A 72089-nucleotide genomic window follows, 5' to 3' on the forward strand; every position below is an offset into this window, starting at 1 on the left:
ATAGACCTGTGGAGATCATCCTGTGTGATGTAATGCTGCTTACAGTATATATATATTGTATGTCCAATAAAAGATTTTGTATTTTGATAATCTATGCTGTTCTGAGTTTGGTTTTGGTTTATACGTGATTGGTCCAGGACAGCAACAATACCGGGCGTTTTATTGCTTGCGATTTTGGATGTGTCATTGTTAGACAGGGAGAGCTGCGCCTAGGAAGGGACAGATAGTGTAGGGAGTGTGATCGCAATCTATTTAGTTGAAAAACGTTTCAAAGACCCAAAAGTCCTTTTAAGGACTATTGTGTGTGGTGGCAGCAATATAATATAGCCATCCATTTTTTTTTTCCATACTTTTCCTATAGAAGGTGTCTGCAGTGACTTGTGACATCTGTGCAATACCTTATGTGTGTCAGGGCCAGAGATAGAAAAAATATAAGTGAAAACTAGTATATTTTTTCCATACTTCTACGTACTTTTTCCATATACTGTGCTTGCTGTGAACTGTGACATCCGTGCCAGATCTTGTGTGTCAAGCGTGCATATAACATTTAATATGAAGAAGGTGAGCATTAAGGGACGGGGAAGTGGCCATGATGCTGATGGTTCACGTTGAAACTGTGCCTGCTGCCAGAGCACAAGAAAAACAATCATCTACGATACCTAGCTTCATGTCCCAGTTTGCAGGGTGTCGCAGGACAAAACTCTTGAAGTCAGAGCAGTGCGACCAGGTGGTCAGTTGGATTGCAGCAGATAATGCTTCCAGTCGGTTAAACACCACCCTGTCTTCCACCATGTTCAGTCTCAGTAGCCAAGAGTCTGGTCAACAGAATCCTCACCCTGATCCTCCTTCCTCCCACCATGGAGAGTCTGGCCAAACAAGTAATCCCACACTCAGATATTTCGAGGAGCTCTTTTCATCGCCATTACTTGATTTGGCCCTCTCGCCATCCACGCTTGAAGAGGGACATGAGATATTGTGCCCTGATTCCCAACCTCTTGAGCATCCACAGTCACAAGAACATGACGATGGGGAATGGCAATTAGTGTTTAATGAGGTGGATGAGGATGAGACACAGTTGCCAATGAGTCAACCGCAATTACTGTCTCAAGAGATTGATGAAGAGGATGAGAGACAGTTATCAATCACTGAAGTTGTGGTTAGGTCAACAAATCAAGAGGATGATCAGAGTGAGGAAGTGGAAGAGGAGGTTGTGGACGATGAGGTCACTGACCCAACCTGGGAAAGTGGAAAGCCGAGCGAGGACAGCAGTACAGAGGGTTGGGAATCTGCAGCACCGCAACAGGCTGGAAGAGGCAGTGGAGTGGCAAAAGTGAGAAGGCGGCCACACCACACAGGCCCGCAACTGTTCCACGGAGCACCACCTTGCGTAAATCTCCCTTGCCAAGGGGTAGGTGTTCCGCAGTATGGCGCTTTTTTGAGGAAAGTGCGGACGACAAAAGAATAGTAGTTTGCAACCTATGCCACACCAAAATGAGAAGGGGTGTGAACACTAGCAACCTCACCACCACCAGATGATACAGCACATGGCATCCAAGCACCCTAATAAGTGGGACAAACGCCTGGGTCCACAATATGTGTCTGCAGGTCACACCACTGCCTCCTCTTCCCCTATGGTACGTGCTGGCCAATCGCCTGTCGAAGGCGTAGGCGAGGATGGCTCACGCCCTGCACCTGGACCTTCGCAAGCACCATCAGCGACCACATCCACTTGCCTGTCCCAGTGCAGCATCCAAATGTCCTTACCCCAGGCATTTGAACGCAAGCGCAAATACCCAGCCACCCACCCACAGGCCATAGCACTAAATGCGCACTTTTCAAAATTACTGGCCCTGGAAATGTTGCCATTTAGACTTGTAGACTCTGAGGCCTTCCGCAGCCTGATGTCGGCGGCTGTCCCGCTGTACTCTGTCCCCAGCCGCCACTATTTTTCAAGATGTGCCGTGCCCGCCTTACACCAACATGTGTCCCGAAATGTCACACGTGCCCTGACCAACGCAGTTATTGGGAAGGTCCACTTAACCACGGACACATGGACAAGTGCATTTGGCCAGGGTCGCTACATTTCTCTGACGGCACACTGGGTGAACGTTGTGGAGGCCGGGAGTGAGTCGTACCCTTGGATGGCACAGGTGCTACCGACGCTGAGGATTGCGGGCCCTACGTCGATCAGGGTTTCCACCAGCACCTACGTTAGTGGCTCCAACCCCCACTCCTCTGCCTCCACTTCCACCTCCGAATTATCCCCGTGCAGCACCAGTCAGCCATCAGCCGGTAGCTGGAAGAAGTGTAGCACTGCAGTGGGGAAGTGTCAACAGGCCGTGCTGAAGCTGATATGCTTAGGGGACAAACAGCACACCGCCGCAGAGCTGTGGCAGGGGATAAGAGACCAGACTGAGCTGTGGCTCTCGCCACTCAACCTACAACCAGCCATGGTTGTGTGAACTAATGGGCGTAACTTTGTGGCAGCTTTGGAGCTCGGCAAGCTCACACACATCTTATGCCTAGCCCACGTGTTCAACTTAGTGGTTCAGTGGTTTCTCAAAACCTACCCCAATTTGCCTGAGCTTCTGGTGAAGGTGCGCCGCGTGTGTGCACATTTCTGCAAGTCATCAACAGCTCTTGAAATTGCCAGCTCACCGACTGTTGTGCGATGTGAGCACACACTGGAACTCCACGTTCCACATGTTAGCCAGGCTTTGTGAGCAGCAGAGGGCAGTAGTGGAATAGCAGCTGGTACATGTGTAGTGTCCCACTAGGTAAATGTGGGCACTACACAAGGGTCAATTGGGTCAGGAGTCTGTGTAGAGACAGAAGAGAGTGTGCACTTCAGCAGAGAGGAGCTGAGGGCCACCTCCTGACATGCAGCTAGACAGCCCAGGCTTCTAGTTGCCACCAGGAGAAGAAGTTGCCTCCTGAGAGAAACCTGAAGTTCCCATGAGCAGAGCAGAGCCAAAGTGTTTCCAGCCAACCTGAGGGCTGAAGAGCAGAAGGATTTTACTGAAAGCAATGAGATATATACCTGAGGAAGTTTCCCCTACCAAGGATAAAGCCAGCATTAGGGCATACGGGCCTTGGGATCAAGGCAGACAGGAGTTCTGAGGAATAGTGCACAGGATTTCTTAGGAAAAGTGCAGCCTGATCTGTAAGTGTTTAACCCTCTGAGTATCTTGCAAGAACAGTGTACCTGCCATTTGTAAAAGTCTGCTTGTGACTGCTACTGACCTATGGAACGTTAACCAAAAGACTGTACAAAGTTAACTGTTTCCAGTAAAGGAAGTTTTGGTTCACCACAACATCGTGTTCCTCAATTATTCCCATCATAAATCGGTGTGCCACCGTTACCGGCACTGGCGTCACGAATCTTAAAGGGACCTTGCCCCCGGCACATTAAACACCTGCAACATCCAGGGCACCTCATCTACCATCAGGCCTGGTCCCTATACACTGAGAGTACCCCAGAGGTCTCCTGTGCCAGCCTCTCCATCACTGCTGTACTCCTGCCCAGGGGTGTAGTTTCTTAGATGGGGTCACTTTTATGGAGTTTCTACTCTAGGGGTGCATCAGAGGGACTTCAAATGGGACATGGTGTCAAAAAAACTGTCCAGCAAAATCTGTCTTTCAAAAACCATACGGCACACCTTTCCTTCTACGCCCTACTGTGTGCCAGTACAGTAGTTAACAACCACATATGGGGTGTTTCTGCAAACTACAGAATCGGGGCAAAAAATATAATATTTTGTTTGGCTGTTAACCCTTGCTTTGTTACTGGAAAAAATGGATTTAAATGGAAAATTTGCCCAAAAATTTTAATTCTCAAATTTCATCTACATTTGCCAATAACTCTTGTGCAACACCTAAATGGTTAACAAAGTTTGTAAAATCAGTTTTGAATACCTTGAGGGGTGTAGTTTCTTAGATGGGGTCACTTTTATGGAGTTTGCACTCTAGGGGTGCATCAGGGGGGCTTCAATTGGGACATGGTGTAAATAAACCAGTCCAGCAAAATCTGCCTTCCAAAAACCATACGGCGCACCTTTCCCTCTACGCCCTGCCGTGTGCCTGTACAGTAGTTTACGGCCACATATGGGGTGTTTCTGCAAACTACAGAATAGAGGCAATAAATATAGCATTTTGTTTGGCTGTTAACCCTTGCTTTGTTACTGGAAAAAAATTACCCAAAAAATCTAAATTCTGAAATTTTATCACCATTTGCCATTAACTCTTGTGGAACACCTAAAGGGTTAAGGACGTTTGTAAAATCAGTTTTGAATACCTCTAGAATGGGGTCATTTTTGGGTGGTTTCTATTATGTAAGCCTCACAAAGTGAATTCAGACCTGAACTGGTCCCTAAAAAAATTTTTTTTTTTTATTTCAGAAAAATTTCAAGATTTTCTTCTAAACTTCTATTTTTTTATTTTTTTTGGTAAATTTGGTATTTTTTTTTATAAATAAAAATGATTTTTACTTCATTTTACCAGTGTCATGAAGTACAATATGTGACGAAAAAACAATTTCATAATGGCCTGGATAAGTCAGAGTGTTTTAAAGTTATCACCACTTAAAGGGATATTCTCAGACTCTATTTCATACTTACCTGCTCCCGGCGCGCTGTCCACTTCCTGGTTTCGGCACTCGGCAGGGGGCGAGCTCCATCTTGATTAAAGTGTTCTCCTGGCCGGGCCGCGCGCTAAACTGAACGCGCATGCCGAGGCTGCGCATGCGCCCTGGTGACTTCTTCCTGGCAAGTATACTATACTGGCCAGGAAAATATCACCATAGCGCATGCGCAGCCTCGGCGTGCGCGTTCAGTACAGCGCGCGGCCAGCCGGGAGAAGAGAAGTCGTCTGCGCACGCGCGGCCACCGCGATTCCTGAGAAGAGCGTTGGCTGTAACCAGGGGAGACGGAAGACAACAGTCAGGTAAGTATAGGTTTATTTACTTCTAAGGGGTGGGGATTAGTTAAATAAATATATTTAAAAAAATGATCACTGTTAAATCATTAACAGATTTACCAGTGATCATTACGATGGGATAACCCCTTTAAAGTGACACTGGTCAGATTTGCAAAAAATGGCCTGGTCTTTAAGGTGAAATAAGGCTGTGTCCTTAAGGGGTTAATCTTGACATCCCCTTTTATCTATCACTTCTTCTGGAACACACTGATTTAAAAAAAAATTGTTATAATGTATTTCATGAAAATAATGAAATCCTAGCCAATGGTTACATCGGAGACCCTATAGATCTAATTGTGTCTGTATATACAGCGCTGCAGATAATGAAGATTCTCTCACTGCCCAGCGCCAACCAAATCAATCCAGTCACCTGCAGCTGTTCCTGGTGCCGCTAGGGGTCTCTCTACACCGGCCGCTAGACTCCCATCCGCGGATGTTTCTCGCGAGATTTCTACAGTTGTTTAATGTGAGCGGAAGTAGGTGCTATTTCTCTTTTCCGGCGGCCATAGTGGACTGTGCAGCTGGGTAAGGAGCTCGGAGAACGATGTGAAGTCTAATCCTACGCAATCCTGTGCCGGAGCGCGTCTTTTCTTCCCCGTTACAGTCTCAGTATGTAGCGGAGACGGCTCCGGCGTGAGGATGGACGCCATTTATGGTGACTTGTGCGTTATAGGGGAGTTTGGTTGGATGGAGTAGCCCGCCGGTGTGTGACATTAACCGGCTCGTGTTCAGTAATGGAAGTGTATCCCCCCTCCTCCTGCCCGGCTAATGGTTCGTGCTCACGAGCGCTCTTCCCTGTGGCACGGAGCAGGGTAATAAACATGGCCGCTGTGTGAGACCTGTACATAGTGCTGTGAGGTAATATGATAATGAATGTCCTGTTTGTTTCTGCAGTCACCATGAAGTTCAGTCGGTTTGTTACCTCAGACCGCAGCAAGAACCGTAAGAGGCACTTCAATGCCCCCTCTCATGTGCGCAGGAAGATCATGTCCTCTCCGCTGTCCAAGGAGCTGAGGCAGAAGTACAACGCCCGCTCCATGCCCATCCGCAAGGACGATGAAGTCCAGGTAATGGGGGGATCCTGCTGGGCTTCTATAGGAGTCAGTGTTCTGCATCTTTCCTATAGAACTGTACTTCAAGCCCTGTTTGCTGTCATTGAATGGAAGCCATCAGAGGACCTACTGCCCAGTTCATACTGATATCATGTTTGTCCCTGGACCTATGACCATACCCTCACAGTGCTAACAAGCAGGGCCACAGGTCTTCATGCACACTGCAGTGTAGTTTCCGCAGACTAGTATCCACTTGTGGATTTGCCCCATATCTCAGAATCTGCCCCACTCAATTTCCTCAATATGGTGCGTGTACAGCCTTGTACATTGTAACAGACCATCGGTGCTGAAGGTGCATGGCAGTATGATGATCTGCTAATGTCAGTCAGTTTTCAGATGGTTTGCAGGACATTAGGCGTTCTAAATTCGTCTGTTCATTTTTTCCCGTGTTCTGTGGTAGGAACAGAAAAACTAAAATACCAGAGCACTGGATTCTGTGACTGACACCAGCCCCTGGACCCCACTGATTTGTAATGGGTCTGGCGGGTTTCCTTCATGGGGACTGTCATTTTGTCCTGTAAAGTAAGATGAGATTTCCTACTGAGCTTTCAGCGGAAATGTGAACAGAGCCTAATGCAGCATGCTACGGTATTCTGGTCATCGAAAAGTAGCTGAAGCCTGATGGGAAAAGTAATGCTAGTGTGGACAGAGGCTAAGGACTCTTTCACATGAGCGGATGCCGTGCGGGTAATCCACTGCGCGAAAGACCGCCAAGCCCCGCTCCGGACAGCAGAGACACGGAGCAGTAACATGATTGATGATGCTCCGTGCCTCTCTGTGACCTTTTTATTACAAAATCACGGTGACAACGTTATCTCACTGATTTTGTAGTGAAAAGATTAGAGAGGCACGGAGCATTATCAATCATGTTACTGCTCCGTGTCTCTGCTGTCCGGAGCGGGGCTTGGCGGTCTTTCGCGCAGTGGATTACCCGCACGGCATCCGCTCGTGTGAAAGAGCCCTTAGGCCTAGTTAATGTGGCAATGTTTAGCAGTGATTTTCATTGTGAACCAAAACCAGGTAGAAACGTAAGACATGTACCTGTTCTGTGTTTTTGCTCACAATCACCGATAAAATTCTTAACTGAAACGCTGATCTATGCCTTAAAGGGATTGTCTGCTTTCTACTATAGATTACCCATCCTCGAGATAGGTCATCAATATTAGATCGGCGGGGGTCTGACTGCAGCACCCCCGCCAATCAGCTGTTTGTGGGAAAAGCTCAGACAAGCACTGCCTTCTCTGCTGTTTACCTGCTCGCCGCAGCAATTACAGTGGGGTGCAGGTGTAGTTACAGTATGGCGGCCCCATTCACTTCTATGGGACGCCTCTGTCCGTTCAAGTGAATACTCCAGAGTTTTCCCATAGAAATGAATGCCTGGGCACCTCATGGATTATACTTACCTGGCACCCATGTCGCTCCAGATTCCTGCACAGCTGCCGGGTGGGGGAGTTGGATCAGAGCAGGCAGTGACGGGGACAAGGCCCCCCTAGCATCACGAGTGGCTCGTCCTTGCTATTGGCTGCATTTACATGTAGCGATCTCCTCCACTGTGGTGGGAGCAGTGATCACTAATGCCATCGCCAGCAGCAGAGGCTGTGTACACGGCATGATTACACCCTTTAGGTGTACCTTTTTAACATTTCAATGTTAAGTGTTTCCATTCACTGTCAGCAAACAGAGCTTCAAAATTGAATCAAAACATGTTTGGAACTTCTTTTAAAGTGGCTGTTGCATCTGGGTAACCCTTATAGCTCCCCCGCAGATCTGCAAAGGAAGCGTATTAAAGGGTTTATCCTGGGAAAGACTGTCTTAGACCCCAGCTGATGTGATAATGATGATCTATCCTGAGGGTAAGTTCCAGCATCCCTGCCAATCAGCTGTTTCAGGGAGCTGCTGCACTCACTAAAGCTCTGGTGAGATTTCCAAGGACAGTGCTGTACGTCATATAGTGGCAGTGCTTGGTATTGCAGCTCAGCCCCATTGACTTGAATGGGGCTGAGCTGCAACTAGGCTATGTGACTGATCTCACTGGCCTAGGAAGAGGCTGCGGTCTCTTCTATCAGCTAATTGGCAGGAGTCCCTGGTGTTGCACCCCGGCAGAACGGATACTGGGGATGTCATAAATAGGTTTTCCTGGATAACACCTTTAAACAGCATTGATTCCACAGGGTGGTCAACCATGTAACTCGGCTGCTCTGAACTGTGTGAATCATTAGCCCATGCTATGATGCTGCACTCTTAGGCTCCTTTCACACTAGCGTTCGCTTGTCCGCTCGTGAGCCCCGTTTGAAGGAGCTCACGAGCGGACCCGAACGCAGCCGTCCAGCCCTGATGCAGTCTGAATGGAGCGGATCCGCTCAGACTGCATCAGTCTGGCGGCGTTCAGCCTCCGCTCCGCTCGCCACCGCACGGACAGGCGGACAGCTGAACGCTGCTTGCAGCGTTCGGGTGTCCACCTGGCCGTGCGGATCCGTCCAGACTTACAATGTAAGTCAATGGGGACGGATCCGTTTGAAGATGCCACAATGTGGCTCAATCTTCAAGCGGATCCGTCCCCCATTGACTTTACATTGAAAGTCTGGACGGATCCGTCCGAGGCTATTTTCACACTTAGCTTTTTTTTTGCCATTTTAATGCAGACGGATCCGTTCTGAACGGAGCCTCCGTCTGCATTATTATGAGCGGATCCGTTCAGAACAGATCCGCCCGAACGCTAGTGTGAAAGTAGCCTAAGGTATATTATCTGACTTTATTAACTGGAGTCTTTCTGCATGACAAAATAATATTTTAAGCATGTAAAGCCGTGCCTATCGCCTCCCCGAGACGTTCCCTTCAGTACCTGTGTGCGAAGGGCTTGTTATGGGGAGGCAGATTGATTCACCTGAAATGGAGCGGTGTGTGTCCTGTGATTTCACACCTCATGAACAGATGGAACAAGCAGCCACGTCCATGTCCTGGCTTGTTCTATAGGTCAGCTTCTCTCTAACACTTTCCTCCTTTCCTAGGTGGTTCGTGGGCACTACAAAGGCCAGCAAATTGGTAAAGTTGTCCAGGTGTACAGAAAGAAATACGTGATCTACATTGAACGCGTGCAGCGCGAGAAGGCCAACGGCACCACGGTTCATGTTGGCATTCACCCCAGCAAGGTGCGTATAGGAACCTTGTGGTTGTCAAGATCTTTAAAAGCTTATTTGCTAATTCCGGGAATATATAGGGTTTAATGTTTCACTGCACTCCAGTTACTAGCTGTACTTGTACTGGGAACAGCACATGCATGCAGCTAGTAATCCGCATTATTAAACTAGAAGCACTGATGTCTGAATAATTCATGTGACCTGGGAACACAGATGGACTGTGCGTGTGCTAGGTTCTGTCTCCAATATAAGGGAATGGTGGCTGCTGATGGAAGCTGCGCCTGCTCACAGGTCAGAGGACCTGCATATAAGGATAGTACTAGCTGCATGTATCTGCTGTTCCCAGTACATGTACAGCTAGTTAATATAAAAGTATCGTGCTGGGCCAAAGTTTTACCTTGTGCCTAGTGCTGGCCCTGACTGACTGGCACATCATTGCACATCCTCCTTGGATGTTACATTAGGTGTAATGTAGTAGAGCATATAGACAATCCCCTGCCTCCTAGCCGCTCCGCCATTCACTGACTGAGGGGTCGCCCAGTTATCTGCTGTTTGGTTCAGTGTTTTGTCGGGGCTGGCTGCTCTGTCTACACAATCTGTTCTTTTTGCTGATTGGTTTGTGAAATAAGCATTAGTTGGTTTGAGTTGTAAAGAGTCCCGCTTTTAGGCTGACACGCATCATGTGCACTTATTACATGCAGAGGTCACACACCGGTCTGAGCATTTTACACTTTGCTCCATCTTGCACTGGTGGCGAGCAAGGAGCCTGTTACTGAAGGTTGCTTTACACAGGACGATATTACAGCAGATTGCTGCCTTTACGACAGTCTGCTGCACTTACTGCTCAGCTGGGGATATAAGAAGTGCACAGCACTGGTTGTTGGGCTGGGAGCCTGGAGTTAAGACCCTGGATAATCCAGTATAGTGTATCTGACTCTGCTTTTGTGAGACATTGGGGGGCACTTTTATCAAGCCATTTGTGGGCAGTATGCTATAGAACCATGATGCTTCAGTGTGGCAGCATCAGTTGTTTTATTCACTCACTAGTCCTCAGTCATAAGTTTAGTGTATGAATTAGGGGTGCACCGAAATGAAAATTCTGGTCCGAAAATTCAGGATACCCCTTAACCGAAACTGCCTTTTTGCCCAAATACTTTTAAAATGCTTTTTTTTTAATGATTTTATTAATTCTTTTTCATGAATTTAATAAATCATATTACCCACCCACCCCATAACAGTGCCATCCACAGACCCCCACCCACCCACCCCATAACAGTAAAATAAAATGTTGTACAATTAATAAGGATTCTATTCATGAGGCTCCCTCTGCAGTAGAACATTCAATATAGCCACATCCTACTCACAGGGCTGTTATCTTAATGCTGGCCGGCCGGGCAGACGAGTGGCAGCGTCACGACTGACGTCATGTGCCCGGCCTACTTTCTGAATGAAGGAGGCGGCGCAGGCATGTGACGTCAGTTGTGACGCTGCCGCTCGTCTGCCCGGCCGGCCAGCATTAAGAGAACAGCCCTGTGAGTAGGATGTGGCTATATTGAATGTTCTACTGCAGAGGGGGCCTCATGAATAGCACACATTTTATAACTACTGGAGCTGGGGGCCGGAGCACAGTGAACGCATCGGCCCCCAGCTCCTCCTCCCAGTCCCTCCCCGCTATTTTTGGCCGATATGTACAAATCGGCAGAAATGGATTAGGTGCATTTTCGGCCGAAATTTCGGTGCACCCCTAGTATGAATGACTATCTCTGGTCCAGGGCCTTCTGCACATATAAACCCTGGCACCTCTCCACATGTAATATCGGCGTGTGCTGAGGTCTGTAAGGGTCCAGCTATGTAAGGGACTGCAGTTGCCCACAATATTTGGGACAGATGTCTGTCTTCACAGTGTTGGCTTTCTTATTTTTACATCTGAGGGTAGATGGCTTGGCTGAGAGTTGTCATTGAGTAGTAGTGTAATGTCTCCAATAGTTACATTCTGTAGATTTACTACTAGTTGGTTAGTATTGCAATACCCGATACCACACGAAAAAAATAAAACATCAAAAAAGCCATGTGCATTCCGCATTTTAAAATAATGGTGAATCGCATTGTTTTTTGTTTTTTTTTCTCTTCCAGCGTTCACCGCAGAGATTTTTTTTAAAATATATATCTTAATACTTTGGACTTTTTGGATGTGGCGATATGTTTATTTATATATTTAAATGTAAAATTAGAAAAAGGGGTGATTTATACTTAATGGAAACCTGTCACCTCCAAAAACCATCCCAAGCCACCAGCAGTTGCTGAGTAGCCAGTAGCATTTCTAATGATGATTTTCATGCAGCAGTCAGATGTGGTAAAAGCTCAGAAAACGTTCTTCTATCCACTGCCCGTGCTATTCTCTAGTCAGGCTTGAAGTCACGGAGGCAGCGGCCTCTTCGCTTCAAGTGACGGTAACCACGCCCCCTTCCCTGCCACTGACAGCCGGCAGTTCGGCAAAGCCAGCCGACTGTCATGCATAAATGCTGTCCATCACAGGAAAGGGGACGCGATTATCTTGACTTGCATTCCTTCTCCCTGGCTGTAGCGCTGTCCAATCACAGTGCAGAGTGTCACAGCCAGGGAGACTGTGATATTTATTTCTCTCTCCCTCTCCTTTGGACAGCGCTACAGCCAGGCAGAAGGACCTCCCATTGGGTGCCCCCATTGCTCCGATGTTAGCATACAGAGCTGGAGAATATACCGGGGGCCACAGTGTGCGAATGGAGCGGCGCCCAGGAATAATAATAAGTTCAGTGAGATCCCTGTGCGCCGCTTTACATATCCTGATAGTTTGCAATGTTTGGACCCATGAAAGGTCCTTTACTATCATTGGTGGTGCAGTGCACCCATCCTTCCTCCTCCGTCTCTCTTCTTGGGCTTCTTGTACATGACCGTATGCCCTCTGAGACATACGGTCCTTGAGCGGGCCATATGTTTCGGGGCAGCATTGATCGAGCGCACGGGAGTACATGGCATCATAGATGGATAGATTACTGTGCATGTCGGGCTGCCTGCAGGGCTATTGTCCTGTGGGCGGCCCGATGCGCACTGCATCATAGTAACCTATGATGCTGTGCGCACGATGTATGCTGCTCTGGGGCATATGGTCCGCTCACGGGCTGTGTGTCTCGGAGGGCATACGTTCGTGTGCAAGAGGCCTTATTGGCAGCAGCGGCGGCACAGGGGGGAGGGAGAGTGACTCCTTCTCCCCTTTGCTGCTGAGGGAACATGAGCGCGCTGACAGCAGTGTGCTCATGTTCTGTGATGCTAGGCTGCGCAGTAGGGCGGCCTAGTATCGATAAATGTCAAATCCCAGGATTGTGTTGATACAGGACAAAAGTATTGATTATCGATATTTCGATACCCGCAACAACCCTAGTTTGATTATTGTACGGAGCGAGAGCACCATACAGTATTAGAATGTATTGGCTCCAATGAGCCGAAGTTATTACTTGACAGTCTTGTGAGTCTTCGCGTAATAACTTCATGAAATCATTTCCCGAACTCTGGTTCGGTTCCGAAGTCTCAAGACTTTACCGAAGTAATAACTTCGGCTCAACTGAGCCAATACATTCTAATACTGTGTGGTGCTCTTGCTCCATACAGTATTCATAGTATGTGAATTGACTTCGGATGCTAAGTCAATTCGCTCATCCCTAGTTAGGAGGCGTTCTTGATCACCAACTTGGATTGATGCCCAGCTTCCTGGTGTTTGAAGTAGGGCAACATCTGCAAGTTTTTAGTGTCAAATTTATAGGGTTATTTGGTTCTGTCCCTGAACTGTCCAAACCCTACAGCATGTCAGTACGGACAAGAAGTCTGGTTCTCGCTGAGGATCTCATATGCCTACATAGCTGTTTCGGGTTCATGCTGAAGGATTCTGAGAGCCATATTGCAGTCCACGTTGTACAACGTGGGACCAGAATGGAGTTGATAAATCAGCAATTAATCCACCAGTAATGGAAGTAAATACACAGGTCTTGACGTGCCTGTCATACATTTACAAGCAGTTGATTCAAGTGACTACCAATATATCTGTACATTCAGCTTTTCCAAAGAAAGTCTGCACACAAGAAATTCATCTGCGTATTAATCATAGTATTTTATTTTGCATTTTGAGCAACCGTTCTTCAGGGACTAATTGCTGCTGGATTGAAGAATAAGTCCAATAGTGTAGGAAATATGAACAGCTCCGTAGTCGGATGCAGAGGAGACCTTTTCCTAAACTATTGGACCTTTTCTTGAACCCAGACGTTTTCAGTGCCAGGACTGTGTTGCCCAAATTTTTTTTTCTATAATGGTAAAAAAAAATCTGAAGAGTAATATACAGATGTGAGCCATGCCTGGGAGTACCGCTGTCCACCGTGTGAAATTGAACCATTTAGCAATTCCTAATTCCACTTTTGTAGAAAGCTCCTGCAACACAGGGTAGGCATGCCAATCTGTCAGCAAAACGGACATGACGGCCAAACTTGCTGCTTTTTCTAATTTAAAGCTGACATGTCTGTGTTAGGGTCCATTCACACGTCCGCATCCGTTCCACAATTTTGCAGTATAGGTGCAGACCCATTCATTTTCAATGGGGCCGGAAAGTGCTGTCCGGATCCGCACTTCCGCATCTGTGCTTCCGTTTCTGCAAAAAAATAGAACATGTCCTATTGTCTGCAATTGCGGAAAAGATTAGGCATTTTCTATTATAGTGCCGGCGATGTGCGGTCTGCAAATTGTGGAATGCACATTGCCAATGTCTGTGTTTTGCGGATCCGCAAAACACTTACGGATGTGTGAATGAACCCTAAGTAATAGCATTCCCTATGAAATAACTGAAGCATCTTTTCTCATAACTGCATTGTTACTTATTCCTCCTAGAAATGTAAATGGTAAATTGACAGCTGTTCATAGCTCAGCACAGTCTACCACTCATCAGCACTGATTGGAGACTGACACTGTTCATAGATACTCAGCTGTCAGTTTACATATACATTTTTTGTAGGAATAAGTCACAATGCAGTTTTAAGAAAACAATTCTCTGCAATTGTCAGATTTTGTAAATTGACTGAAACCTCTTACCCTAACCAGATTTCCTCTGACCATATTTTATGCCTACTCACCACCTCCTTTCCAATGCAGTTTTGGGTGGTTGTCTCAAAGGCGGCATTGTACTTCCCCATGAGTTTCATGTCAACAGTTTGACACGTTTCACTAACTGTTCTCCTGTCTTTCTCTTAGGTGGTGATCACCAGACTAAAGCTTGACAAAGATCGCAAGAAGATTTTGGAACGCAAGGCGAAGTCTCGCCAAGTTAACAAAGAGAAGGGCAAATACAAGGAAGAAACCTTAGAGAAAATGCAGGAGTAACTTTATCAATAAAAAAAACTGTTCAGTTTCTACAAAGTGTGGCTCTTTTATTCCTCAGATCTGGTTAGTGGAAGTTCTGAGGTTTGGGCCCTTGCTGTAGTCTGGGACTCCATAAGCTATTATCTTTAGGCTGTGTCCACATGTGGCTGGATAGCTGTTCGGGCTGCAGTTGGACTTAAAATCTTGGTACAGTTGCTGTTCAAAATTTCCAAGGAAATCCGTATAAGAGGTACACACACTTCTTGAGGTACTTTCACACTAGCGTTTTTCTTTACCGGCATAGAGTTCCGTTCTAGGGGGGGGGGGGGGCTCTATACCGGAATATAACTGATCAGTTATATCTTAACCACTTTCCGTCCGCCCATAGGATATAAACGTCCTATGGGTGGACCTCTATTTCTGAAAGCACGTTTTAAAACGTCCTTTCAGAAACAGCAGCTGCACGCTAATCGTGCAGCTGCTGATCGGGTTGCCCGCTGTCAGTGACAGCAGGGCAACCCAGAGATAAGGCAGGGACAGTTCCCAGGTGTCCCTGCCTTCCGGATCGCTGCAGACACAGCGCTCACCGAGCGCTGTGTATGCAGAGCAGCGCTTCCTGTTCCGGGACCGGAGCGTGCAGGAGCTGTGTGAGGTCTTTCAGAGACCTCAATCAGCCCTGCTCTGAGGCTGTACAGTCTCTCTGGGGGGTGCATTTCTTCTGTAACTGGGGCTACTATGTCAGCCCCAGTTACAGGAGAAATCAACAGTGGAAAAGAAAAAGTGAAGCAAATGTCCCCCAGAGGTCTTGTATGACCTTTATGGGGGACGAAAAGTGTAAAAGAAAATAAAAAAAATAAAGGGTTGAAAAAAGAAAATAAAAAAAAGTTTCACATGTAAAAAAAGAGTCCCCAAGTAAGGAATAAAAAAATAAAATAGACATATTTGGTATTGCCGTGTCCGTAAAAACCCGATCTATAAAAATATCACATGACCTAACCCCTCGGGTTAACACCTTAAAAAAAAAAAAAAAAAAGTCAAAACAAGCAATTTTTGTCACCTTGCATCACAAAATGTGCAACACCAAGTGATCAAAAACGCATATGTCCAACAAAATGGTACCTATAAAACCGTCACCTCATCCCGCAAAAAATGAGCCCCTACATAAGAAAATCTCTCAAAAAATAAAAAAAACTATAGCTCTCAGAACATGGACACATTAAAACATAATTTTTTTGTTTCAAAAATGCTATTGTGTTAAACTTTAATAAATGAGAAAGTATACATATTAGGTATCGCCACGTCCGTAACAATCTGCTCTATAAAAATGTCACTTGACTGAACCCCTCAGGTGAACGCTGTAAAGATAAATAAATAGAAACTGTGCTAAAACAACCAATTTTTTTTTTTGGTCACCTTGCCCCATAAAGTGATACTGAATGATCAAAAAATCATATGTACCCAAAAATAGTACTAATAAAACTGGCACCTTATCCCCTAGTTTCCAAAATGGGGTCACTTCTTGGGAGTTTCTACTGTAAGGGTGCATCAACGGGCTTCAAATGGGACATGGCATCTAAAAACCATGTGGAGTTCCTTTTCTTCTGCGCCCTGCTGTGTGCCCATACAGCAGTTTATGACCACATGTGGGGTGTTTCTGTAAACCGCAGAATCTGGGTAATAAATATTGAGTTTTGTTTGGCTGTTAACCATCGATGTGTTAAAGAAAAAATTGGATTAAAATGGAAAATCTGCCCAAAAAGTGAAATTTAAAAATTTGATCTCCATTTTCCTTTAATTCTTGTGGAACGCATAAAGGGTTAACAAAGTTTGTAAAATCGGTTTTGAATACCTTGAGGGGTGTAGTTTCTACAATGGGGTCATTTATGTGGGTTTCCACTATGTAGGCCCCACAAAGTGACTTCAGACCTGAACCGGTCCTTATAAAGTGGGTTTTGGCAATTTTCTTAAAAATTTGAAGAATTGCTTCTAAGCCTTCTAACGTCCTAAAAAAATGACATTTCCAAAATGATGCCAACATAAAGTAGACCTATGGGGAATGTTAAGTAATAAATATTACTCCAGACAAAAATATTGCTCCAGACAAAAAAAAATATCAAGGAGCCATTGGCTCCTAACCTGAAAAATTTAGGAGCCAAATGAAATTTTTAGTCGCCAAATTTAAAATACATATAATATAGCTGGGATGCTTAGGAGCATGGGGTTTTCTAAGCTACAGCCCATGCAGTTTAAGGAGTTGTACACTCATTTCCATGACCTGTCAGACTAGCCAGATTTGCGTTGGTAATCCCTAGTTGCTGGGTCCTGGCTCATTCGCTTCCCGGCCTCCGCTGCTTGTCTTGGGTTTCTCCATGAAAATGTTTGGCTGCAGTGGCATAAAGACAATCTCTGGCCATGGTGGAAATCTGCTCCCCTTGCATCACATGACCATTTAACATAATGCACGGGAAGCAGTGGTCAGTCATTGGCTGTAACGCTGTCAAATAGGTTTTCATGAAGGGACTCAAGACAAGCAACAAAGGCTGGGGAGCAAACGAGCTGGGACCCAGCACTGGGCATCAGGCAAGTATGATCACCAACAAAGGTCCTGCCAGTATAAGAGGTCCAGAAATTAGTGTATCCAAACCCTTTAAGGAGTAATTTTTATATTTTTCTTTAAGGGGCTTCAAACCAGTATTCTATATGTGACACAGAATGGGTTCAAATAAACTATCCCCACTGCACTCCTTAAAAGACAATCACTTGAGAGTCGCCATTGCAACCAGTGACCACATCACCGGGCATCACGTGTTGACTGGACCAGCATTACGGTGGGGGGAGGGCAGCTTTTTTTTTTACATTAAGAAAAAATATAACAGATAAAAATATAATACTTCACGAGCTTTACTCTTTATTCTCAACCCTTCTGCTTGCCGGTCAGCGAATGAAAACCTTGTTTGCTGTTGTTTCTTGAGGAAAGATTGCCCATATTCTAGTGCTGCTCACTGTGTAACTGTGGCTAGACATGGACATTCAGTCTGTGAATGTCAACCTTAAAGGTTTCCATTCACTGCCAGCAAGCAGAGATGTAGGAAAGCTAGGGGACCTCCTCTGGCAGCTGAACTAGCCTGTGCTTAACACCTTATAGGCTGCTTCAGTGCCATTTTCCCTCTTTTTAACTCTACCACGTCTTTGGCACAGAAAGGAGCAGTTAAGGGCTCTCTGCCCATTACCCCCGTGTCAGTAAGGAGCCGTGCACGGACATCGCCGTCCTTTTCTAGAACGTGCGCAGTATAGGCGGGAACTTTTTCTAGAACGTGCGCAGTATAGGCGGGAATCTCTCCTTGTCAATCTGTGTGCCTTGGGACTGCTGAGCGAACCCCTAGGCCTGGGGAGTCCTATTGTTTCATCATTCTGCCAGCAGTAACACGGACTGATGGGAAGGTTGACATCTGATTGCTATTCCCTATGTGGAAGTGAATACTGGTCTTGTGAAATAAGGGGAATAGGTTATATGATTTATGGTCAGAAATGGTTACTAGTCTGTGCATTGATAGGATTCTGTCTGCAGAAGCTCTGTACTGCCGGGGTCACATAGCATATTGATTTATGATGCTATGTAACCCTTACAGTTCAGGAATGTATTGGATAACACTGACCGCAATAGGTCAGTGTTATCCAGTACAATCCAGACCTCTAAGGGTTACATAGCATCATAAATCAATATAATGCTATGCAAACCAGGACAACGAGTGTTAAAGCAGCACAGCCAGTGTTTATACTTGTTCTTACGGATCTCTGCCTTCTCCTTGTGACTCCATAAGGACCCAGTCCTATAAAACACACTAATAAATCTGCATACGGGTGACTCGCCTCGTGTTATCAGCCGTGGACTGTGCGGCCCTAGTTGAAATGTCTCCAGCAGCTCAGCGTCACAGCACAGACTCGGCTCCAAAACTTGCCAGACTGTTGGTAGCGGGAGCACAAGCCACGCCCACCGTCTATGCTGGGTAATCTGAGGGGCGGAGCTTCACCAAGCAGACGTCTGCAGCGTGTCTGTCTGCTGGATGAAAGCCTTTTTTTTTTTCTTAGAGGCAGAGCAGCGAGCGGAGGGTCTAGGCGCAAATGGCGACAAGACTACAAAGTCTTGTCGCCATTTAGCAGTTCTAAGTCGCATTGGTGACCATTTTGGTCGCCATCTGGAGCCCTGTGAGGTATCACTTTCTGTTTTAAAAGCAGAGAAATAGAAATTTAGAAAATTTTGAATTTTTGGGTAAATTTGGGATTTTTTCATAAATAAAGACGTCATCGGCGCAGTCGCACTGAGGGAGTTCTGAGGAGACGAGCCTCCTCATCTCAGAGCGCCTGCGCCGAATGAACAGAGGCGCGCGATTTTTAAAATGCTGATAGGGCCGGCCGGAGGAGGAGATCGCGGCTGGCCCTGTCAATCAACACGACGAGGGGGCGGTTTTTTGCGGCGGCTACCAGCAAGCCCTACTTGCTGGTAGAGACCTGATTTGCATATTATAAAACTTCGTTTTTATAAGAAACGGCTCAATGAAAGTAAGTAACACCATTATATTCTCATCGCACTATAAGGAATGTAACTAGCCCCCAGAAAATGACTTTAGTGGGGTGACAGAAGCCCTTTAATGCGTTCTGAATGGAGAGAAGTCCGTTCAGTATGCATCAGGATGTCTTCAGTTCAGTCACTGTATGTTTTTTGGACACTTGCCGGATCTGGCATTATTTTACATTTGAAATGCCCTAAGTGTTCTGAAAAAAAAACAGATCCAGTTTTGCGGTCTGTGCATGTGCAGACTTTTTTTTAAAAATGTGAAAGATAAATACCGGGTCCGTTTTTTCCAGAGACGCAGATCCGGTATTGAAATTCATTTGTGAGACGGATCAGTCTACAAATGCTATCCGTTTGCATACAGATTGCTGGAACTGCCTGCCAGAATCCAGCGACACTAGTGTGAAAGTACCATAAGTGTGTATTTTATATACTGGACAGGGTTTTTCTTTTAAACGTATTTTTATATTTAATAAAATAAGGATGCTGCATGGAAAAAGCCAGTTGTTCAGAGGGGTACCAACAGAGTGCCATCAGGTCTGTTGATATCCTGTGACCGTTCGATATCTTGGCACCTCTCGAAATGTAGGAACTACTTGAATCCCTCTTGTAGTAATTGTGGAGAATCTATTATCACTCTGTAGTGGCATTACTCAATAATTCCTGCTGGAATTTAAAAATTTCCAGCGGTCTGCAAAGAAGGTCCAGCTAGGTGTTACCATTTGGGAGCGTGTCCCTACAGTCTGATACTATCCAATCATGTGCTGCCAGTGCGCAACTGTGCAGGGAAACATCCCTAACGGGCAGGGGCGTACATAGAAATCACTGGGCCCCATAGCAAGCATCTAAATTGGGCCCCCTAACCCCGCCCACTAACCACCCCTGGCCCGTCCCACCTCCTGTCCTGGCTCCTCCCATGCCACACCCCCATTAAAGAATCCCTAATGCCCCCCAAGGAGTAGGAGAGCACACTGTCCACTATGAGCCCCCCAAACCCTTAATGCCCCCCAAAATGCTCAGGACAGTGTTCTTTCCTTCTACTCTTCCCCCCCCCCGGGCATTTTGGGGTAATGGGGGCATAAGGGGGGTTCATAGAGGATTCGGGGGGGAGGCTCATACAGGACAGAGTAGGAGGAAAGCAGACTGTCCTTTATGAGCCCCCGAAACCCTTAATGCCCCCGAAAATGCTCAGGACAGTGTGCTTTCCTTCTACTCCTCTCCCCCCTGGCATTTTCGGGGGCATTAGGGGTTGAGGGGCTCATAGAGGACTCAGGTGGGGGGAGGCTCATAGAGGACAGTGTGCTTTCCTCCTACTCCTCCCCCCTGGACATTTTGGGGTAATGGGGGCATTAGGGGGCTCATAGAGGATTCGGGGGGGGGGGGGGAGGCTCATACAGGACAGAGTAGGAGGAAAGCAGACTGTCCTCTATGGGCCCCCCTCCCTATAAGTTCTCTTGCTGCCTGGCAATGCTGCAGCCTGCATTAACCTATCTATCTAACCCTGGGGACCCTTCCCAATATAACAAACCACCGGCACCAACCGTGTCTGGTCAGGAGCTGGCAAGCAGTCCTTCAGTCTGGGGCTGAGAAGGGATCGATGCAGGGTGCAGGCTGCCTACTTCACTCGAGTCGCGGCTCAGCTCAGGTCAGACAGACTCAGAGAATGAATGTGTAATGACCGGCGGTCCGGCGCCTGCCCCTGTTGCCCGCAAACACTGGCCAATCAGCAGCTGCCTCTTTGTGCTGCTGACTTGCGCTGATTGGCCAGTGTCTGTGAAAACCAGAACACACCTGCAGGCTGGCCGGGCGGGAGAATCAAGTTGAAGCAGTGAGGCAGAATGAGCAGGTTAATACAAGGGGGGGAGGGGGCCGGGCGCCGATCAAAGGCAAGTGCCGCGGGCCCGCGATTTGCCTGCGCCGCCCACAGTGTGTGTTAGTACTAGTATTGCCTGGCTAAAATAAATGGAGGGGGCGGGGCCTTCCGTGCACTCCGGGCCCCCCTGCGCTGCGGGCCCCATAGCAACGGCGTGGTCTGCCTATATTGGCGGTACGCCACTGCTAACGGGTAACACCAAGCTGGACTTTCATTGCAGACTGGCAATTCATTCATAACTTCTAGCAGGAATAATAGGGGAATGACACAACATAGTTGAGAATTAATGCTCCAGAATTAAGGGGATGGTGGGAGGGAATAAAAGTTGCTAAAACACATGTTGGGAAATCAAAGGCAAATCTTCATAGGTTACATCAGAGCCCAAGTAGCTGGTACCTAAGTGATATAGATGACAGTGTGGCGCTTAGTGTTCCTCCAGGCTTATATATCTTAGGCCTCATGCACACAACTGTTCTGTTTTTCCGATCCGCAAACCCTGGATGGCGTCTGTGTGCGTTTTGCAATTTGCCGAACGGCACAGACAGCCTTTAATAAAACTGCCTATTCTTGTTCCCAAAGCACAACAAGGATAGGATAGGTTATTTTTTTTTGTGGGGCCATGGAATGGAGCAACGGATGCAGACAGCACACTGAGTGCTGTCCGCATCCAAGCCGGCAAAACTGCAGCGTGCACGAGGCCTTAACCTGTGGAAGAATGATCTCTTCAGTAGTACTTTCCCCTCTGTCGCACTACTAATTCTGCCATCCCCTCTGCACTTGTGTGACTGGCTGTAGGCTTTTCTGCTGAGGTCACGATCAGGTGTGCTCCTGAGTCTTCCCATTCATCTGCATAGTGTAACTGCAGGAAGCATGTCTGGTTGGGATCTCTGCTGAAGAGCCAGCCCAGGTGGCCACAATGGAGGCGTAAAGACTGCGGAAACAATGTTTGGCTTCAACAGGTTCTAAAACAGAGAACCCCTTTAGCATTAAAGAAAAACTTCCACCTGCAGTAGGCTGGTCACGGGTGGCAGATACTGGTTAGAGTCCAGTACCATTAATAGGACCACATAATCCTGTAAAAACAGTTCAGTTCTAGGGGAATGTGTGTTGTGCAACTAGGTTAATCGGGTGGCCTCAGGTCATGGTGGAATTGGCAATAAATTTATTTGGGTTGGGCTACATGCACACGACCGTATGTGTTTTGCGGTCCGCAAAAAAAACGTTGGCAGATCAATGGTAACAATGCCTATCCTTGTCCGCAAACCGGACAAAAATAGGACATGTTCTGTTTTGCGGGGCTACGGAACAAACATACTGATGCAGACAGCATGTGGTGTGCTGTCCGCATTTTTTTCAGACCCATTGAAATTAATGTGTCCGCATCCTATCTGCAAAAAAAAACAAAAAACGGAATGACACGGAAACAAAACTTTCGTGTGCATGTAGCCTTAGTTGTGAACACCATACATGTACATTTTACGAACATCCGGAGTTCCCAGTAAGGCGGGGAATACACAATGAGGGACATTTATCAAGGCCTGTATGCCACAATTGTAGCTTACAAAGGTCACACGTTATGGCACATGGCATGTATGCGCTATAACTTGTGACTTTGAGCTTCTCTGCACTTTTCAGTGCTGAGAAAAAGGTGGCATGGCTTTGCGCCACCACCGTGTTTATTAGAACTCAGCAGAAAGTGGGGGAAGTCTAATCCGCAAAAAATGTGGAAGGATACAGTTGTGTGCATGAGGCCTAAGTGAAATCAACAGTGGGGAGAAATGCTTTATTTTTATTTTTTATAACCCTGAAGTCAAGGGTGGCTGATGCTGTTTTACAAGCGCAAACCGTCCGTTTTCTACTGTGGAATCCGCAGAGGATTTTGCCCATTTGAACACCGCCTAATGGTGCTGTCACATGCAGGTTTTTCAACACCAAAATCAGGAGTGAATCATAACATAAGAAAGCATTTGGGGTACATCTACACGACGTTTGTCATGCGACAAAAGGGCACAACTAAGGCTACTTTCACACTTGCGTTCAGAGCGGATCCGTCTGCGTTATATTGTAAAAAAAATTCTAAGTGTGAAAGTATCCGCAGACGGATCCGTCCAGACTTTACATTGAAAGTCAATGGGGGACGGATCCGTTTGAAAATTGAGCCATATTGTGTCAAATTCAAACGGATCCGTCCCATTGACTTACATTGTAAGTCTGGACGGACACCCGAACGCTGCAAGCAGCGTTCAGGTGTCCGCCTGCTGAGCGGAGCGGAGCCCAAACGCTGCCAGACTGATGCATTCTGAGCGGATCCGCATCCACTCAATGCATTAGGGCTGGACGGATCCGTTCGGGGCTGCTTGTGAGATCCTTCAAACGGAACTCACAAGCAGAGCCCTGAACGCTAGTGTGAAAGTAGCCTAAACTGACTTCTGCCACACTATTTTTTGTAATGATAGTCTATGTTCTATTTGTTTGCGGTGCTGAGATACGGGGAAAAACCCCACAGAAGCACTCCGTAGTGCTTCTGTTCCGTACAACTTCCGGATTGCAGACCCTTCCAAGTGAATGGGTCCGAATCTGTGATGCGGTGGGCACAGTCGGGCAACAGCCGTGTGCATGAAGCCTAACTCGGGAAGCATCAGAATCATTACTTACCTGGCAGGTGGCTGGGCATCGCCCCCCCGGGAAGTTTCCCTGTAAGGTCTATGGCCAGTCTGCCCCTGTCCATCGTGGTCCTTCCAATTTAGGCCTGAAGCACACGACTGTTGTTCTGGTCTGCATCCGAGCCGCAGTTTTGGCGGCTCTGCTGCAGACCCATTCACTTTAATGGGGCTGCAAAAGATGCGGACAACACTCCGTGTGCTGTCCCCATCCGTTGCTCCATTACTTGGCCCCGCAAAAAAATATAACATGTCCTATTCTTGTTCGCGCTTTACGGACAAGAATAGGCAGTTATATTAAAGGCTGTCCATGCCGTTCCGCAAATTGCGGAACGCACATGGACGCCATCCGTGTTTTGCGGACCGCAAAACACACCACGGTCATGTGCGTGAGGCCTAAGTGTGATAAAGTGGTGGTGTATTATAGTCATCTTATTTTTGTGGTCTGGAACCATAGAAATGTCATGATTTCCAGCTTCCATCCTTTACATCTATGAAAGAGGATCCCTGTGGGTCAATTTCTATGGATTTGCATAAACTGTTCTGATTTACAACAGTTTAAGGATGCAGCACGATCCCTTGTGGAGCATTATTATCCTCACAGAATTGTGTCTGAAGCATATCAAATAGCTAAAGCAACCAAACGTAGTCATCTTCTAGAGCCACGACCCGAAAGGGAAAGTGACCATATGAGATTTATTACACATTGGAATACAGGTCATTCTAAAAAAATTAGCATATTGCGATAAAGTTCATTATTTTCTGTAATGTACTGATAAACATTAGACTTTCATATATTTTAGATTCATTACACACCAACTGAAGTAGTTCAAGCCTTTTATTGTTTTAATATTGATGATTTTGGCATACAGCTCATGAATGCATACACCCAAATTTCCTATCTCAAAAAATTAGCATAGTTCATCCGACCAATAAAAGAAAAGTGTTTTTAATACAAAAATAGTCAACCTTCAAATAATTATGTTCAGTTATCACTCAATACTTGGTCGGGAATCCTTTTGCAGAAATGACTGCTTCAATGCGGCGTGGCATGGAGGCAATCAGCCTGTGGCACTGCTGAGGTGTTATGGAGGCCCAGGATGCTTCGATAGCGGCCTTAAGCTCATCCAGAGTGTTGGGTCTTGCGTCTCTCAACTTTCTCTTCCCAATATCCCACAGATTCTCTATGGGGTTCAGGTCAGGAGAGTTGGCAGGCCAATTGAGCACAGTAATACCATGGTCAGTAAACCATTTACCAGTGGTTTTGGCACTGTGAGCAGGTGCCAGGTCGTGCTGAAAAATGAAATCTTCATCTCCTTAAAGCTTTTCAGCAGATGAAAGTATGAAGTGCTCCAAAATCTCCTGATAGCTAGCTGCATTGACCCTGCCCTTGATAAAACACAGTGGACCAACACCAGCAGCTGACATGGCACCCCAGACCATCACTGACTGTGGGTACTTGACACTGGACTTCAGGCATTTTGGCATTTCCCTCTCCCCAGTCTTCCTCCAGACTCTGGCACCTTGATTTCCGAATGACATGCAAAATTTGCTTTCATCTGAAAAAAGTACTTTTGACCACTGAGCAACAGTCCAGTGCTGCTTCTCTGTAGCCCAGGTCAGGCGCTTCTGCCGCTGTTTCTGGTTCAAAAGTGGCTTGACCTGGGGAATGCGGCACCTGTAGCCCATTTCCTGCACACGCCTGTACACGGTGGGTCTGGATGTTTCTACTCCAGACTCAGTCCACTGCTTCCGCAGGTCCCCCTAGGTCTGGAATCGGTCCTTCTCCACAATCTTCCTCAGGGTCCGGTCACCTCTTCTCGTTGTGCAGCGTTTTCTGCCACACTTTTTCCTTCCCACAGACTTCCCACTGAGGTGCCTTGATACAGCACTCTGGGAACAGCCTATTCGTTCAGAAATTTCTTTCTGTGTCTTACCCTCTTGCTTGAGGGTGTCAATGATGGCCTTCTGGACAGCAGTCAGGTCGGCAGTCTTACCCATGATTGCGGTTTGGAGTAATGAACCAGGCTGGGAGTTTTTAAAAGCCTCAGGAATCTTTTGCAGGTGTTTAGAGTTAATTAGTTGATTCAGATGATTAGGTTAATAGCTCGTTTAGAGAACCTTTTCATGATATGCTAATTTTTTTAGATAGGAATTTTGGGTTTTCATGAGCTGTATGCCAAAATCATCAATATTAAAACAATAAAAGGCTTGAACTACTTCAGTTGGTGTGTAATGAATCTAAAATATATGAAAGTCTAATGTTTATCAGTACATTACAGAAAATAAAGAACTTTATCACAATATGCTAATTTTTTTTAAAAGGACCTGTATATTACTGACCTTCCCGTCCTCTGAGAGACAAAGTCACTCGCAGTCACTTTACTACACCGAAGGTCAGTTTCAAACGAGGTATACAACTGAAGGGATTGTAGTATATGCCCTCACATGGAGCCCACGACATTCATCAATCCATGGGTGGCAGTTCCATTTGAGGGAGTATGCAGATTGCAAAACAGCCTTCTCACTGTTTACCGCAGGCCCAGTGACGTCACGACTAGTATTAACTTGCCTGGGCGGGGCTAAGCTCTGTTCACTTGAATGGAGCTTAGCCCCGCCCAGGTCAGCTGCCTTCTCAAATAGCTGATCGGTAGGGGTCCCGGGTGTCGGATCCCCGCCGATCAGATGCTGAGGATAGATCATCAGTTTAAACAAACGGCAGAACCCCTTTAAGGCCACTTGTAGACAAGCGTTTGACAAGAACTGTAAGGGTTACATAGCATCATAAATCAATCTAATGCTATGTGACCCCGGCAGTGCTGGGAGGTCAGGCCGGGAGCTGCGCTGCGCTCTCTCAGAGTGACATACTCTAGTCTGCGGTAGCACTGAAAAGGATCAGTTTAAATATTTGGGGTGGTTATTACAACAGTCAATTATTGCGCACAGAATCCAGGTGGATTTACACCTTCAATTCAGTGAATCCGAACCTTACAAGGGTTGTGGGTTGTGCAGGCCACATCAATATCTAATATGCGGGGGTCTGACCCTGGAACCCCTGCCGATCAGCTGTTTGAAGAGGAGGCGGAGCTCCATGCGAGCACTACTGCCCCTTCATTACACTGCCCGTCGTCTCCCCTGTAATTACAAGTACTTGCTACATTGAAGTGACTGGAGCGAGTACTTGTAGATAAACTACACCTCCAAGAAGACGGGCAGTGTAATGAAGAGGTAGCGCTCACATGGAGTGCCGCCTCCTGTTCAAACAGCTGACCAGCTACGGGAGACGGGTGTCGGACCCCGGCCCACCATATATTAATGACCTATCCTGACACGGTCATCAATATATATGGCTTGCACAACCACTTTAATGAGGAATTATTATTTACAGTTTTTGGGGGAATGGATTTATAAACATTTTTTTAGAATTATTATATATTTACCTTTTTTATGTGAAAACCAGCTTTTTGTATTATACCTCCCTCAAGTGCTACTGTCTTTGAGGATGTCTGGAATATATCTTCTTAAGTGTTGCTGTCTGGAAGGATGTTTCTGAATATTTGAGTGGTGTTACTTAACCACTTCAGCCCCGCTAGGTGAAACCCCCTTCATGACCAGGCCACTTTTTACACTTCGGCACTACACTACTTTCACCGTTTATCGCTCGGTCATGCAACTTACCACCCAAATGAATTTTACCTCCTTTTCTTCTCACTAATGGAGCTTTCATTTGGTGGTATTTTATTGCTGCTGACATTTTTACTTTTTTTGTTATTAATCAAAATGTAACGATTTTTTTGCAAAAAAATGACATTTTTCACTTTCAGCTGTGAAATTTTGCAAAAAAAACGACATCCATATATAAATTTTTCGCTAAATTTATAGTTCTACATGTCTTTGATAAAAAAAAAATGTTTGGGCAAAAAAAAAATGGTTTGGGTAAAAGTTATAGCATTTACAAACTATGGTACAAAAATGTGAATTTCCGCTTTTTGAAACGGCTCTGATTTTCTGAGCACCTGTCATGTTTCCTGAGGTTCTACAATGCCCAAACAGTAGAAAAACCCCACAAATGACCCCATTTCGGAAAGTAGACACCCTAAGGTATTCGCTGATGGGCATAGTGAGTTCATAGAACTTTTTATTTTTTGTCACAAGTTAGCGGAAAATGATGATGATTTTATTTTTTTTTATTTTTTCTTACAAAGTCTCATATTCCACTAACTTGCGACAAAAAATAAAAAATTCTAGGAACTCACCATGCCCCTCACAGAATACCTTGGGGTGTCTTCTTTCCAAAATGGGGTCACTTGTGGCGTAGTTATACTGCCCTGGCAATTTAGGGGCCCAAATGTGTGAGAAGTACCTTGCAATCAAAATGTGTAAAAAATGCCCTGCAAAATCCGAAAGGTGCACTTTGGAATATGTGCCCCTTTGCCCACCTTGGCAGCAAAAAAGTGTGACACATCTGGTATCGCCGTACTCAGGAGAAATTGGGGAATGTGTTTTGGGGTGTCATTTTACATATACCCATGCTGGGTGAGAAAAATATCTTGGTCAAATGCCAACTTTGTATAAAAAAATGGGAAAAGTTGTCTTTTGCCAAGATATTTCTCTCACCCAGCATGGGTATATGTAAAATGACACCCCAAAACACATTCCCCAACTTCTCCTGAGTACGGCGATACCACATGTGTGACACTTTTTTGCTGCCAAGGTGGGCAAAGGGGCGCATATTCCAAAGTGCACCTTTCGGATTTCACCGGTCATTTCTTACACATTTTGATTGCAAAGTTCTTCTCACACATTTGGGCCCCTAAATTGCCAGGGCAGTATAACTACGCCACAAGTGACCCCATTTTGGAAAGAAGACACCCCAAGGTATTCCGTGAGGGGCATGGCGAGTTCCTAGAATTTTTTATTTTTTGTCACAAGTTAGCGGAAAATGATGATTTTTTTTTTTCTCTTTTTTTCCTTACAAAGTCTCATATTCCACTAACTTGCGACAAAAAATAAAAAATTCTAGGAACTCGCCATGCCCCTCACGGAATACCTTGGGGTGTCTTCTTTCCAAAATGGGGTCACTTGTGGCGTAGTTATACTGCCCTGGCAATTTAGGGGCCCATATGTGTGAGAAGTACCTTGCAATCAAAATCTGTAAAAAATGACCGGTGAAATCCGAAAGGTGCACTTTGGAATATGTGCCCCTTTGCCCACCTTGGCATCAAAAAAGTGTCACACATCTGGTATCGCCGTACTCAGGAGAAGTTGGGGAATGTGTTTTGGGCTGTCATTTTACATATACCCATGCTGGGTGAGAGAAATATCTTGGCAAAAGACAACTTTTCCCATTTTTTTATACAAAGTTGGCATTTGACCAAGATATTTTTCTCACCCAGCATGGGTATATGTAAAATGACACCCCAAAACACATTGCCCAACTTCTCCTGAGTACGGCGATACCAGATGTGTCACACTTTTTTGCTGCCAAGGTGGGCAAAGGGGCACATATTCCAAAGTGCACCTTTCGGATTTTGCAGGGCATTTTTTACACATTTTGATTGCAAAGTTCTTCTCACACATTTGGGCCCCTAAATTGCCAGGGCAGTATAACTACCCCACAAGTGACCCCATTTTGGAAAGAAGACACCCCAAGGTATTCTGTGAGGGGCATGGCGAGTTCCTAGAATTTTTTATTTTTTGTCGCAAGTTAGTGGAATATGAGACTTTGTAAGGAAAAAAGAAAAAAAAAGAAAAATCATCATTTTCCGCTAAATTGTGACAAAAAATAAAAAAATTCTAGGAACTCGCCGTGCCCCCCACGGAATACCTTGGGGTGTCTTCTTTCCAAAATGGGGTCACTTGTGGCGTAGTTATACTGCCCTGGCAATTTAGGGGCCCAAATGTGTAAGAAGTACCTTGAAATCAAAATGTGTAAAAAATGGCCTGCGAAATCCGAAAGGTGCCCCTTTGCCCACCTTGGCTGCAAAAAAGTGTCACACATCTGGTATCGCCGTACTCAGGAGAAGTTGGGCAATGTGTTTTGGGGGGTCATTTTACATATACCCATGCTGGGTGAGAGAAATATCTTGGCAAAAGACAACTTTTCCCATTTTTTTATACAAAGTTGGCATTTGACCAAGATATTTTTCTCACCCAGCATGGGTATATGTAAAATGACCCCCCAAAACACATTGCCCAACTTCTCCTGAGTACGGAGATACCAGATGTGTGACACTTTTTTGCAGCCTAGATGCGCAAAGGGGCCCAAATTCCTTTTAGGAGGGCATTTTTAGACATTTGGATCCCAGACTTCTTCTCACACTTTCGGGCCCCTAAAAAGCCAGGGCAGTATAAATACCCCACATGTGACCCCACTTTGGAAAGAAGACACCCCAAGGTATTCAATGAGGGGCATGGCGAGTTCCTAGAATTTTTTTTTTTTTTGCATAAGTTAGCGGATATTGATTTTTTTTTGTTTTTTTTCTCACAAAGTCTCACTTTCCGCTAACTTAGGACAAAAATTTCAATCTTTCATGGACTCAATATGCCCCTCACGGAATACCTTGGGGTGTCTTCTTTCCGAAATGGGGTCACATGTGGGGTATTTATACTGCCCTGGCTTTTTAGGGGCCCTAAAGCGTGAGAAGAAGTCTGGAATATAAATGTCTAAAAATGTTTACGCATTTGGATTCCGTGAGGGGTATGGTGCGTCCATGTGAGATTTTATTTTTTGACACAAGTTAGTGGAATATGAGACTTAGTAAGAAAAAACAAAAACAAAAACAAAACAAAAAATTTCCGCTAACTTGTGCCAAAAAAAATGGCTGAATGGAGCCTTACCAGGGGGGGAGTGATCAATGACAGGGGGGTGATCAATGACAGGGGGGTGATCACCCATATAGACTCCCTGATCACCCCCCTGTCATTGATCACCCCCCCTGTAAGGCTCCATTCAGACATCCGCATGATTTTTTACGGATCCATGGATACATGGATCGGATCCACAGAACGCATGCGGACGTCTGAATGGAGCCTTACAGGGGGGTTATCAATGACAGGGGGTGATCAGGGTAATCAGGGTGATCACCCCCCTGTCACTGATCACCCCCCTGTAAGGCTCCATTCAGACATCCGCATGATTTTTTACGGATCCATGGATACATGGATCGGATCCACAGAACGCATGCGGACGTCTGAATGGAGCCTTACAGGGGGGTTATCAATGACAGGGGGTGATCAGGGTAATCAGGGTGATCACCCCCCTGTCACTGATCACCCCCCCTGTAAGGCTCCATTCAGACATCCGCATGATTTTTTACGGATCCATGGATACATGGATCGGATCCACAGAACGCATGCGGACGTCTGAATGGAGCCTTACAGGGGGGTTATCAATGACAGGGGGTGATCAGGGTGATCACCCCCCTGTCACTGATCACCCCCCCTGTAAGGCTCCATTCAGACATCCGCATGATTTTTTACGGATCCATGGATACATGGATCGGATCCGTAAAAATCATGCGGACGTCTGAATGGAGCCTGACAGGGGGGTGATCAATGACGGGGGTGATCAAGGAGTGTATATGGGTGATCACCCACCTGTCATTGATCACCCCCCTGTAAGGCTCCATTCAGACATCCGCATGATTTTTTACGGATCCATGGATACATGGATCGGATCCACAATACGCATGCGGACGTCTGAATGGAGCCTTACAGGGGGGTTATCAATGACAGGGGGTGATCAGGGTGATCAGGGTAATCACCCCCCTGTCACTGATCACCCCCCCTGTAAGGCTCCATTCAGACATCCGCATGATTTTTTACGGATCCATGGATCGGATCCACAGAACGCATGCGGACGTCTGAATGGAGCCTTACAGGGGGGTTATCAATGACAGGGGGTGATCAGGGTAATCAGGGTGATCACCCCCCTGTCACTGATCACCCCCCCTGTAAGGCTCCATTCAGACATCCGCATGATTTTTTACGGATCCATGGATACATGGATCGGATCCACAGAACGCATGCGGACGTCTGAATGGAGCCTTACAGGGGGGTTATCAATGACAGGGGGTGATCAGGGTAATCAGGGTGATCACCCCCCTGTCACTGATCACCCCCCCTGTAAGGCTCCATTCAGACGTCCGCATGATTTTTACGGATCCATGGATACATGGATCGGATCCGTAAAAATCATGCGGACGTCTGAATGGAGCCTGACAGGGGGGTGATCAATGACGGGGGTGATCAAGGAGTGTATATGGGTGATCACCCACCTGTCATTGATCACCCCCCTGTAAGGCTCCATTCAGACGTCCGCATGATTTTTACGGATCCATGGATACATGGATCGGATCCGTAAAAATCATGCGGACGTCTGAATGGAGCCTTACAGGGGGGTGATCAATGACAGGGGGTGATCAGGGAGTGTATATGGGTGATCACCCGCCTGTCATTGATCACCCCCCTGTAAGGCTCCATTCAGACGTCCGCATGATTTTTACGGATCCATGGATACATGGATCGGATCCGTAAAAATCATGCGGACGTCTGAATGGAGCCTGACAGGGCGGTGATCAATGACAGGGGGTGATCAGGGAGTGTATATGGGTGATCACCCGCCTGTCATTGATCACCCCCCTGTAAGGCTCCATTCAGACGTCCGCATGATTTTTACGGATCCATGGATACATGGATCGGATCCGTAAAAATCATGCGGACGTCTGAACGGAGCCTGACAGGGGGGTGATCAATGACAGGGCGGTGATCAATGACAGGGGGGTGATCAGGGAGTTTATTTGGGGTGATCAGGGGTTTATAAGGGGTTAATAAGTGACGGGGGGGGTGGGGGGGGTGTAGTGTAGTGTAGTGTGGTGTTTGGTGGGACTGTACTGACCTACCTGAGTCCTCTGGTGGTCGATCCTAACAAAAGGGACCACCAGAGGACCAGGTAGGAGGTATATTAGACGCTGTTATGAAAACAGCGTCTAATATACCTGTTAGGGGTTAAAAAATTCGGATCTCCAGCCTGCCAGCGAGCGATCGCCGCTGGCAGGCTGGAGATCCACTCGCTTACCTTCCGTTCCTGTGAGCGCGCGCGCCTGTGTGCGCGCGTTCACAGGAAATCTCGCGTCTCGCGAGATGACGCGCCGATGCGTCCAGGAGGAGAAAAGCAACCACCTTCCGGACGCATCGGCGCGTTAGGCGGTCCGGAGGTGGTTAAAGGGAACCTGTCACCGGGATTTTGGGTATAGAGCTGAGGACATGGGCGGCTAGATAGCCGCTAGCACATCCGCAATACCCAGTCCCCATAGCTCTGTGTGCTTTTATTGTGTAAATAAAACGATTTGATCCATATGCAAATAAACCTGAGATGAGTCAGAGCTTGAAAATATGACTCTTCTCTGGTCACACAAGTGAGATATGACTCTTTTATGTTAATTTGCATAAAAGGCGGGAAGTACAAAAATGCATAATACTTATTGAATTCGTCTGCAAATGAAATTAAAAGTGTAATTTATATGTTTAGGGTAACACAATGAACATTTAGAAACGCTCAGTGAGGGTAGCATAGTAGAGGTGACAGGTTCCCTTTAAAGGGAATGTGTCATCAGAAAATGACCTGCTGTTTAAATGTTTAATATATTTTAAAATCATTTTTGATGACGCAATTTAAAATTTTCCATGTCACTTTTTATATTTAAACTAAGGGTACTTACACACTAGCGTCGCTGGATTCTGGCAGGCAGTTCTGACGCCGGAACTGCCTGCTGGATGCCGCAATCTGTATGCAAATGGATACCATTTGTAGATGGATCCGGATCCGTCTCACAAATATATTGCAATACCGGATCCGTCTCTCTGGTTGTCATCTGGAAAAACGGATCCGGTATTTATCTTTTTGACATTTTAAGGCTACTTTCACACTTGTGTTCAGTGCGGATCCGTCTGGTATCTGCACAGACGGATCCGCACCTATAATGCAAACGATGGTATCCGTTCAGTGCGGATCCGTCTGCATAACAGCTTTTTCAGATCTGAGTTTTCAAGATTGTGAAAACTTAGATCAGACAGTATAGTCTAACACTGGCCACCAATGCTAATACTGGGGAGGGAGCAGCACTGGCCACCAATGCTTTTAATACTGGGGGTTAATTGTGCTGATCACAGCCCCCTGTAACAGATAGGGTGGTGCCAGGCAGCTGGGGGCAGTTATGTACACAGTTTTTAGTATATTCTAACTTGAAGCGTCCCCATCACTATGGGAACGCCTCTGTGTTAGAATATACTGTCCGATCTGAGTTTCACGATCTAACTCAAATCCGATGGTATATTCTAACATAGAGGCGTTCCCATGGTGATGGGGACGCTTCAAGTTCAAAATATACCATCGGATTGGAGAAAACTCCTATCCGATGGTATATTAATAGGGACTCCTGACTTTACATTGAAAGTCAATGGGGGACGGATCCGTTTGCAATTGCACTATATTGTGTCAACGTCAAACGGATCCGTCCCCATTGACTTGCATTGTAAGTCAGGACAGATCCGTTTGGCTGCAAGCAGCGTTTGGGTGTCCGTCTCCTGAGCGGAATGGAGGCGGAACGGAGCCAAACTGATGCATTCTGAATGGATCCGCATCCATTCAGAATGCATTGGGGATGTACGGATCCGTTCGGGGCCGCTTGTGAGAGCCTTCAAACAGATCTCACAAGTGGAACCCCAAACGCAAGTGTGAAAGTAGCCTTAAAGGTCTGCGCATGCGCAGACCGCAAAACCGGATCTGTTTTTCCGGAACACTTAGGGCCGGCATTAATGCATTTAAATGTAAAATAATGCCGGATCCAGCATTCCGGCAAGTGTTCCAGAATTTTAGACGGAGAAAATACCGCAGCATGCTGCGGTATTTTTTCTGTCCCAAAAATGTACAGGGACTGAACTGATGCATCCTGAACGGAATGCTCTCCATTCAGGATGCATTAGGATAAGGCCTCATGCACACGACAGTATTTTTTCACTGTCCGCAAAACGGGGTTCCGTTGGTCCGTGATCCGTGACCGTTTTTCCGTCCGTGGGTCTTCCTTGATTTTTGGAGGATCCACGGACATGAAAAAAAAGTCATTTTGGTGTCCGCCTGGCCGTGCGGAGCCAAACGGATCCGTCCTGAATTACAATGCAAGTCAATGGGGACGGATCCGTTTGATGTTGACACAATATGGTGCCATTTCAAACGGATCCGTCCCCATTGACTTTCAATGTAAAGTCTGGAGTTCTGTTATACCATCGGATTGGAGTTTTCTCCAATCCGATGGTATATTTTAACTTGTAGCGTCCCCATCACCATGGGAACGCCTCTATGTTAGAATATACTGTCGGATATGAGCTACATCGTGAAACTCATTTCCGACAGTATATTCTAACACAGAGGCGTTCCCATGGTGATGGAGACGCTTCAGGTTAGAATATACAAAAAAACTGTGTACATGACTGTCCCCTGCTGCCTGGCAGGTGCTGCCAGGCAGCAGGGGGCAGACCCCCCCCCCCCCCCCCTGTTTTTAACTCATTGGTGGCCAGTGGGCCCCCCCTCCCCTGTTGTTAACTCGTTGGTGGCCAGTGTGCGCACCCCCCTCCCTCCCTCCCTCTATTGTTTTAATACATTGGGGCCAGTGTGCGCGCGCCCCCCCAACCCCCCCCCCCCCTCCCTCCCTCTATTGTTTGAATACATTGGGGCCAGTGTGCGCGCGCTCCCTCCCTCCCTCTATTGTTTTAATACATTGGGGCCAGTGTGCGCGCGCCCCCCCAACCCCCCCCCCCCCTCCCTCCCTCTATTGTAATCATCATCGGTGGCAGCGGAGTGGAAGATTTTCATACTTACCTGGCTGCTGGCTGCTGCGATCTCTGTGTCCGGCCGGGAGCTCCTCCTACTGGTAAGTGACAGGTCTGTGCGGCGCATTGCTGTCACTTACCAGTAGGAGGAGCTCCCGGCCGGACGCAGACATCGCAGCAGCCAGCAGCCAGGTAAGTATGAAAATCTTCTACTCCGCTGCCACCGATGATGATTACAATAGAGGGAGGGAGGGGGGGGGGGGGGGGGGTTGGGGGGGCGCGCGCACACTGGCCCCAATGTATTCAAACAATAGAGGGAGGGAGGGGGGGTTGGGGGGGGGCGCGCACACTGGCCCCAATGTATTCAAACAATAAAGGGAGGGAGGGGGGGTTGGGGGGGCGCGCGCACACTGGCCCCAATGTATTAAAACAATAGAGGGAGGGAGGGGGGTGCGCACACTGGCCACCAACGAGTTAACAACAGGGGGGGGGGGGGGCCGCACAATGATATTCAAACTGGGGAGGGGGGGGGGGGGGGGTCTGCCCCCTGCTGCCTGGCAGCCCTGATCTCTTACAGGGGGATATGATGGGGTTAATTGTACTATCATATCCCCCTGTAAGAGATCGGGTGCTGCCAGGCAGCAGGGGGCAGTCTTGTACAAAGTTTGCAGTGTATTCTAACTAGAAGCGTCCCCATCACCATGGGAACGCTTCTGTGTTAGAATATACTGTCGGAAATGAGTTTTCACGAAGTGAAAACTTAGCTCAGAAAAAGCTTTTATACAGACGGATCTTCAGATCCGTCTGTATGAAAGCAACCTACGGCCACGGATCACGGACACGGATGCCAATCTTGTGTGCATCCGTGTTCTTTCACGGACCCATTGACTTGAATGGGCCCGTGAACCGTTGGCCGTGAAAAAAATAGGACAGGTCATATTTTTTTCACGGCCAGGAAACACGGCTCACGGATGCGGCTGCCAAACGGTGCATTTTCCGAATTTTCCACGGACCCATTGAAAGTCAATGGGTCCGTGAAAAAAAACGGAAAACGGCACAACGGCCACGGATGCACACAACGGTCGTGTGCATGAGGCCTAAAACTGATCAGTTTTTCCAGTATTGAGCCCCTAGGACTGAACTCAATACCGGGAAAGAAAATCGCTAGTGTGAAAGTACCCTAAAACCAAAAATCCTGCAGTTTTTGCACTGGCCACTATGGCCGTTTTCAGATGAGCGTTTTGAAATCCGTCAGTATTCGGGCTCAGGATCCTGATGATATACCATCAGTATTGTCATCAGGATTGCTTCAGGATTTCATCCGGATTTACATGCGTATTTCTTACTTATGCACTGCACAGACTGTAATTTGCGTATTTGGAAACAAATCCACAAAAAACTCGGACAATCTACGGATTTTAAATACTGACGAAAATTATACATCCATGTGAATAGCTCCATTCATTAACATTAGCAGGGGATTCCAGAACATAAAATCTGGACTATATATGCATTGCAAATACGCTCGTCTGAAAGCAGCCTATGTCTAAGGCTACTTTCACACTAAAGTTTCTATTTTCCGGTATTGAGATCCATCTCAGGGTCTCAATACTGGAAAAAAAAACTTCCGTTTTGTCCCCATTCATTGTCAATGGGGACAAAATGTAACTGAACAGAAGGGAATGCTCCAAAATGCATTCCGTTCCGTTCTCATAGCGGAGAGCAAACCGCCGCAAGCTGCTGTTTTCTTTCCGTCATGGGATGTGGAGCAAGACAGATACGTCATGACCCACAACGCAAGTCAATGGGGACGGATCCATTTAAAACGGATCCTTCCCCCATGGTCTTTCAATGGAGTTCATGATGGATCTGTCTTGGGTATGTTAAAGATAACATACCCAAGATATAATGCAGATAGTTGTATTATCAGAAGGGATGAGCGAATCGACTTCGGATGAAACAGCCGAAGTCGATTCGCATAAAATTTCGTTCTAATACTGTACAGTATTAGAATGTATTGGCTCCGATGAGCCAAAGTTATTACTTGGAACCGAACCCGAGTTCGGGAAATGTTTTTTTTACAGCAGTAATTCATTTATAGTAAATGCACTCGCTCCGTACAGTATTGAAACAAAGTTTTATGCGAATCGACTTTGCATGTTTCATCCTAAGCCGATTCGCTCATCCCTAATTATCAGTAACGGAAGTGTTTTTGCTGAACCCTGCCAGATCCAGCAAAAACGCTAGTGTGAAAGTAGCCTAATAATTGGGGCCACTTCTTGACCCAGTGCAATACGCATGGGGTTTCCTAGGCCTGGGTTCACATCACCATTTTATTTTCTGTTCTGATCTGTCAGAAGAAAGAAAAAAACGGATCCTGTGCATCAGATACACACATTTGGCATCTGTTTGAGACATTTCTGTCGGGGTACTTTCACACTAGCATTTTTATTTTCCGGCATAGAGTTCTGTCCTAGGGGCTCAATACCGGAAAGAAACAGATCAGTTTTACCCTAATGCATTCTGAATGGAGAGGATTCCGTTCAGTATGTATCGGGATGCATCAGTTCAGTCCCTCTTACGTTTTTTGGCCGGAGAAAATACCGCACCATGCTGCAGTTTACTCTCCGGCCAAAAATCCTGAACACTTGACGGAATGCTGGATCCGGCATTAATTTATATTGAACTGTATTAGTGCTGGATCCGGCATTAAGTGTTCTGGCAAAAATGGATCCGGTTTCCCGATCTGCGCATGCGCAGACCTTTAAGAAATGAAAAAATAAATAAATACCGGATCCGTTTTTCCGGATGACAACCGGAAAGATGTATCCGGTATTGCAATGCATTTGTCAGACGGATCTGCATCTGTCTCATAAATGCATCCGTTTGCGTCCGGATTGCCGGAACTGCCTGCCGGAATCCTCTGCCGGAAGTGTGAAAGTACCCTTAAAGATCTGTTTTTTAGACAGAAAAAAGGTACTGCATGGCATGCAGTCTATCCATCTAAAATAACAGATCTCAGAAAGCAATGGCTAAACTACATGCCAAATGTGCATAACTCGTGCTCATGATGCTTTTTGTTTCTTTACTGTTTTTCTTTTCTGTTCTTTTGATGGATCTTGGAAAAATAATGGTGATGCTCCTACACCCAATTCCAATGCACGGACCGTGACATACCGGCCTGGATTCCTGCTGAGTGCAGAAGCGCACTGCGTCATTGGTTGCTATGACGCCGTGTGCTTCGTGCCGCCGCTGCTTTACAGTAATACACTTGTATAGATAATATGAGTGTATTACTGTACAGCAGCGGGCGCACGGCATCATAGCAACCAATGACGCCGTGCGCTCCTGCACTCAGCAGGAATCCAGGCCGGTATGTCACGGTCCGTGTTCCACGGACGTGTGCATGAGGTTTTAGGCTAAATGCACACAATCAGGATTGTGTGTGGATTTTCCACGTGGAAACTCCTCACCGTAGGTCATGCACATTGTATTCTATGAGAATTTTGAAATTTGAAACAATGCAGATTTTTTCGGTGCAGATTTTAACACTTTTTACCCTAGGCCAGTTTTCACCTTCCTGCCCAGGCCATTTTTTGCAAATCTGACATGTGTCACTTTATGTGGTAATAACTTTGGAACACCTTTACTTATACAGGATATTCAGAGATTGCACATATTGTAGTCATAAATTTGAGTCAATATATTTTTCCTTTATTTATAAAAAAAATCCCAAATTTACCCAAAATTTTGAAAAATTCACAATTTTCTAAATTCGAATTTCTCTACTTTTAAGGCCTCATGCACACGACCGTTCAGTTTTTTTGCGGCCTGCAAAAAACTGAAGCCGCCCGTGTGCCTTCCGCAATTTGCGGAACGGAACGGTCGGTCCATTGTAGAAATGCCTATTCTTGTCCGCAAAACGGACAAGAATAGGACATGTTATATTTTTTTTGCGGGGCTACTGAACGGAGCAACGGATGCGGACAGCACACGGAGTGCTGTCCGCATCTTTTGCGGCCCTATTGAAGTGAATGAGTCCTCATCCGAGCCGCAAAATCTGCAGCTCGGATGCGGACCCGAACAACGGTCGTGTGCATGGAGGCCTAAGACAGATAGTGACTCATAAAATAGTTATCAGTCATCATTCCCCATATGTCTGCTTTATGTTGTCATCATTTTGTAAAGGATGTTAGAAGGTTTAGACATTTAGAAGCCATTTTTAAAATTTTCAACAAAATTTCCAAAACCATTTTTTTAAGCACCAATTCAGTTATAAAGTGATTTTGAGGGGCCGTACATAATGGAAAACACCCATAAATGACCCCATTTTAGAAACTACACCGCTCAAATTATTCAAAACTGAAGTTACAAACTTTGTTAACCCTTTAGGTGTTCCACAAGAATTAAAGGAAAATGGAGGTGAAATTTCAAAAAGGAGATTTTTGTATAACTTACCAGTAAAATCTCTTTCTCGCTCTTCAATGGGGGACACAGGAACCGTGGATATAGCTGTCCGCTAGGAGGCGTTGAGACTAGTAAAAGCTGTTAGCTCCTCCCCTGGCAGCTATACCCTCTCCAGCCTGGAGAGAGAGCTTCAGTTTGTGTACAAGCAGTGGGAGAAGCAAGCCAACCAAAGAAAAAACATGGAACACCAACCATGCCAAAAGACCCAACGGGCTTTTAACCATCAATAGCTACAACTGTGGTCGAACAACAATACTGGGTGGGTGCTGTGAATGAAGAGCGAGAAAGAGATTTTACTGGTAAGTTATACAAAAATCTCCTTTTCTCGCCCATATTCATTGGGGGACACAGGAACTATGGGACGTCCAAAAGCAGTCCACAGAGAGGGAAACCACAGAAGCAAGCGTCCCTGCAGGCATCTAAGAACTGTTGCCTGCAAGACCACGCTGCCCAAGGCAGCGACCGCCGATGCATAAGTATGCACCTGGTAAATTTTTGTGAACGTGTGTAAGGAGGACCAAGTAGCCGAAGCGCGATTCCTCCGAGCCCAAGAAGCGCCCACCGCTCTGTGGAGTGAGCCGTGACACCTAAGGGCAGAACTATGCTCCGGGCGCAGACCGAATCCAACGTGCAACTGCCACCTTGGAGGCCGCAAATCCCTAGCGAGGACCCTTCGGAAGACAAAAAGGGGTTACATACACCGGAAGAGACTGGAGGCTGCCAAATAATGATCGGAGCTCTGACAACGTCCAAGAATGTAACTCCCTTCCATAGGGTGTGAAGGGGTCCTCATTGATATGGAAGTCAGAGACCACCTTCGGGAGAAAAAGGAATGAGCCGGAGAACTGCCTTATCCTTGTGAAGAACCAGGAAGGGGTTTCTACAAGAGAGCGCCCCCAACACGGATGCCCGTCTGATGGATGTGATAGCCACAAGAAAAGACTACCTTGTAGGACAGGAGCCAGAGTGAGATCTCCTGCAAGAGCTCAAAGGGAGAAGACTGGAACGCTGAGAAAATAACCTCCCAGGCTGTGAGCTCTGCGCTGCGATTGGCCAGCGCTAGAGCAGAACAAGGGCAGACTCCGCCTACCATAACTTAGTGACCGAAATCTCCGCCTACCATAACTTAGTGGCCGGAGATATCGGAGGGCATAGCGGGAGAATGGAGCGGCGCCCAGGGATAATAGTAAGTGCAGTGAGATCCCCGGGCGCCGCTCTCCGTGTCTGTATTCTTAGTTCACAATGTTAGAATCGGTGAAAGGTCCTCTTTAAATTATGTAACCGTTGGCCATCATGGGGTCTTGAACCCCTGAGTATAGGCTGGCCCTGCTGACAATGATGAGGAGGGAGGGAGGGGAGGGTTAAACATACTTACTTAGTCCCGTGTACTCACCTCATCTTCTGTTCTGCTGCCATCTTCACCCTTCCTTTGGTCCAGCAGGGTCTTGGATGGGTGACCCTTCTGCTGGCGGGATGCAGGGGAGCGAGGCTGCCCTGGTTCACCTTGTCTTCTTGTGCGGGAGGAGGCAGCATGGAGGACCAACGCTGGTGTGCTTCCCAGGGAGAACGGGGAGGCTAGGCGAGGGGAGGTCTTGCCTCCTATTGACACTAGCAAAAACTGAAGCTCTCTCTCCAGGCTAGAGGGGGTATAGCTGCCAGGGGAGGAGCTAACAGCTTTTACTAGTGTCAACGCCTCCTAGAGGACATAGCTATACCCACGGTCCCTGTGTCCCCCAATGAATATGGGCAAGAAATTTCATTTTTCATGCAAATTTTTCATGTTAATCAATTTTTTCTGGCAACACAGCAAGGGTCAACAGCAAACTAAACCTCAATATGCATTAGGCTACATGCACACGACCATGTGCCCCCCCCGTGGCCGTATTGCAGCCCGCATACAGCGGGTCCACAATTCACGGGCACCAGCCATGTGCATTCTGCATCACGGATCTATTCACTTGAATGGGTCCGCAATCACAGAGATGCGGAACGGAGGCACGGATGGGAACCCCATGGAAGCACTGCTGAGTAGGGCTGCAGCTAACGATTATTTGAATAATCGATTAGTTGCCGATTAATTTCTACGATTAATCGATTAATCGGGAAAAACAACAAAATTACAAAACAGAGGTTTATATGATCTTACTTGAAAAATTATGTTCAAAGGCCATATTAAAACAAATTGTGGACGACACTTATGGGGGATCTGTGGACGACACTTATGGGGGATCTGTGGACGACACTTATGGGGGATCTGTGGACGACACTTATGGGGGATCTGTGGACGACACTTATGGGGGATCTGTGGACGACACTTATGGGGGATCTGTGGACGACACTTATGGGGGATCTGTGGACGACGCTTATGGGGGATCTGTGGACGACGCTATTATGGGGGATCTGTGGACGACGCTATTATGGGGGATCTGTGGACGACGCTATTATGGGGGATCTGTGGACGACGCTATTATGGGGGATCTGTGGACGACGCTATTATGGGGGATCTGTGGACGACGCTATTATGGGGGATCTGTGGGCGGCGCTATTATGGGGGATCTGTGGACGGCGCTATTATGGGGGATCTGTGGACGGCGCTATTATGGGGGATCTGTGGACGGCGCTATTATGGGGGATCTGTGGACGGCGCTATTATGGGGGATCTGTGGACGGCGCTATTATGGGGGATCTGTGGACGGCGCTATTATGGGGGATCTGTGGACGGCGCTATTATGGGGGATCTGTGGACGGCGCTATTATGGGGGATCTGTGGACGGCGTAGTTATGGAGAGGGGGATATGTGCACTGTTATGGGCATAACAGTGCACAGATCCCTTTCCTCATAACAGTGCACAGACCCCCCTTCCCATAGCAGTGCCATACACAGACCCCCCCTCCCACAGCAGTGCCATACACAGACCCCCCCTCCTCCCCATAGCAGTGCCATACACAGACCCCCCCTCCTCCCCATAGCAGTGCTATAGACAGATCCTCCCCCCTCCCCATAGCAGTGCTATACACAGACCCCCCCTTCCCCCTAACAGCCCCGGCGCTTGCATCTTTATTTTACCTTTTTACAATGACGCTCCCGCTCCTGTAACAGCCAGGCAGAGCGGACGGCGGCGTAACGTCACTCAATCACGTGACGCGCCTGCTCCGCCCACTTCATGAATGAAGGAGGCGGAGCAGGCGTGTCACGTGAGTGAGTGACGTTACGCCGCCGTCCGCTCTGCCTGGCTGTTACAGGAGCGGGAGCGTCATTGTAAAAAGGTAAAATAAAGATGCAGCGACCGCCCGCCCGCCCGAATAGCAACGAATCGGCGATTATTCGATAACTGGATTCGTCGACAACGAATCCAGTTATCGAATATAATCGATTACATCGATTAATCGTTGCAGCCCTACTGCTGAGTGCTTCTGTGGTGTTTCTGTCCGTGCCGCCGCACCGCAAAAAAAGTAGCGCATACACTACTTTTTTACGGTGCGGACCGTGGGATGCGGATTGAGGACCCCATTCAAGTGAATGGGTCCGCGATCCACTGCGGCTGCCCCCTGTACATGAGCGTTGGTACTTTTCACACGTCACTTGTGCATTGATTGAAAATCGCAGCATGTTCTATATTCTGCGATTTTCACACAATGCTGGCCCCATAGAAGTGAAAAGAAGCAAGTGTGGATGCGATGCGTTTTTCACTGATGGTTGCTAAGAGATGTTGTTTGTAAACATTCACGCTGCTCTCAGCGTGCTCCGTGTTCCCCTCAGTATTAAAATCTTTGGTGGCAGTGGCCACAGGGCCCCCTCGCTCCTCCTCATTGGTGGCAGTGACCACAGGGTCCCCTCCCCTCCTCCTCATTGGTGGCAGTGGCCACAGGGTCCCCTCCCCTCCTCCTCATTGGTGGCAGTGGCCACAGGGTCCCTTCCCTTTCTCATTGGTGGCAGTGGCAGCTTCTGATTAGAGCCCCAGCAGTGTAATCGCAAGTTCCGATTGGTTACCATGGCAGCCAGGATGCTACTGAAGCTCTGGCTGCCATGTGTACTATGCACAGGGCAGCAGGGAGAGTGTGAAGTCCTATTCACCCTAATAGAGATCTATTAGGGTGAAAAGGACAAGGGATGAAAAGATCCAGGTTCTAGCGCCTAAGGGGGAAATAGTTATTTAAAAAAAGTAAAAAAACATGAAAATATTAAGTAGAAATCACCCTCTTTCCCAATTTTACATATAAAATATATAAACAATAAATAAATAAACATATCACCACGCCCAAAAAATTAAAATATTTTAAACATTTTCCTATGCGGTGAGCGCCGTAACAGAAAAAAATAAAATAAAAACTGCGCGATTCGGCATTTTTTTTTGTCACCTTGTCCCCCCCAAAAATAGGATCGGACTGTTCTATTATGGGCCAGACGTTCCATAAAATGCGGAATGCACGCTGCTTTTTTAAAAAAAAATTTGCGTGGTATCGAATAGTATGGAGTATCGCAATACTTTTTTTATGGTATCGAAACCGAATCAAAATTTTGGTATCGAAAAACCCTACTTTAGAGTACATACGGCTAAATGCAGATTTCTATTGAGAAATTCCACGTGCATTTCTGCATGTGTTATTTGTGGGTTTCTTGCAGATCTCCCTTGCATTGCAGCAGGCGGAATCAGCACTTGAAATCCGCCAAAACAATTGCCCTACTGCAGATTTCAGTCCGCATGGCAGGTCAATTTCCACACTGAAAAAATATGCAAAGTGTACAATAGATTTACCAGCTCCCATTCACTTTGCTGTATTGTGTTTTTTTCCGGATGAAAATCAGAAATGGCCTGAATGCCATATTTCGCAATCATCCCACTTGTTTACATTTATGACACTAGCACAGGACAGTGTATCTCACGTTGGCCTCATGTGGCTCAAAGCATTCCTATAAAACGTGTTTTCACAGCTCACAAGGTCGCAGCTACCTGACCAGTTCTACTTCTACTGTACCCAAAACACAGGACAGACCTTGAAAATTCACCGCAGTCGCCATTTTTATGCATTTTATTTTCGGTCTCCGGAAAAATGTCTACGTACAGTTTGTCCTCTAGCGTTTAGTGCGCTCTGGGGCTCGTGTTACATTCCAGAGGCGTGGGCGGGGAGGAGCATGCACTGCTTGTCACATGACGGTGCTAGGTGTAGTCACATGACTCTGCCAGTCTCCGAACAGTGTCTGGAGCTGCGGAGTTTTCAGCTGGTCGTCGAGAGTCCTGACGTGACAACATGGCCTACCCCGGGCTCCTCGTCCCTATAATCGTCATGACTGTGTTCTGGGGCATTGTGGGCGCTGTGCTGCCGTGGTTCGTCCCCAAAGGACCAAATCGAGGGTGAGTGTGCGCTGCAGTGTGGGAAGTTGTGAGTTCTGGGGGTGGTCAGAGACTTCTGGAGTCCTCCGTTTCCAAACACTGAGGAAGCCATCGTTATTTGCATGGTTTCAACTGGAAAATTCAATAGTAAAGAGTCAGAAAGCCGCTCAGGGTATTTACATACAAGAGGGACAGCCAGGTTACAACCCTGGTAATCTGCCAGTCTGATGGGGGTTGTAGTTATCAGGGAGGGCTGTGCCACAACTTCCTCATATCCCTTCTTCTGAGCAATTTACAAGCCCTTATGAGTCAGGGGTTCCTAGAACGAGGGGTTAATCACAGGCACCAGGAGATTTAAAAATGCAGCATGTGCCCACATGACTCCCACCACAGATTGGCACCCCTGGACCCTTTACCAAGCTTACAATATATTTGGATGTTGCAATTGTACTATTGTTGCATTTTTACCATGAGTTAGCTGCCGAGACGCAGCAATTTGTAGTTCTCGGGTCTAAACTGCACCATGCAGATAAAAAAAGGCAGGGAATGTGTTAAATCAATGAAAGAAGTTATACCCCTCAGTTCACACCACCTCCTGTCCAGCGTGGCACTCCAATCCTCCCAGCTTCGCGTGACCTGCCTGTATGCCACACGTCGCTGGACTCCCTGCCATGTACTGTTGACTAGTGTTGAGCGAACTTGTGGTTTAAGTTTGCGGCTAAAGTTCGGGTTATCGATGAATCGCGTTATGGATTCTAAATTCCGTTATGGTCCGTGGTAGCGGAATCCATAACGTGATTCTTTGATACGCCGAACTTAAAACACAAGTTCGCTCAACACTACTGTTGAGGTAAGCACTTGGTCATGTGCGGCGAGGGCAGGGAGGACTGCAGCAGTGACCTGCCTGTATGCCACACGTCACCGGACTCCCTGCCATCTACTGTTGAGGTAAGCACTTGGTCATGTGCGGCAGTGGCAGGGAGGACTGCAGCAGTGACATGCCTGTATGCCACACGTCGCCGGACTCACTGCCATCTACTGTTGAGGTAAGCACTTGGTCATGTGCGGCGAGGGCAGGGAGGACTGCAGCAGTGACCTGCCTGTATGCCACACGTCACCGGACTCCCTGCCATCTACTGTTGAGGTAAGCACTTGGTCATGTGCGGCAGTGGCAGGGAGGACTGCAGCAGTGACATGCCTGTATGCCACACGTCGCCGGACTCACTGCCATCTACTGTTGAGGTAAGCACTTGGTCATGTGCGGCGAGGGCAGGGAGGACTGCAGCAGTGACCTGCCTGTATGCCACACGTCACCGGACTCCCTGCCATCTACTGTTGAGGTAAGCACTTGGTCATGTGCGGCAGTGGCAGGGAGGACTGCAGCAGTGACATGCCTGTATGCCACACGTCGCCGGACTCACTGCCATCTACTGTTGAGGTAAGCACTTGGTCATGTGCGGCGAGGGCAGGGAGGACTGCAGCAGTGACCTGCCTGTATGCCACACGTCACCGGACTCCCTGCCATCTACTGTTGAGGTAAGCACTTGGTCATGTGCGGCAGTGGCAGGGAGGACTGCAGCAGTGACATGCCTGTATGCCACACGTCGCCGGACTCACTGCCATCTACTGTTGAGGTAAGCACTTGGTCATGTGCGGCGAGGGCAGGGAGGACTGCAGCAGTGACCTGCCTGTATGCCACACGTCACCGGACTCCCTGCCATCTACTGTTGAGGTAAGCACTTGGTCATGTGCGGCAGTGGCAGGGAGGACTGCAGCAGTGACATGCCTGTATGCCACACGTCGCCGGACTCACTGCCATCTACTGTTGAGGTAAGCACTTGGTCATGTGCGGCAGGGAGGACTGGAGTGGAGGGGTTTACATTAAGGTGTCTTCACACACCGCAGATTTTGTTGCAGAAAATTTTCCAGGATGGAAAACAGTTTCCATTCATTTGATGGAGGCACCATTCAGGTAGAAGTTTCTGAAATGAAATCTGCCATGTGTGAAGGCACCCTTAAAGTGGTATTCCAAGATTCCTAACCTACCTGACAACAGGTTCCAAAGGAGTAAAAATGGCAAACGGGTCTTTTAAATCCTGCAACTTTCCTGTTTGTGCCATGTCCACTTGCTCTGCTGTGACCTGTTGTCTATGTGGCCACACTGCCAACCTCCGTGGCAGCGGTCAGTATGGCTAAATAATGATTTGGAGCCTGCCAGCAGGTATGTTATGGATGTTGTAAAAGGCCATTCCTTGCTTTTCTCTTAAAAGGTGCCTTAAAGGAGTATTCCTACCTCAGACTAGATATTCCATAATTGTCTAATATATATGGGTCTCGCCTCTGGAAGAAACCCTGATGTCTAGAGCAGGGGTCCCTGATGCTTCCAGGTAATAAATACATGGAAGGGTGGCTGTGGATTTACTCTACACTAGGTATACCGCAGTATATAGGTTTTTCTTATTACCGTCTTAGGCCCCACACTAGGTATACCGCAGTATATAGGTTTTTCTGATCGCCCTCTTAGGCCCTACACTAGGTATACCACACTATGTAGGTTTTTCCTATTACCCTCTTAGGCCCTACACTAGTTATACTGCAGTATACAGGTTTTTCCTATCGCCCTCTTAGGCCCTACACTAGGTATACCGCAGTATATAGGTTTTTCCTATCTCTTGATGTTTTCATGGCGGTGGTGTCCTGCTCTCGCACACTACTAGATCACCTGGGGCGCATCTTCTTCATAAAGCAGTGTACACATCAGTGCTACAGCGGGGCCTAGTTTGTAGTGTAAACTTCCACCTCCCATACCTGTTTAGTGAAAGGTGAGACCAGATATGTCTAGATGTCTCCAGTAGGAAGGAGACCTATACTGTATACAGATAACAAATCACAAGTATACGGAATAGAAAAATAGGGTGCAAATATTTCCTTGTTTACCCCTTTGCAATTAAATGCCACGGATTGTCCTTGGCATACATTCTAAGGTATTATGCCACGGTAATAAGCAAACCGAACATTTTTAGTCTTTTTTGGGAATGTTATTTAGTTCTTTACAGTAGCGGTCAATGCAGAGAGAGTGTGATCTGTGTGCAGAAGAGCTGATCAGCGGGGGTCAGATAGCGATGGCTTATCCTGATAATGGGTCATGATGTTATTAAACACTGAATCACACCTTGCAGCTATTCCACGGGGTGTTATCCTGATTTTCCAGACACTTAGTCCAGCTTCACACAAGTGTATTCAGTCCAGGAAAGCGCTCAGTGTGAGGGTTGTGTTCCCCGGACGCACACTCACAGGATCATAGTGATGTATGATGTGAGTTCATGTCTGAATGCAGGGCTATTGAGCTCATAGAATACTGTGTATACGGTACAGAAACTCCGTGGTCAGGCAAGTATCAATCATTATGATACTGCCAGTTCGGTCAGCCGAGCAGTGTTCAGTCCAGACACCAGGTGTGGAGAACAGAGGGTTGTGCGTGTTGAAGTCCAACAGGCTAGATTCTTCTTCAATCTGGGATCAGACGAAAGTCAGGACACCCCAATACACATTAGATGGCTGGCCAGCCATTCCGATGCTCCTCTGTGTATGGCCACAGTTAAAGGGGTTCTCAGGATAGGTCAGCAATAGGTCATCAATAGTAAAAGTCCAGGGAACCCCTCTAAGCTGCTAATCTGCCATATTTGTGCAGAGGAGTTCCTTTATTCCTTCCTCTCTATATTGTCTTTCTCAGGGGTGCGGAGGTACAGTAGGACAGTCACCCGCAGTAACCAGAATCTATTCAGGAGCAGCCTGTGGGGAACTATTCATTAGAGAGTCTGAAATACTCCATGGAGAATGGGCAGGAGTACTGTAGTACTTTTATGTGAAGGTCTGCTGTAGGGTGAAATGCCCCTATGTGCCCCCACACACAGAATGATGCCTCATTAAATCCCCTCAGAACAAAGTGATGTTCTCAAACTGCCCCCCTCACACAGTATGATGTTCCCCTCATAGTGATACCCCCATTAAAGGAGTCTTCTGGTTTATAATGATTTAGTGGCCCCCTCACAGGGTTATGTTCCCTAAGGCCTAGTTCACACTTCAGTGTTTGGTCAGTGATTTCCATCAGTGATTTGTGAGCCAAAACCAGAAGTGGAGCCTCCACAGACATGAGGTAGACGGGAAAGATCTGCTCCTGCTCTGTGTTTAGAGTTGCACCTGGTTTTGGCTCACAAATCACTGATGGAAATCACTGACTAAACACTGAAGTGTGAACGAGGCCTTAGAGTTGGGTCTTCAGTGTAAATACTCACCGACCCCATGTTCCCCCAGCGAACAGAGTGGATCATGCTTGTTCAGCTCTGCGCTGTTCTGTCTGTGGCGCAAGGAAACGCGTAACTAGCCTAATTCTTTGTTTATAAGGATGTTTTATCATCATGAAAATGGTCTTAATTTTAATTTCCGAGCCTAACATTAAAGCCTTGTGTGTCATGTATGTCTTTCCCAGGGTCATCAATACAATGCTGGCGACGTGTGCGGTCTGCTGCTACTTGTTGTGAGTATAAACAGCCGTGTTTAGTGTGCAGTGACTTTGATCCGCCCTTGTCTGTCTACTGCTCAGCCCTGGAAGATCTCGAGTATAAAACCTCCTGACATGACTGCCGTAGTAAATAACTCTCTGCCACATTAATCACCATTCTGGAACATCTATTTATATATGCCTTTCCTCTATTATTCCTGCTAGAAGTAATGACCTGTCCACCTCCTATCTCAAGAGCGGTGCCCTGTCTTATATTATATAGAATTTATAGCATTTATTTTGTGTAACTCTATAGATTCCAGGTCTCACAGGGCCACACAGCCTTATAAATTGTATAATATTGTGCAATCTATCCAGAACGGGACCTCACACTGACGCACGCTGCGAGTTCCTCGCGTTGAACTTGTTGCTGTGTGTCTAGCCTAATCGTTGGGTTTACATGATCCGAGGAGCAGACATTTATCCTTCCTGACGAAGTGTTTCTTTTACATGCAGCAATCACCTCCACAGTATGAGGACAAGGGATGGCTATTGCGACCCTCATACAGCTGCATTATTTCTGGACAGCAGATCCCACTTTAGACTGCACGATCTGCTATCCAAAAATGATAATCTAGGTGCCTGCAAGAACAACAGGATCACCCAATGAACCAGTGTTTTACTAATTGACTAGGTGATTGGCCATTCCTTTAGGGCTCATGCACACGGTCGTCATTTTTCTGGTTGGCAAATTGCAGATCCGCAAAAGACTGACACCGGCCGTGTGTGTTCCGCATTTTGCGGAGTGAACCGTGCTGCTCTCCGTAAAACTGCCAAGAATAGGGTATAGTCTATTTTTTTGCAGTCCTATAGAATGGACATACGGATGTGAATGCTGTCCGCATCTTTTGCAGCCCCATTGAAGTGGGGGAAGTTTGTTGGGTCCACATCCAACCAATAAGAAATCTGTTTGTGTGCACGAGCCCTTAGATGGGCAGGTTATTGGGAACGAGCAGGTTAGTGTCTATAGGAACGTTCATCCCCAATAATCTGCCTGATAGTCGGCTCTGTAGACCCGCTGTAAGACACTTTTGTGAGATGGCTTTGATGGGGTGATTGTGTTTACAAGGTTGGTTCTTCTGGAGCTTTCCCGGGAACGTCCTCTGTGAAGGCCTGCAGGAAGGCACTTGATTTTTCTAACCTTCAAAATAAAGGTTAATTGTAATAATGAAACCCATAATATACTTGATAACATCTCTGCAGCTTCTGGTGTAGGTGGAAAGGTTCTCTGCCCATGAGAAAAAGCAGGCCAGCAGGTTGTCATGAGATGAATGTAGACCAGACTCCTGGCCGGCTCCCAGTTTCCACCACACAAGCTCTGGCTGAAGGTTCGCATTAACCCCTGCTTGTTTCTGGCTTTGTCTAGCAAGTCCATGTTTTACACCACAATGAACTGGTCTTTATTGGGAGCGTTGTGTGACCTGATTTATTGCCCCCGTACACTGTACACGTCAATCCCACATAAGAATGTAGACCACCTAGTGTGCTAGGCTGTGGATTTTTTGCTCACCTTGAACATCCAATGCAAGTAAATGAATATGAATATTCAACATGCTTTATAATCCCCCATGGAGCAGCCGTAGGTTAGCCTCAGTGATTGACTATGAGGCTAATCTTCATACGGATCCGCTGCCACATCTGCAGCGGAACTCAGTCCGCATTTCTGCAAAGGATTCTCACTATGAGCATAGTCTTAAATGTAAAAATGGTTGGAAATGACATTGCCATTTGCAGGGAGGAACAGTAGCCCTGTGCTGTGGTATGAAACCACTAGTCCCAGCATGCCAGTATAAATGCCGTAGTCCCATTTGGTAGGAGCACTGTATTACTAGTATCCAGGTAGAATCTGGTTGTCCTTTACCCGTTGGTCAAGGGCATTTTGGTGACTTTTCTATATTGCAAAATGTTGATGTCTACTGTCAAGGCTTGGCCCAGTTCCACACAGCATGGGAGCAGGGGATGTATGAGGCAGAATTAGGGAGCTTTATCTTCCAGGGTCTAGAACCCTGGGGAAGGCAGTAATGGTTGGAAAACTGACTGTCACCCAACTTTCCCAGAAACAGATATAGGTAGGAAAGGACTTGGGCCTCTTTCACACAAGCAATATGTATTGTGTCAGGATTGGTTCAGGGGAAAAACGATGTTCAATCAGTTTTTTTTCTGCGATTTGTATTCAGTGTGTCTGTTTTTGTTTCTGCATGGATGCAATCAGTTTTTCACGCGTGTGAAGAAAAACTGAAAAATAATGATCTATATCCGCTAGTAACCATCCATGAAAAACGTATTGCATCTGGCTGCCTGCCTTTACTTCTATGGAGCCAGAGCTGCGTGAAAGACGCCAAATGTAGAACATGCTGCGACTTTCTCCTAAATGCAGAGATGATGCCTGAAAAACGTATGTACACAGAACCAGTGAAATAACTGGGTCGGGATTTAGTCTGGATGCTATACGTTCACTACACAAACCACATCTGGATTTAAAATTTGCTGGTGTGAAAGAGGTCTTAGGGTCCATTCACACGTCTGCAAATGGGTTTGCATCCGTTCCGCAATATCTGGAACGGGTGCAGACCAATTCATTCTCAATGGGGCAGGAATGGATGCGGGGAGCACTCTATGTGCTCTCCGCATTTCCGGAGCGCGGCCCCGGTCTTCCGGGCCGCAGCTCTGCAAAAAAAAAATGTCATATTTTTGCGGACAAGAATAGGCAGTGGGGGGTGCTGTCCGGGTGTATTGCGGATCCGCAATACACTACGGACGTTTGAATGGACCCTTAATAGAATATTATAAACTCACTAAGCATAACCCAAAGACGTAATAGATTTTTTTTTTTTTTTTTTTTTTTTTTTTTAGTATATACCTGGCTTGGCTTTGCGTCATCCTTCGTTGACTAGGGGCCACATATTGTAACCCACAGCAATGTTAGTACTCATCTAGTAAATGTCAGTATGTGGCTCTATAGACTGACGATTACTATAGTTACATGTGTGTTCATGGAAGATCTGTATAGTTATGCATCAAGCCTCTCCTAGTTTAAAGGGAGAGTCCAGCCAGAAATAGATGCATGTAAGAATATCACACTGCTGGGTTTCTGTTTTATTGCAGCCCTAAACACATATGGACCAGATGAAGGTCCCCCAACCCAGCCCTGACCACGTATTGCGGTCACATACAGCAGTGATGGCCATACGTGCCTGCAGCCTGGTCCACAGAAGTCTATCTTAGTTATCTAGACAGCTAAGCCTACTACTCCCTTAGGATAGGTTTCTACATTCAGGTTTTTTGATCCAGTTTTTGTATCCAAAGCCAGCAGTAGATTCAAAACAAAGAGAAGATTTAGGGGACATCTATTAAGACCATAGTATTACACATTGGTCTTAATGCCCCTTAATAGTGGTAGTGTATCTGTGCACCAAAACGGCAGTCTACACCAGCCTGGAGGCAGTTATAGATGCCCTGTATAACCTAGACCAGTTACCAGATGTGGCAGGCTGGCTCCCCTCGGCACACTTTTTTTTCAAAAAGTCGTAAGCAGGGCTCCGAAACCCCCAAAAAGTCCCAAACATTTGCCCAACTATGATGTGTGCCAAACTTTGTGACTTTCTGGCTAAAAAGGGGAAAATAAATTTCCCCCTTAGTCTTTCTACTATATGTATCCTCCATTTATGATCGTTTCTCTGCTTTGACTTTCGAAACTGCATCCAAAAACCTGAAGATGAAAACCCAGTCTTAGGCCTCTTGCACATGACCGTATGGCTTTTTCATTATTTTACGATCCGCAAAAAAAAGGCCTTAGACTTGATGCATGCATGGCCATTTCTCCAGCCTGGAGATGAGCTATGCTTTCATACTACTCATGTTAATCCTCGCCTTCACCACACAACTGTTCCTCACCATCTATCTGGGATTTTTTGCAACCTATTCCGAAGAGCCAGTGTAGGCAGGAAAGTGGGGGGGTGGAGGCAACAGGGCAAGTACCCCTTGTGACCTCCCTAAATTTTTGGCCCTCCACATGCCTTTAACACGATATTTTGATCAAACCACCAGTAATTTGAAGGGACATTTAGTTGGATGTCTGCTGATGTCTCCCTGAGGTATTGGTTGGGGTCTGAGATGGAAGAAACGAATGTGTAGCCCGGCAGACTGGAGGGAACCTGCAGTGATTTCAGCAGGATGATTCGGCTGTATTGGAGGAATCGCACATCATGCATTTCTTTCCCGGATATGTAGGGAATTGCGCCTCCGGTTTGGATGTCCCATGGGTTAATGTATTGTGTTAATCCAATAAATACATGTTTGTTCCTTTCTGAAGCCTAGCAGTGACATTACTATATGTATAGGGTTCAGGCACATCGGTAGTCCCCTTCATGTTACATACATTGCCATCACAAAAAGGAAAAGCCGTAATCTCCGTGGTGAAGTGAACCAAGGGATCTATCTCGAGGAGCTGCTGGAATTTCTGGGGCAGCGTTACATAACCACGCTCTTTCCTACAGCTCTGCAATCTCTGCCTAGCTCACTCGTGTTTTTTTTTTTTTTTTTCCTAAACCCTGCAATGCAACAAAATAAGGCTGGAAAGTGCGGTGTATGAGCCCCATGAGGATGCCGCACTGGCAACATTAGATGCTGAGTAACTAAATGCACAGCGCAGCGGATGATCAGTTCAATGGCGTGACGTACCCTCTTGTCATGTACATGATGTAAGAAATGCGCCATAGCGTAGATCCGTTTTCATGCTTTTTTTTGTCTCTGATGCTTTTACATTGATATATACCATGTAGTACTTTATATAGGAGCGGTTAGCCCAAATCCGTAACGCATTTTACAAGGGGATTGCAATCCTTGGAAGGCCCTGAAAAGCGTATGGCAGCCTATGTATGCTGCTCAGGTCACCATAAACAGCAGCTGGTTCTGCTGAAGGATCTGTAGAGCAATGCTGGATACTTCCATGAACGCTTACTGGTACCGGTCTGGGATTCACTTTCAAAGAGTTCTAGATTATTGATTATATAGTACAGTGACTTGACTGCCAGCGTGTGTCATTATGGTGAAGGATACCTGCAAACTAAGTTGGGTTCACATCACAATTCTACCATCCGTTTATCGTATACAAAAAAAGTATGCGTTAATGGATGCTTCTGACTGCTGACATACTGTGGCATCTGTCACCATAGAGTTCCATTGTAAAAAAAAAAAAAAAATCCAGCATAATTTAGGTTGTCTGCAAATCTGTATCTTTCCTGTATGTCTCCAGCACTATAGATTTGGTTGCTTGATATCTGGTCATGATCTAATGCGTCTCATGTGTTCTCACATACAGCTGGCTCATTGCAATTCTGGCCCAGTTAAATCCTTTATTTGGACCTCAGCTCAACTCTGAAGTGATCTATTACCTGAAAAACCATTGGCCTTAAACCAGTTTGCCTTATCCAGGTAAGGGATGACAGTGATTTCATAGAACATGTAATAGTGGAGGTGGCAGATTGCAGGCTTCTAGTTCCTCTCATTTTCAACCACATTGGGGCGGATTTACTAATACTGTCCAAGGCCTCAGTCACACGTTCCGCATGTGGACCCATTCACCTGGCCGCAAAAAATCCACATCCATGGGGCCATGCTGCAGATTATACAACATGTGCTATTCTTGTCCAAGAATAGGCATTTTGACAATGGAGCCTGCAAAAAATACAGGATGCATGCAGCCGACATCCGCAATTTGCAAGACTGATATGGCCTGTAAATATAGCCTCATTTTTTAGACACCCCATTCTGTTAGATGCGGTGAATGCATGAAATACTGTCTACCAATTCACCAGGGACTTTTCGCTTTGGGGCTCATGCACATGACAGCGCCATGTTTTGCGCATCCGCAAAACACGGATGCTGCCCGTGTGTGTTCCTCAATCTGCAAAATGGAATGGGTTGCCCATAATAGAAATGCCTATTCTTGTCTGCAAAACGGACAAAAATTGAACATGTTCGGATCTTTTACAGCCCTACTGAAGTGAATGGGTCCGCATGTGAGCCGAAAAAAATGCGTCTTGGATGCGGATCCAAACCACGTTTGTGTACATGAGCCCTTAGGCTGTGTTCATAAAAGGCAGATTAATTGCAGAAATTTCTGCTGCTGGGGGGGGTGGCGGCTCTCCGTTGCGTGCCCGGGGGGGGGGGGGGGGCTCTCCGGTGCGCGCACAGGGGTGCCCTCAATGTATTTCATGGCAGGTTTGCTGGGGAATAGGGGTGAGTATCAGATATTATGAGCCAAAACCAGGTGCGAGTCAAAACCACAGAACAGGTAGAGATCTTTCCCTTACACCTTACCTCTGAGTGGGCTTCACTACTGGTTCTGGCTCCCAATAACTGACGTAAACAAGTCCTCACTGATCTGGAGTCAGCGACAGGTGTTCTGTACTTGTACTAAAATAAAAATAGTCCGGAATCATGTATGATTGCGACTGGGATAAAGCCCTTCGCAGAGGGCAGAAATGTCTGATACCCGGCACTCCTGGTGATCCGCTGTTTGAAGAGGAGGCGGTGCTCCATGCCGAAGCTGCTTCCTCTTCATTACAGTGAAGGGAGACTATGTTCTATTCATTTCTGTTTGTTTATGTTGTTTCAGTATCACTGATTTCTAATTGTCTGTTTTATTCTCCCTTGTTTTCCAGGACAATAACCAGATGAAGACTTGCCTTAATGTTTTCCAGTACCTTAAATGCCTTAATACTTGTATTACTTGAATTTTCTCAGCTGTTAATGCAATCCTAATACTTGGACACCATGTTGCCTTTCTTCACTCTAAATATCCACATTGTACTCCATGAGTCACATTTTATTTGGGACCCTAAGTCTAGTAATTCTGTTAAAGTGTTAAAGTGTATCTGACTGATTATAATCCACATTCCAAAAATCAATAGAACAAATGAAGATGAGAAACACTGTAGTGTGTGTGTATATGTATGATATATATATTATATTACACATACATACACCCCCCCTTGAATTCACTGCTATAACCCATTGCCAGAGAAGAGAACTATCATCTTCATGGAGAGATTGGGGCCATATGTAGAGGAGAGGAGGAGTGAGCTGCAGGAGGGAGGCAGAGAAGCACACAGAGGCTGCTGAAGGTTCTAGTACGTTTTCTACGTCACCACAGTGCTGGATTCACAGCAACATTGCTCAGTACTGCTGCATAATGGCCTCCATTACTGCTGCTTTTTCTGAGTTTCTGTGACCTCCCCTCCCTCTGTCATCAAACAATGGGGACTTTTTTATATTTTATATATTTTATAAATTATTGGACACTAATACAGGAAAAAAAAAAGTGTTTGCTGTCTTTCTCTTTAGTACTCAGTGATCTCCTATTTTCTTAATATTTTCAACAAAGTACATACTGTTCCTGGTCCTTATCACCACAGCTCACTGTGTGCCCTTTTAATCAGGCTCTTGGAACTCGTGTTTTTAGAAGAATAAAAAAAATAGTATTATGGAAATTCAGAGTTTCCTGTATGTTCTACATTGAATGTCATTATCTGTTTGAGTGGTGTGTTATACTAAATCTTTAAAAATAGTAGTTTTTATTATTAAATCATAGGTTAAAAAAAAAGAAAACCTAAAAGGGAACTGCCACGTGCTGTGTTAGAGTATCAGGCTGTCTGTAAGGTGCTGTGCAGCTACTAACAGTTACAGACCCACTGAACAGCCCCTCTGGCTGCGATGTACTCGAACGCAGCACGGTGATACCACTGCGCTGTGTTCGTTCACCAAATGCATCATCTGGCATACAGTCGGGCAGGAACTCGCAGCATTAGAAGTCATTACGATGCTATGAGCTCCTGTCAGAGGAGCAGTGTTCAGTCGGAGAAATGCAGCCATTACACGGACCATGTTACAAAAAGATACAAAATAGGGCTCTTGCAACTTTTTGACCTTTTTTGCACAAAAATTTGTAACTTGTTTTTCGCATTTTTACACCATTCCAGTTTTAAAAAGTGGGTGAGAGTAGGTGTAGTTAGCCATGTTAACCCCTATCCCAACTGACCACTGGCTATATATACGACTTATCTGCACATGCCCCGTGCAGATAGCATGTGTATATACACATGCAGGCAGCGCTTTAATCCCAGCGCTGGGATTAAAGCTCCTGCAATCTAGCAGGAGTAGGGATAGGGGTGTGAGACACAGTGGGGACCCTGAAGTGAAAACCCTATGGAGACCCTGATCAGCTCTGCCTCTGTGTATTCCCCCACCCCCCACAGGGGGCTGTTTCCCCCTGTAACTGAGGCTCCAGTGGATTCTCTAGTTAAAGTGGAAACAGCGCAAGTTAAAAAATAAATAAAATAAAAAAGACCTCCAGACCTCCATGATTTATTAGACGAAAAATTGCCTGGACATTCACATTGGGGGCTTTTTTTTTTTTTTTTTTTTTTTTTTTTTTTTTTTAATAGGCCTGGTCATGAAAGGGTTAATTAGTTTCACTTCAGTTATCACTGCAACTTTTTTTAGTCACAAAGTCACTCCTGCTGACCTAGCATTTCTAGACCAAAGTATTAGGTTTAAAGGCGTTTTCCAGTTTGTATCAACAACCTTTAACATAATTTATGAAGGAAGCTGTAATTTTGCAATGTATTGATTTTAGTTTTATTGCTCCTATCTATTCTGGGCTGGGGTCACCTTGTCCATGCAGCCCTTCCTTCCTGTGATGTTCCGTCCATGGCCATGAAGGGGGTGTGGCTATGTAACTAGCTGTGTGGGAGGAGCTATAAACCAGCTGGAAGCTGTTAGGAGCAGTGCTGAACCTGCAGTTGAAAAAGGGGTTTGGTTGGATATAGGATGGAAACCGGAGTGATAGGTTTACATGGTAAGAACACATCAGGAGAGGTATGCCGCTACATGAGCAGATCTGTTTAAAACCATAGTTAGGCCTCATGCACACCACTGTTGTCGTGGTCCACATCTGAGCCGCATTTTTTGCGGCTCAGGTGCGGACCCATTCACTTCAACAGGGCCGCAAAAGATGCGGACAGCACTCCGTGTGCTGTCCGTTGCTCCGTTCCGTAGCCCCGCAAAAAAAAATCTAGCATGTCCTATTCTTGTCTGTTTTGTGGACAAGAATAGGAATTTCTACAATGGGCGCCCGTTCCGTTCTGCAAATTGCGGAAGGCACACGGGTGGCTTCCAGTTTTTGCGGATCGCAAAAAACGGAACGGTCGTGTGCATGAGGCCTAATCCTGGAAAACCTGTTTGAAGATGTGCTAAGTTTAACAAAATACACCAATGCAGGCTCAAGCAAAACGGACTTAAAAAATGACCCTCATCATAACTCCACCTGCCCCCCCCCCCCCCCCCCCTCTTTAGAGGGAACACGTATAATTAGTTTTCTGCCTGTTGAAACCAGATGGTGACACATTCTTTTCATATAACATTTTTATATGGACTAGGGGACCTCACTGACTTCTATGGGCATGTTCTAGGATCCTGTGTGTGTGTATATATGTGAGCCATATGCAATACAAAGTATGGCTCGCCTGAAATGGTGAATCCGACAGTGCTGAGAAGATGTATCACCTGCGGTTCTTCAGCTTGTTCATGAAGACTGATATCACATGGACCCCATTCTCAATGGAAAAACCCTGAATGTCAGATTTAAAAAAATGTCAGCTGAAAACATGTCTTGCACCAAATCAGAGTGCCTTCACAGGCTGCAGATTTTGAATTTTTTTTGCAGAAATCTCTGTGACTGAAAATCGCCTCTATTCATTTGAATGGGGCGGCAGCTACATGGATTTCTGCAAGCCCTATTAAGCGGCATGGAACTGATTTTCAGTCATGGAGCTTTCTGCCAGCACAATATGCACCTCCCTCTCAATTAATACTGTCACACTATGGAAGGCAATTTTCTACAAATTACACCGATTACAAGGGTGTGTCCGGACTTTTGCCTCACCCTATATATATGTGTCATTCTAAATTTGCCTGTGATAAGCAGATAACTGCAGTAGAGTGATCTGTACAGATCAAGAAGTGGCACCTAATATTGGGTTTAGGACTCATTTTTCAGTCCTCAAAACACGGATACCAGCTGTTTGCCTTCCACTAGGGCTGAAACAATTACTCGAATAAATCGAGTAATTCGACACAATTTTTTTGCATCAAGTATCTGTTTGTGTCATGTGACCATGGAGCGGGAGTGAAGCGCTTGCTATTACTTACCGCTCCATGGTCACCCGCTGGCCCGTGCGCTGCACTGTATCCTGACACAACGTATGGGTGCACTGTGACCTGATGCTGTGTGACGTCAGCGCAGCGTGCAGAGAAGAAGACTGAGGAGCTGTGGAGCAGCGCCCCTACAGGAAAGGTAAGTACTGGCCACTCCATGTGCACAACCTCAATGTAGGAGTGAGGACGCTGCCATGAGCACACTGCAGAGATCTGGGGTGGCATGGTGTGGGCAAGGAGGATACAGGGACTGCAGGCGATGCACACTTGCAATCTTCATTACTGCTGAGCTCAGGGCTTCCAGAGCCCAGACAGACAATCTATGAAAAGCATCCTGACTGGGCGGCGAGCGAGCGGCACTAACACTCCGCAGTCAATGAGATGATTAGCAAGAAGCTGAAGAGTCTGGAGAAGGGCACAGTCAGCATGGAGGGGGCGTATGTAATAAACACCAGGGTGTGAGCTGCAAGCTCAGCGATAATAGGAATGAAAACTACTATAGGGAGCCCCCCCATAAATCAGTGCTCAGGGGTGTAGTCCTCATCACAGGTGGATTGTGACTGAACCTGAGAGAGAGTGCCTTTGTGAACAGAATGCCAGAACCACAGTAAAGACTGACACATGTCGGGAGAAGGGGGGGTCACCGCTTCTTCTATGTAATATATTTATTTATTTTATGCACCTATATAGCACTACTATATTCTATAGACATTAGCATCCAACTGTCCACAATGGGGCTCACAATCTAAGGTCAGAGAAAACCCACACAAACACAGGGACAACATGCAAACTCCATGCAGATGTTGTCTTTAGTCAGATTCAAACCTAGGACCCCAGCGCTGCAAGGCACCAGTGCTAACCACTGAGCCACCATGCTGTCCATATATATATATATGTCACCGAGTCATGCTCTATGACTGGATGACTTACCTCCTGCTGTCCAGGGCACTCTGGACCACTGCCGCCTGGTTCATCACTCGGACTGGCTCTTAGGGGGGCAAGCTGATGGCACTGGGGTGGGGGAGTGCTGAAGGCACTAGGGGAACGGAGCTGATGGCACAGGGGGGAACTAATGCACTTGGGCTTATCATACAGGGGGGAATGAAGGGTGTTGGGGACTGATGGCAGGGGGGCTGATGAGTTTTTATAAAGGAAAACAGTCTATAAATAATTTTTTTCTTATTAGAGTACTCGATAACTAAAATAATCGTTTACTGCAGCCCTGTCCGTAATGCGGTCAAGAATAGGATAAGTTCTATATTTTTGCAGGGCCAAGGGGCGGACATACGGATGCGGAGTGCTGTCCGCATCTTTTGTGGCCCCATTGAAGTGAATGCGTCCACATCCATTCTACAAATTAAAAACCTATTCAAAAACGCCACACGTGTAATACAAAAAACATCTTTATTAAGTGTCCACAATTCGACATACACTAAAAATATCAGACAATGAGAAAAACATTGCAGGTAGGTGCTATGATAGATGATATACCCCACCAGACTCCAAATCTACATATGCGATATTGTTGTATAACACTTGTGCAACATTGATTGTAGTAAATAAAGCGGACTCTCCATAATATATACCCAAAATGATTAATGCCAGAGGCCAACTATCTGCCAGCAAAAATAACGTGACAATAATCTCAATATAATATGGACAATTGATCAGACTCGGACATAAAAGTAATCAGTTTAGTATGAAAGGGGATCAGCCCTATTCGATCCGGTCCAAAAGACCATAATCAACCTAAAAAAAAAAGTACAAAAAGAAGAGCACATAGCAAGTAAACACATACCTATTCAGAGCTGGAGGGGGCTTGGAAAACCCCAACGTACATGTCACTGCGCTTCTTCTGGGGAATCAATATGTGGTCACTGTGAAAACTGCAGGATTTTTAAAAAAATATAAATAGTGACATGGAAAAGTAAATATACCACCAGAATTTTTTTAAAGCGACTCTCTATGCTCCAATTACCAAGGCTCTTATTTTTCTCTCCAGAGGGTTATTAATCCGGCTTTGATGTACTAGGAATCCACTGGCTTCTTGGTGAGCCTGTGATAAACTTGGGGTACCTGCAGGAGGCAGGGTGCAGCAGCCTGAACCAAAGAGGAGGCAGAAGGTGTCTCAGACTACCTTAGACTCCCTGCAAGGACTGTAGTGGCCCATAATCAGTACTGTATTATACATCCATGGTGCACAGATCCCGTACCTACGTATGCTTCCAATTTTATATGGAATTTATGCAAAATAGAAAATTTGACATGTTCTAACACATGGCATATTCTCCCCTCAAAGAACTGGGGAGATTTATCATGAGGGAGGTTTTTAAAGCCTATCTTGCAGGAGTCAGAGTTGCTGTCATTTGCGCCAGATTTATCAAACGATGTTTGATAAAAGTTGGAGCATCTTTAAAGGGGTTCTCTGGGAATTAAGAAAATAAAGTTACTGAAAATACCTAAATATTACTTTATTATAAATATATCCTCAAATACCTTTCATTCGTTAGAATGCCTCGTTTGGTCTAGGGAGCAATCATTAGGAGAAGCAAAATGGCCGCCGTCCTATTAGTACACACAAAACCTGTCCTAATAATACAGGAAGACAAGCTACTTCACAACACTGAGCTATAGAGCTGCCTCATCCTCTTCTCTGCTTGTCAGGGGTTATTATCCAGTATACAGATGATAAGACCTTCAGCTGATTCTCTATAGAAATGGAGTTCATAAGGAGACATGAAGTACAGACAGGACAGACTGTGGTAATGTAGGGCTGTGGTAATGCAGACAGTATACTAGTGCTGCATCCCCACCTCCTCTCTGTACTTCATGTCTTCTCATGAACTCCATTCCTACAGAGATTCAGCAGAAGATCTTATCATCTGTATTTAGGATCATAACTCCTGATCATAACCCCTTTAAAGGGAACCTGTCATCAACTTTATAGTGACCTCACTGAGGGCAGCATACATTAGTGACAGAAATGCTGATTTCAGAGGTGTCACTCATGGGCTAAAAGTAAGTGGTTGCCGAGAACCAGCATCATAATCATTGCAGCCCGGGCCTGGAAAAGAGTCACGGCTACCTGAGAAGAGTCCTGGTTATTCCTAATCTCCTGCTCTCTCCCCATCTGCTGATGATTGGCAGTTCTCTCCTAGAGAGAAAGAGAGAAAACCAGGTAGAAGCCGGTCAGTCATCAGCAGGTGGGCGGGAGAGCAGGAATTCATCAATAACCAGGACTCTTCTCAGGAGGCCGGGACTCTTTTCCAGGCCCAGTCTGCAAAGATTGTGATGTTGGTTCTCGGCAACCACTTACTTTTAACTTATAAATGACAGACCGCTGAAATCCACTCATCTGTCTCTACTTTATACTGCCTGTTAGTATGGGCAGCATAAAGGTGATGACAGGTTCCCTTTAACACTTCTGTCTTCAGATGTCGCTTTCTGCACCACCTCTTTACTGGTGTAATAATGTGACATTTAAAAAAAAACTTTTTTTTAAAAGCCTGAAACCAGAATTCTGGATTGCATGGCTTGATGAATTCCCCCCATTGTTTTCAGAGAATTCAGGACCTCACGTGGATTTACAGATCCTTAATAAAGATCTGTCGGGACCCTGTGCAACCAGGTGGTTCAGCCCTCACTTCCTCATTATTGTGCATGCTTGTTCATTAGCTATAGGAAGGCTTTATCATGGTTCTCTATGACTTCCCACAAGGGTCATTAAAAGAGGTGTTGTCACATAAGGTGCTGCTGGAAACGTTCAGAGCTACACTCAAGACTGTTTCACAACAAATATTTCCTTAATGGAACATTAAATATACAAATTGCACAATTACTGGTTAGCTCCTTATCTCCTTCTTGGCTTTGATCCTATTTTGTCATATATCAATTGAAACTAAGACATATTTAAAATGTCACTGTGTCCCAAGATCTCAGCCATGCATCCCTGTCTGGCTGTCAGACAAGTGGCTGAAGCAGGAGCCTCCCGCCTCTAGCCTAACTGTAGAAGATTAAGGCCCACCCTTTGTCTGCTACCTGTCCTACCAGCTATTTCACAGCCCAAATCAGAAGGGATCAGTAGGATATGTCACTGCAGGAAACACCTAGTGTGAACCAGGCCTTATTAAGGCTAGGGCTACACGGCGACATGTGTCACGCAACTTCTTGTTGCCAAAAAGTTGCGCAACATTTTTTATAATGATGTTCAATGGTGTTGCACTGCGACATGCAGCGACTGCATCACGAGTCGCAAAAAGGTCTATCCAAGTTAGATTTTTGTTGTTCAATCATTTTATTCAGGTTGAAAATGTAACAACATGTACCAGCACAATGAGGAAATCAAATCACAGACAATAATATCAGTAATAGGGTTACACAATCTGAACATAGGTGGACCCACATTCATATAACCCCCGACACAGAGTATTTCCTGAAACCTATGCATAAACATGAAACCAAGACAAACTGGGCAGGCACACTCAGACAACACGCACACAACACATAAGGATAAAGACAGACAACAAGGTATCTTCCATATAAGCAAACGTCATCATTCTGAGCTAACCGGAGATGAACTGGTCCGTTCCAGCCAATCAGAGAACCCCTGGGACCCTTTGAACAAAAGCCATGGCATCCACAAATATTTCTGATCTAGACCCGCATCTTCCGCAATCAATTCCTCCATTCTACTCATATTTTCGAAAACGTCTCTAACCATTCTGTCATCTTTGGGACATCCTGTGACTTCCAATGTCTAGGCAACACCACACAAGCCGCCTGCATGAAAAATCTCAGGCGGCCCTTCCTAGCTACCTGAATGGAGCCGGAGAACATTGACAGCAAAGCTTCCTCCGGAGTCCAAACAGATGTCGCGCCCGACACACAGTTGTACAACTCGTTTAGGGCAGACCAGAAGGGAACAATCTTCTTACATTGCCACCATATATGGGACACTGTACCCACCTCCTCCAAACATCTCCAACACAGGTCAGAGCACTCCGGAAAAAAGGAATGTAAAATAGCGGGGGTCCTATACCACCTAGAAAGGACCTTAAAATTATTTTCCTGCACCCCGCAGCATATGGAGGACTTGTGAGACAACACAAATGATTTCGCCCATTGATCCGTAGAGAATACCTTTCCAAGTTCACTCTCCCAGGCCCGAACGTAAGGCAAGGAAGAGGCAGGTCCAGTATTCTCCTGGAGCAGCCCGTACACCAGAGACATTAAATGCGTAGGTGGAGACGATTGTAAACATACTGCCTCAAAGGGGGTCAGATCCCTAGCAAGAGCTTCCACCGATCCTAAGGATAGTATGAAATTCCTCAACCCACTATACAGAATCCACGCCCCTCTATCCCCACACCCAAGTTTGATTTTTGTGCGGCTGCCGAGTCGCATTTGTGGACTGTCGCAGTGGGACACCATTGACTATCATTACAAAAAAATGATGCGCAACATTGGTGCAACATGACTGCCACCGTGTAGTTGTACCCTTGTTGGCGCACGATTCATGTCGCCGTCTTGCCCCAGCCTAACAGAACAGTGACTCATGGACAACACGATTTTACTGAGTTTATTTACATTGACCCTGCATGCATTACTTTGGTCCATGATGTTAACCAAACACACCCATCGAAGTTTATGGATCTGTGAAAACTGATCAGTGTTGTGTCAGTGGTTTCCACTCACCATTGGTAGGAGATGCTCTGGAAATCCTCTTTTCAGAGGGCACTAAATGCTCATACTGACCATACACAGACATCTTCACGGATGAAACACTGACCTTTTTTCACTCACATCAAATGGACATGTAAAAAGGCTGTAGGCTGAGCAGTGTAAGGCCATCAGTAAAACTGCTGTCAGAGTAGAATATATGAAGGACTTAAAGCGGTTTTGCAGTGCAAAGCCACTACAGTGCTATTATGTATGCACTCTATAGTGGTATTATGTATGCACTGTATATTATGTATGCACTCTATAGTGGTATTATGTATGCACTGCATAGTGGTATTATGTACAGTCAGGTCCATAAATATTGGGACATCGACACAATTCTAACATTTTTGGCTCTATACACCACCACAATAGATTTGAAATGAAACAAACAAGATGTGCTTTAACTGCAGACTGTCAGCTTTAATTTGAGGGTATTTACATCCAAATCAGGTGAACGGTGTAGGAATTACAACAGTTTGCATATGTGCCTCCCATTTGTTAAGGGACCAAAAGTAATGGGACATAATAATAATCATAAATCAAACTTTCACTTTTTAATACTTGGTTGCAAATCCTTTGCAGTCAATTACAGCCTGAAGTCTGGAACGCATAGACATCACCAGACTCTGGGCTTCATCCCTGGTGATGCTCTGCCAGGCCTCTACTGCAACTGTCTTCAGTTCCTGCTTGTTCTTGGGGCATTTTCCCTTCAGTTTTGTCTTCAGCAAGTGAAATGCATGCTCAATCGGATTCAGGTCCGGTGATTGACTTGGCCATTGCATAACATTCCACTTTTTCCCCTTAAAAAACTCTTTGGTTGCTTTTGCAGTATGCTTTGGGTCATTGTCCATCTGCACTGTGAAGCGTCGTCCAATGAGTTCTGAAGCATTTGGCTGAATATGAGCAGATAATATTGCCCCAAACACTTCAGAATTCATCCTGCTTTTGTCAGCAGTCACATCATCAATAAATACAAGAGAACCAGGTCCATTGGCAGCCATACATGCCCACGCCATGACACTACCACCACCATGCTTCACTGATGAGGTGGTATGCTTAGGATCATGAGCAGTTCCTTTCCTTCTACATACTCTTCTCTTCCCATCACTCTGGTACAAGTTGATCTTGGTCTCATCTGTCCATAGGATGTTGTTCCAGAACTGTGAAGGCTTTTATAGATGTTGTTTGGCAAACTTTAATCTGGCCTTCCTGTTTTTGAGGCTCACCAATGGTTTACATCTTGTGGTGAACCCTCTGTATTCACTCTGGTGAAGTCTTCTCTTGATTGTTGACTTTGACACACATACACCTACATCCTGGAGAGTGTTCTTGATCTGGCCAACTGTTGTGAAGGGCGTTTTCTTCACCAGGGAAAGAATTCTTAGTTCATTTACCCCAGTTATTTTCCGTGGTCTTCCGGGTCTTTTGGTGTTGCTGAGCTTACCGGTGCGTTCCTTCTTTTTAAGAATGTTCCAAACAGTTGTTTTAGCCATGCCTAATGTTTTCTCTATCTCTCTGATGGGTTTGTTTAGTTTTTTCAGCCTAATCATGGCTTGCTTCACTGATAGTGACAGCTCTTTCAATTTCATCTTGAGAGTTGACAGCAACAGATTCTAAATGCAAACAGCACACTTGAAATGAACTCTGGACCTTTTATCTGCTCATTGTAATTGGGATAATGAGGGAATAACACACACCTGGCCATGGAACAGCTGAGAAGCCAATTGTCCCATTACTTTTGGTCCCTTAACAAGTGGGAGGCACATATGCAAACTGTTGTAATTCCTACACCGTTCACCTAATTTGGCTGTAAATACCCTCAAATTAAAGCTGACAGTCTGCAGTTAAAGCACATCGTGTTCATTTCATTTCAAATCCATTGTGGTGGTATATAGAGCCAAAAATGTTGGAATTGTGTTGATGTCCCAATATTTATGGACCTGACTGTATGCAGTGTATAATAGTACTATTTATGAACTCTATACTAGTATTATGTATGCACTATATATATATATATATATATACAGTACAGACCAAAAGTTTGGACACAGCTTCTCATTCAAAGAGTTTTCTTTATTTTCATGACTATGAAAATTGTAGATTCACACTGAAGGCATCAAAACTATGAATTAATACATGTGGAATTATATACATAACAAAAAAGTGTGAAACAACTGAAAATATGTCAAATTCTAGGTTCTTCAAAGTAGCCACCTTTTGCTTTGATTACTGTTTTGCACACTCTTGGCATTCTCTTGATGAGCTTCAAGACGTAGTCACCTGAAATGGTCTTCACTTCACAGGTGTGCCCTGTCAGGTTTAATAAGTGGGATTTCTTGCCTTATGAATGGGGTTGGGACCATCAGTTGCGTTGTGGAGAAGTCAGGTGGATACACAGCTGATAGTCCTACTGAATAGACTGTTAGAATTTGTATTATGGCAAGAAAAAAGCAGCTAAGTAAAGAAAAACGAGTGGCCATCATTACTTTAAAAAATGAAGGTCAGTCAGTCCGAAAAATGTAGAAAACTTTAAAACTGTCCCAAGTGCAGTCACAAAAACAATCAAGCACTACAAAGAAACTGGCTCACATGCGGACCGCCCAAGGAAAGAAAGACCAAGAGTCACCTCTGCTGCAGAGGATAAGTTCATCCGAGTCACCAGCCTCAGAAATCGCAGGTTAACAGCAGCTCAGATTAGAGACCAGGTCAATGCCACACAGAGTTCTAGCAGCAGACACATCTCTAGAACAACTGTTAAGAGGAGACTGTGTGAATCAGGCCTTCATGGTAGAATATCTGCTAGGAAACCACTGCTAAGGACAGGCAACAAGCAGAAGAGACTTGTTTGGGCTAAAGAACACAAGGAATGGACATTAGACCAGTGGAAATCTGTGCTTTGGTCTGATGAGTCCAAATTTGAGATCTATGATTCCAACCACCGTGTCTTTGTGCAACGCAGAAAAGGTGAATGGATGGACTCTACATGCCTGGTTCCCACCGTGAAGCATGGAGGAGGAGGTGTGATGGTGTGGGGGTGCTTTGCTGGTGACACTGTTGGGGATTTATTCAAAATTAAAGGCATACTGAACCAGCATGGCTACCACAGCATCTTGCAGCGGCATGCTATTCCATCCGGTTTGCGTTTAGTTGGACCATCATTTATTTTTCAACAGGACAATGACCCCAAACACACCTCCAGGCTGTGTAAGGGCTATTTGACCATGAAGGAAAGTGATGGGGTGCTGCGCCAGATGACCTGGCCTCCACAGTCACCGGACCTGAACCCAATCGAGATGGTTTGGGGTGAGCTGGACCGCAGAGTGAAGGCAAAAGGGCCAATAAGTGCTAAGCATCTCTGGGAACTCCTTCAAGACTGTTGGAAGACCATTTCAGGTGACTACCTCTTGAAGCTCATCAAGAGAATGCCAAGAGTGTGCAAAGCAGTAATCAAAGCAAAAGGTGGCTACTTTGAAGAACCTAGAATATGACATATTTTCAGTTGCTTCACACTTTTTTGTTGTGTATATAATTCCACATGTGTTAATTCATAGTTTTGATTAGTTCAGTGTGAATCTACAATTTTCATAGTCATGAAAATAAAGAAAACTCTTTGAATGAGAAGGTGTGTCCAAACTTTTGGTCTGTACTGTATATATTGGTATAATGTATGCATATATCAGGGTTTAGCAACCTCCGGCAGAGTAAATATGCATGCTGGGAGTTGTAGTTTCACAACAGCTAGAGTGCCACAGGTTGCCTACCCCTGCACTATATAGTAGTATTATTTACCTACTCTATAGTGGTATTATGAATGCACTCTATAGTGATATTATTTACACACTGTATAGTAGTATTATTATTTATGCACTTTATAATGGTATTATGCATGTACTATATAGTGACACCATGTATGCACTCTATAGTTGTATTGTATGCAGTGTATAGCAGTATTATGTATTCATTCTATATTGTGTATGTACTTTAACGTGGTATAGTATAGTGGTATTATTTATGCACTATATAATGGTATTATGCATGTACTATATAGTGACACCATGTATGTACTGTATAGTGACACCATGTATGCACTCTATAGTTGTATTGTGTATGCACTTTATAGAGGTATTATGCATGTACTATATAGTGACACCATGTATGCACTGTATAGCAGTATTATGTATTCACTCTATATTGTGTATGTACTTTATAGAGGTATTAGGCATGTACTATATAGTGACACCATGTATGCACCGTATAGCAGTATTATGTATTCACTCTATATTGTGTATGTACTTTATAGCGGTATTATGCATGTACTATATAGTGACACCATGTATGCACTGTATAGCGGTATTATGTATTCACTCTATATTGTGTATGCACTTTATAGAGGTATTATGCATGTACTATATAGTGACACCATGTATGCACTGTATAGCGGTATTATGTATTCATACACAATACATACACCATCTATGCACTGTATAGCGGTATTATGTATTCACTCTATATTGTGCATGTACTTTATTGAGGTATTATGCATGCAATATATAGTGACACCATGTATGCACTGTATAGCGGTATTATGTATTCACTCTATATTGTGTATGTACTTTATAGAGGTATTATGCATGTACTATATAGTGACACCATGTATGCACTGTATAGCAGTATTATGTATTCACTCTATATTGTGTATGCACTTTATAGAGGTATTATGCATGTACTATATAGTGACACCATGTATGCACTGTATAGCAGTATTATGTATTCATACAAAATACATACACCATCTATGCACTGTATAGCGGTATTATGTATTCACTCTATATTGTGCATGTACTTTATTGAGGTATTATGCATGCAATATATAGTGACACCATGTATGCACTGTATAGCGGTATTATGTATTCACTCTATATTGTGTATGTACTTTATAGTGGTATTATGCATGTACTATATAGTGACACCATGTATGCACTCTATAGTTGTATTGTATGCAGTGTATAGCAGTATTATGTATTCATTCTATATTGTGTATGTACTTTAACGTGGTATAGTATAGTGGTATTATTTATGCACTATATAATGGTATTATGCATGTACTATATAGTGACACCATGTATGTACTGTATAGTGACACCATGTATGCACTCTATAGTTGTATTGTGTATGCACTTTATAGAGGTATTATGCATGTACTATATAGTGACACCATGTATGCACTGTATAGCAGTATTATGTATTCACTCTATATTGTGTATGTACTTTATAGCGGTATTATGCATGTACTATATAGTGACACCATGTATGCACTGTATAGCGGTATTATGTATTCACTCTATATTGTGTATGCACTTTATAGAGGTATTATGCATGTACTATATAGTGACACCATGTATGCACTGTATAGCAGTATTATGTATTCATACACAATACATACACCATCTATGCACTGTATAGCGGTATTATGTATTCACTCTATATTGTGCATGTACTTTATTGAGGTATTATGCATGCACTATATAGTGACACCATGTATGCACTGTATAGCAGTATTATGTATTCACTCTATATTGTGTATGCACTTTATAGAGGTATTATGCATGTACTATATAGTGACACCATGTATGCACTGTATAGCAGTATTATGTATTCATACACAATACATACACCATCTATGCACTGTATAGCGGTATTATGTATTCACTCTATATTGTGCATGTACTTTATTGAGGTATTATGCATGCAATATATAGTGACACCATGTATGCACTGTATAGCGGTATTATGTATTCACTCTATATTGTGTATGTACTTTATAGTGGTATTATGCATGTACTATATAGTGACACCATGTATGCACTGTATAGCAGTATTATGTATTCACTCTATATTGTGTATGTACTTTATAGTGGTATTATGCATGTACTATATAGTGACACCATGTATGCACTGTATAGTGACACCATGTATGCACTCTATAGTTGTATTGTGTATGCACTTTATAGAGGTATTATGCATGTACTATATAGTGACACCATGTATGCACTGTATAGCAGTATTATGTATTCACTCTATATTGTGTATGTACTTTATAGCGGTATTATGCATGTACTATATAGTGACACCATCTATGCACTGTATAGCGGTATTATGTATTCACTCTATATTGTGTATGTACTTTATAGAGGTATTATGCATGTACTATATAGTGACACCATGTATGCACTGTATAGCAGTATTATGTATTCA

General features: G+C 45.5%; 2 protein-coding genes across 2 annotated transcripts; both read left to right on the top strand.

Moving 5' to 3' along the window:
• The first annotated feature begins 5433 nt into the window (after positions 1-5433).
• On the top strand, positions 5434-14650 carry RPL26L1 (ribosomal protein L26 like 1). The gene is made up of 4 exons (XM_044280734.1): positions 5434-5499; positions 5869-6041; positions 9095-9235; positions 14492-14650. Exons 2-4 carry the CDS (start codon positions 5874-5876, stop codon positions 14618-14620), a joined length of 438 nt encoding a protein of 145 aa, XP_044136669.1. The 5' UTR covers positions 5434-5499; positions 5869-5873; the 3' UTR covers positions 14621-14650.
• Positions 14651-45160: 30510 nt separating this feature from the next.
• ATP6V0E1 (ATPase H+ transporting V0 subunit e1) lies at positions 45161-57388 on the top strand. Its single transcript, XM_044280735.1, has 4 exons — positions 45161-45355; positions 49824-49871; positions 55216-55328; positions 56561-57388. The coding sequence occupies exons 1-3, from the start codon at positions 45252-45254 to the stop codon at positions 55307-55309; spliced, it is 246 nt and encodes an 81-aa protein (XP_044136670.1). The 5' UTR covers positions 45161-45251; the 3' UTR covers positions 55310-55328; positions 56561-57388.
• Positions 57389-72089: the final 14701 nt, after the last annotated feature.

Source organism: Bufo gargarizans, chromosome 2, assembly GCF_014858855.1.
Source record: "Bufo gargarizans isolate SCDJY-AF-19 chromosome 2, ASM1485885v1, whole genome shotgun sequence".
In the NCBI taxonomy this organism is placed as follows: domain Eukaryota; kingdom Metazoa; phylum Chordata; class Amphibia; order Anura; family Bufonidae; genus Bufo; species Bufo gargarizans.

What these genes read in the sequence shown, in the direction of transcription:
- ATP6V0E1 (XM_044280735.1), top strand. Translation starts at nt 45,252, where the DNA reads ATGGCCTACCCCGGGCTCCTCGTCCCTATAATCGTCATGACTGTGTTC. An exon ending in CCCAAAGGACCAAATCGAGG is followed by an intron (nt 45,356 to 49,823) that starts GTGAGTGTGCGC and finishes TGTCTTTCCCAG; the next exon opens with GGTCATCAATACAATGCTGG. An exon ending in GCGGTCTGCTGCTACTTGTT is followed by an intron (nt 49,872 to 55,215) that starts GTGAGTATAAAC and finishes TCTCACATACAG; the next exon opens with CTGGCTCATTGCAATTCTGG.
- RPL26L1 (XM_044280734.1), top strand. Translation starts at nt 5,874, where the DNA reads ATGAAGTTCAGTCGGTTTGTTACCTCAGACCGCAGCAAGAACCGTAAG. An exon ending in GCAAGGACGATGAAGTCCAG is followed by an intron (nt 6,042 to 9,094) that starts GTAATGGGGGGA and finishes CTCCTTTCCTAG; the next exon opens with GTGGTTCGTGGGCACTACAA. An exon ending in TTGGCATTCACCCCAGCAAG is followed by an intron (nt 9,236 to 14,491) that starts GTGCGTATAGGA and finishes TCTTTCTCTTAG; the next exon opens with GTGGTGATCACCAGACTAAA.